The sequence below is a fragment of the Phaseolus vulgaris genome, chromosome 6 (genome assembly GCF_000499845.2).
Source record: "Phaseolus vulgaris cultivar G19833 chromosome 6, P. vulgaris v2.0, whole genome shotgun sequence".
Classification (NCBI taxonomy): domain Eukaryota; kingdom Viridiplantae; phylum Streptophyta; class Magnoliopsida; order Fabales; family Fabaceae; genus Phaseolus; species Phaseolus vulgaris.
Genome location: NC_023754.2, coordinates 26,994,951 through 27,055,898, shown reverse-complemented (window position 1 = coordinate 27,055,898; position 60,948 = coordinate 26,994,951). Strand labels below are relative to the sequence as shown.

Genomic DNA, 60,948 nt, shown 5'->3' with positions numbered 1-60,948 from the left:
TTCTTACAAATTTATTTTTTTGAACAAAATAATTAATTTTAAATAAAGTAGCCTCTTTTTTTTAATATGAAAAAAAGACCAAACAACTTTTTACTTAAAAGAATAATTGACAAACGAATTATTTATAAATTTTTTTTATCAAGATTTAGTTTTGTTAACTTATATATAGTTAGGACTTTATAAAATTATTTTATCTGTTGTCTGAATCTAATCTTCAAAACTATATTTGTTGTATCTAAAACCATTCATTTTAAGTTTAAATAATACACTTGTTTGCATGAGAAAAAGGAAGTTCTTCTCGTTTTGTTACAATTTTTATTATTATTTTAATAATAATAATAATAATAACTTTATTACTATCTTACAAAAATACGAGAGGTAAATACAAGATCGTTTATATTTTCACTATTTAATATTAATAAAACTATAATATTGTTCGCTTATTAAACTGTTATTTACAAAAATTGTTAAATTACATATATAATATTTTATAATTACATAGTAATATAAAATTGCTTTTCATTAAGTAACTATTTTTTTAACATACCCATTTGAAAAATTAAAATTTATTTATTCCCCCCATGAGTACCTTCCTTCTAATACAAAACCAAGTTCCATTCAAAACTACCTACCCCTGCTTCCACTCTGTTTTCACCATCGAAGATCTGGCTACCTTCACCATTTATGATTTTCTTCAGATTCTACTTTCCATATGATGAAGCACTGCGCGTCCCATGGCAGTCGACTCAATCATTGCGGCATTGGTTGATTTGATTTTATTTACGTGAAAGTTTGATTTTTTTTCATCTTTCCCTCAAAACCCACCAACCACTCCAACACGTTGCCACGTTGCTTTCTTTGGATTGGTGGGTTACCTTCACATTTTGGGTTTGTTTGTGGGTTATGGGGTTTTTGAGGGGCTTGTTGTAGACTACGTTGTATTATTGTTTTTGAAGATGAGGAGACTGAAAAATGAACCTTCCAATTCAAGGAGGTTTAGGTTGTCTCATTTTCTGGTTGGTGTTGGGGTGTTATACTTGGTTTTTATATCGTGTAACTTTTCAGAGTTTATGAAAGTCGTGTCATCGTTGAGTGGAGATGAGAGTCGCGATGGAGTTGGATTGGATAGGGTGGCAGCTATTGTGGACACTGATGATGCAGATTTGAGCAAGCCTTTTGTTAGTTCTGTTTATAAAGATGCATTACATTTGAGGTTAGTGGATGATAGGGACCAGGATGCTCCCTTGAGGCGAAAGGAGGAACCAACGAAGGAGGAAGATCATGACCTTGTATCCGTGAAGCATATTCCCCAGGGATATGGTAGGATTACCGGGGAAATCTTGCGGCGAAGCAACGTGACTGGTGATTTTTCTGTGCTTGAGAAAATGGCAGATGAGGCTTGGATATTGGGGTTGAAGGCTTGGAAAGAATTGGAGCAGGTTGATAACAAGGAGGCTGGAGAAAGAATTGAAGGAAAGACCGAGTCGTGTCCTTCTTGGATATCAATGAGCAGGGAAGACTTGTTGAAGGGGGATGGCTTGATGTTTATTCCTTGTGGTCTTGCTGCTGGTTCTTCAATCACTGTGGTAGGGACACCCCATCACGCTCATAAGGAGTATGCTCCTGTGCAATCAAGGTCGAGGTCCACGGGGAAAGGTGATGGATTAGTATTGGTTTCGGTTTCACAGTTCGTGGTTGAATTACAAGGGCTAAAGTCAGTGGAAGGGGAAGATCCTCCTAAGATTCTTCAGTTGAATCCTAGGTTAAGAGGGGATTGGAGCAAACGACCGGTTATTGAGCATAATACTTGTCATCGAATGCACTGGGGAACATCTCAAAGATGCGATGGTTTGCCATCTGAGGATGCAGAAGAAATGCTTGGTATGATTTTATCATGTCTCATGTTCACTTCGAGCATGTTAAATAGGGAAAAAAGTGTTGCAGGATAGAGTTGCATTGTCGTGATGTAGAATGGGAGGAAAACAGTAAAGTAAGTAGGCTTAGTAATCTTCAAATTGATGGAATAAGAAGATGATGACAAATGAGCATGAACATAAGGAGTGCCTTGTTGCTTAAATAATTAGCCGAAGAAAACAGCAGAAATAATGCTTATACTTCAAAAGGAATTAACAACACTTGTTCTCATCGTAATTATACGGTTATATATACTGGTGCAAGTTTGGATTAGTTCTTTTGTGTTCTGAAACGTCTTTAATCAAAATGTTGCAGTGAGAGGTTTTGGCTGAAAAGCTGTTTTTGGTTAACATTTATCAAATCCTAACACACTTAGAATCATAATAGATGCGAGATTGTTGTTGCATGAGCATCTTTTATACATAAGGTTACATTTGCAGATTTTGTTGACGTGGATATTCAAGGATGTTATGACTTTTGGCTATCAGGGTATATCCTTGATTCGGCAGCTATCTATGATCAGTTTGTAAAATCATTACGGTTAGGATTCCAACTGAGTTTGATTCCCATATTGAATATGAATGAGTAAAGATGAACATTATCTAAGAAAAAAGAAACACAAATTCATTGTCTTAAGGTTTTGAATTAAAATTTATGTCTTGATCTCTTATAAAATTTGCTTATAGCATGACATTCGGTCTAAAATAATTATCATAGAGTTCCATAATCATTTTTTAACTGCATAATTTTTTTTATCTTCTTGGTGGGTGTTAATTTAATATATAAGTAATTTTTTTGTCATGCTTGGCAGTTGATGGGTACAGGCGATGTGAAAAATGGATATTCAATGACATTTTAGACTCGAAAGAGTCCAAGACAACGTCATGGTTCAAGCGATTTATAGGGCGTAAGCAGAAGCCAGAAGTGACCTGGCCATATCCGTTTATGGAGGGTAGAATGTTTGTCCTTACATTACGGGCTGGTGTTGATGGATACCACATCAATGTTGGGGGTCGCCATATGACTTCATTTCCATATCGGACAGTAAGTTAGTTAATACACCACAGAAGTTTTCATCTTATGTTCCACTAAAGATCTTGATGGAGTGAAATTGTGTGATTAGCTTATTCATATCAATCATTATTCAAGGGAATGAGTTTCTTAATGTTACTTTTATTTTACATATTGTAATTGGTTGAAGGAGAGAACTATTCAGGGAAAATTGTCCTAATGGGTTGCACTTGATGATTGAACTTTTATTCACAGCCCGATTGCAATCAATCACTGGAATAATTAAGGAAGTAATTAGGAATTAATCAGAAACGATGTTACGGCCTAATTATTAGCAACTAACTTGTGGCCTTAGTAACCAACTAATTGAGATAATACAATATTCTAGCATAAATAGTAATACTAATATTTAATATTCTAACAGAATTAAAAAACATACCAATTTCATAGTGGTGCCAAGGGACCATGTACTACTACTTGGATCTGGAACCTACATGCTGACGCTCGATAGAATTTTGGTCTATGGCAAACCCACGGCCACATTATAATTTATACTGATGATGTCTTTCTTACCATTTGTCTGAAGGCCAATCTTGCATTAAACTTCTAGGATAATTGCACTTAATTTCTGAATTCTATAGTGCTCTGTGATTACAAATTATGTCCAGCTGATTTTTCTTTCCACTTTATCACCAGGGTTTTTCACTTGAAGATGCTACAGGATTGGTGGTTAAAGGGGACCTTGATGTTCATTCAGTTTTTGCCACTTCTCTCCCAACTTCAGATCCAAGTTTCTCACCTCAAAGAGTACTGGAAATGTCAGAGACCTGGAAGGCCAGTGCTCTACCTAAACATGCTGTTAGACTTTTCATTGGAGTTCTTTCTGCATCAAATCACTTTGCAGAACGTATGGCAGTTCGAAAAACATGGATGCAAGCTGCTGCAATCAAGTCTTCGGATGTGGTAGTACGATTCTTTGTTGCATTGGTAAGCCTGCTGCCTTTTCTTTTGGGCGTAGAAGTTATCTATTTTAATCTGGCATGAGCATGGAGAAATGCGTGATACCATGATGCAAATTGGTTTATATAGTTGTGTGGTATTATTTTATTTAGAGTTTTATTGTCATAATAAGGTTATTGATGATGTGGAATAATTTATTGTTACCTGGGTATTTTATTCTGTTTTGAAGTATCTTATGCCTGCTTAGAATAGAGTTAACTTACTTTACTAAGATATTTGGTTTTGTTGCGTTTATAAAATATAAATTTACCTTCAATGTAATATTTGAGACATTGTAATTATTATGGGATTGGATTTCCTTCAATCAGAGAGACGGGGAGTTCTGGTATTTGAGTTGGAGGAACACTTACAAGATGAGTATTTCTTTGGTTTGTTTATTAGGGGAATACCTTATCTAGAGATCACAATTTGATTGTGCCATTATACCAAGAATGTTGTTGAACACTTGAACTGCTGTAAGATTCATGAAGAGAAAAACAACCTTGGGGGGTCATTTTGTGGAAATTATGGGTAAAAGTATGGACTTAAACCCTGAAAGAGCAACGTAAAATTTTTGTTTGACCTTTAAGTGGGCCTATTGTAACTTCCAATTTGATGGCCAAAAAGCTTTGGCAAATTGAATGTGGAGTCTAGTTATTTTAATTGGAAGCTTTTTAATTTCAAGAGCTAGGATCTGATCCATTCACCTGGAAACTTAAAGCAAAAATAAACAGCAAAAAGTCAGTGAGATAGAAGGGATCTTCAGTTTTTTATAAAATTCTCACTTAACAAAGGTCAGTCATGATTTATTGGTTGTCTGGCTATAATTTTAGCTAATCTTTGTTTGAAATAAATTGAGATATGATAGCCATACCTGACTTGTAGGCTGCTGAAATTGATTTTAGAAAGTAAAAGAGAAGATGAAAAGTTGTCTAGGATCAGGTTTCCTAAGGCATCGCATACATTTAGCTTCATAGAACATATACTCAATTTATGATCCACATTGGCAATGGAGCCCACCGAGTTCAGTGTATCACTAGGAATCCAAAGCTAGTTATCACCTTAGGTATTTTGTGCTTCACGAAGCTCTTAAAGATTTCAAGTTCACGGAAAGTTCGATTTTTCCTATCTTCATCTTTTCGTATAACTGATATACATAGTTTATATTTGCATGAGATTTGTGTTTTGGTTGGATTATACTTTTTGTAACATTGGTTGGTTTATGGGAACTATTATTGCTTGTGCAAATTACTTATTTTATATGTGTAATCCACCTCTGTATTGGTTATTTATAATATAATTGTTATTATACTGCAAATTCCGAAGAGAAAATATAATAATGTAAATAAATGTAGTTATATCGGAGTTCTATGGAATATAGTGCAATTTGTAAACAAATGTTTTTCAATTTAACCGGTTATGTTATTGTTTGCAATTCAAAGGGCTCTCTGTATAATTTTATTTATTTATTTTCACTATTATTCTTCTTATTGATATGATATAGCTGATTTGTCTGTGTTTTGTACCTGTTATAATTTCTAAACATCAACATGAAGAATCCAAGGAAGGAAGTAAATACGGTACTGAGGAAAGAAGCTGCTTACTTCGGTGACATTGTCATTTTGCCCTTTATGGACTGCTACGACCTTATTGTGCTTAAAACCATGGCTGTCTGCGAGTTTGGGGTGAGTTCATTTCTAAATCTTTAGTTAGCTTGTGTGCTTGTCTTCTATTATTTGCAGATATTGGGGTAAGTGAAGCTAATATCTCTCAGCTCCCTAAAAATGTGCAACTCTTATGGCTCCCACTCATTTTGCCTCTGTCTCAGGTTTTTTATAAGCCAATTTTCTTTCATGCAGATTCAGAATGTGAGTGCTGCATATATCGTGAAAGTTGATGATGATACTTTCATTAGGGTGGATACTATCTTAAAAGAAATCGAAGCTGTACCCCGGAATAAGCCCCTTTATATGGGCAATCTCAATCTGCTACATCGCCCTATGAGAAACGGCAAATGGGCTGTTAAATATGAGGTATTATAGTTGTCACATTTAGTTAAACTTGTAGGTAACATGAAAGTGTGTACATTTCTGTTTGCTTATTGAAACGATAGTGTTCCAGCATTTAGTGAAGCTTATCAATAGGGATTAGGTATTTTGTTACAATCCTTATAGGCACGTGAAACTTGTTTTTGCTCAAAAAAGGGTCTTAAACAACCCGACGGGGTAAAAAAAAATGCTGTGCTTCTGCATTGATACCTACGTACCAGTACCACCAACTCTATGGGACAGACAATGAAACCATAGGTTGAGTAATTGATACCTCTGTACCAGCTCCATTTAAATCTTAAACTTGCAACTACCACAAGGATGTATCTATGACTACATTTTAACTGGAATTCAGGGCCCTGCACAATACTGTTAGACTGCTACTTTTGACCCATGTGTTTCTTTTTGTGTATTTGATATACTAATGTGAGAAATGTTGCTAGGAGTAATATAATAGAATGCATGAATGTTCCTGAGAAATTATTACTCAGTTCGAGCTTACTATGGTTCTGGCCGATCTCTATGCGACATGTATTCATTTTTTTCAATTTATGCAAAAAACAAAAAGTAATAACACACTAATGTGTCAACATGCTTCCTCTTATCTTGTTGAATATATTAATTGGCACAGGAGTGGCCTGAAGAAGTATATCCTCCTTATGCAAATGGCCCTGCATACATACTTTCCAGAGACATTGTTACTTTCATCATATCTCAACACAAGGAAAGGAGGCTGCGGGTTTGTTACCAGAAACTTTATCCCTTTTGATTTTTCATCCTGCAGTTCCACTGTGCTATCAGTACACAGTTTTGATTGATGAAACATTTTGATTCTGGTGGCAGCTCTTTAAGATGGAGGACGTAAGCATGGGAATGTGGGTTGGGAGATTCAACAATACGGTGGCAGCGGTTCAGTATTCCCACAACTGGAAGTTTTGTCAGTATGGATGCATGGAAGGCTACTTCACTGCACATTATCAATCACCAAGGCAAATGGTCTGTCTATGGCACAACTTGTCAAGAGGTCGTGCAAGATGCTGCAACTTCAGATAATTTGCTGCTGTATATTTTAAACTCTTGTACCTGCTTCATATATATTACTATTGGACAAAGTTAGTACACATTCAATTCGAAAGAAAATAGAATTTAGCATGTTCTTCATACTATTGTATTTTTTCTTTTTGCTGTAAATAATCACCGGGCTTTTCAAAGTGTATTTGGTTGACTGCAGTTTTCAATTCTGTTTTGGAGATATTGTAGATTTTTTATTTTTTTTTAAAATTTGTTTCCCGTTTTGGTTCAAGAAGCAACTTGAACTTTTACATATTTGACTCATTCACAAAGTAGATGCTCCCTTCGGATAATTTACTCTAAAAACACAAAATTACAAAAATAATAGTTTAGACCAAATGAACCCAATTATAAGAATATTAATTAAAACAATAGATTTATTTATTATTATAATCCAATAATCTATGATTAAAGTTATTAAGTGTGAATAAATATATGTTCATCATCCACCTCGACAAAAAAGTTAACTAAAAAACTAGTGATTTGTTCTGAAGGTGACGATGATTTCTTCATGCACCTCCATGTATTTCTTTTTTCACTCCATGTTTTAAAAAATATTTAAATTATTCTTTGATATTTTTATTATTTTTTTCAATTCCAAAATATGAAATCTGTTATGTATTCCAGGTTGTTCAGAATACAAATTTATAATTGTATGTTGGATTGTACGTTAATTTTGTACTCTAAATTGTACAGTCCAAATATTTTCATAATTTTAAAAGTAAGGGGATGGAGGAAGATATTTGTTCTTGCACTTCATTAACTTCATGGGTGGCCACTCAATTATTTTAAATACATTTTCCAAAATATATGCATTCTGAAAAATTCACTCGAATCATTCCACAACAAAGAGATCATTGCAAGGAGGAAAAAATATTAAAGAAAATACTTGCGAGCACTGTTGATGCACATTCATACTTCACTATATTCTTAAAAGCAGGGAATAATATTCAGCACCCTTGTCTAATCTGTAGACTTCAACAACAAAATTTGAGGCTGTTGGATAATTTTTTAATAACAATTTACCTTTAAAAAAGGAAATAAAAAGCACATAGCTGAATAATATTGGTGTATGATGATTGATAACAATGGGTCCACTAAAGAGATAAAATAGAATGGGGTATGCGACCTTTAATCTACTTCTTCTTTATCCTTTGTCCACCGCGTTTTTCTGTTTCAAAAACTCAACGTGTATGGTCCCTCAAATCTCACCCTACCACACTTTCTCATCCTCCTTTCTCTCATTAACTCACCAACCAAACATAATAATTCGATAAACTAAACCCACAAACATGCCACAAAAAATCTCAAAAATTTTAAAAAACAAATTCAGAATTACTTTCGAAATATCAACCAATGAAATCTTTAAATCAGCAAAACTCTGATTCATGCTTTGAGAAAATACCAGTCTAGCTTTTCTTTATGTGTGGGACCAAACAGGACAGCAAAAAAGACAGAGAATTTTTATTTTTGGTGAAAAAAAATCTGGTTTGAATGGTCTTAAAGTTAGGTATGTGTAGCATAACAGCATTTGCATAGCTTCCCTTCTTATCCACATTAATCCATCTGTCGGCAACACATCCATGTGCCACCTGTCCCTTGAGTCACTGACACGTGTCAGCTGGATACGCTGTTTCCTTAGTGTTAGGGTAAAAGGCTACCCCTCGTCGACAACGTGTCTGTGTGTGAGTGAGAGAGAGAGAGACAACAAACTCCCCGGTGGTACAAATCTGGAACTATAATGTTACCCGTTAACTGATTTTATCCATATTCCGTGCAATTACCATAATACCCTTGCTTTCATCCCTCTCTTTGTCTTTTCTGGCAACTACAAAAGAAATATCATGCACGTTATCACCCAAATCTCTTGTCCTTTTTTTTTTCAAATCAAACTCAAGTTTTATATGTATTATGTAATGTAATTATGATGCATACTATAATGGGTAATGATGACACAAGTATGTTATATATTACAATTATATTTATACTAATTTATTAAGCAATTTGCTCAATTTGGAATCACCTCATACACTCAATTTTTTTTTAATAAAAAATCTCCTACTTGCTTTTCATAAAACTACTTTGACATTTTTTGCAGTTTGTTTTATTTTTCAAACATGTTTGACTAATGCTAATGAGTTAGTTATTCTTTAAACAATATATTATGCACTAAGCACGTGAAAAATAAAATTCTCCCTTTGGGCACTGTGACTGAAAAAAGTTACGGTATTTATAAAGTAAAGTGTAGAAAAAGTCATTGTTTCATTTTGTATATATAAGCATGAAATATTGGACGATGTTTCCGATAAAAAAAACACTTTTTGATGGCCACACCACCTAGTAATCTGCGTTTTGCAACTATTAAGATGAAGTGTGTTGGAGTTATTCATGAAGCTTCAGTGGCCAGAAAGAAATGGGTTTGTAGCAAAATCCAACTGAAATACAAATTCATCGTGTGCATATTTGTATACAATGCATTTTATAGTTTTTTCTTTACTCTGAAATTGGAACATGAATTGGTTTGAAACATTGAAAACTATAAACCAGCTGAAGATTTTCATAAGACGAAGAAAGAATCAACATGATGCATGGACCGTTTTTATGATGTTTGTGAAATTATTAGTTTATTAAATATGTGAACTGTGAAATACGTAATAAGTATTTATTTTGATAATGGAAGTATAGTTTAGTGTTGCTTTATGGACACATAAAATAGAAAGAGAGAAAAACATAAAATATCTTTTGTTTTTGTTTTGACTTGCTTCTGAATCCCATGGACAACACGTGAATAGGTCCGATTTTTTCTCATCTTCTGTAAACTCTAATAAAATTTGAGTGGTTTAAGATTTGCTTCTTAGAATTCATCGTTGAGAAGGAGAAAACAAAATCTAACATGTCTTACAATTGATCCAAAGAACAGTAGATAGATAAGTTGAAAAAGGGTATGAGTTGTGATAAATCTGGAAGGGAAGAGGCATGATATCCCTGATTCAAATTATTGAGGGGTAATATTGGCATTCGGGTTCATCTCTCTGTCATACACAAACAGGGACATGAGAAAGTTTTGTCCTTTTCAACAGTTCTTCTGCACCACCGTTTTGCATTATTTCCTCCCTCACACACTCATCCCACTCTTAATTTCCACGCAAACGCATTCTTCAAACTCAACATAAATAAAACCTTCGTTACACTACATTTATTGAGCACAAGCAATCCAAAACGTAAGGTGCCCCACAACACAACTACCACCTTTGTTCAAAATATCTCCTTCTTTTCTATATTCACTTTCCTTTCATCTTCTTCCTTCACGTCATTGCCGTTTGCCATTATTGCTACATAAAATAACACCCTTTTATAACCGTTTGCAACGGTTGGCTCGAGTGAAGGGAGTGGTAACGGCTACGGGGCATTCATTGATGTGGATCAAGTGAGGAACTTTGTGTTGTGTTGTGGAGAGAATTGAGAGGCCCAGATGGATTTTACTTCGTTTTTGACGTCCCTGGGGACTTCCTTTGTGATATTTTTGGTTTTGCTGATCGTGTTTGCGTTTCTCTCGAGTAAGCCTGGGAACAATGTGGTGTACTACCCCAACAGGATCCTCAAGGGGTTGGATCCATTGGAAGGAGGGTCCAAGAGCCGCAACCCTTTCTCTTGGATCAAGGAGGCCGTGTCTTCTTCAGAACGTGATGTTGTTACCATGTCTGGGGTCGACACTGCCGTCTACTTTGTCTTTCTCACCACTGGTTTCTTCCTTTTCCCTTTTTTCTATCTATATATCTGCCTGCTGCATAACTTCCTCTTTGTTGAAGCTCCTAGGATAAAACTTGGATATGGTTTTATAGGTAGTTTTTGGTCTTGTTCTCCAATAAAAGTTGGAGTTTTATCTAAATGAAACTTCAATTTTGATTCAAGAATAATATCAACAGCTCATGAGGAATTACATCATATGTTATGCTCAATTAGAACATAGAAGAATCTTCGTAAGATTGTCTGGTACCTTGAGAAAATTTTCACTGATAATTACAATAATACTACCTTTGTTTTCTTTTTTTGATAATTTGGACAGGAAACAACAGCATTTCATTGTATTCACTATTTATCGGTTTTGCCTTTAAGAGCTGAAACAGGATTCTTTAGAAACATTAATCCTCAGGAATGAGTTCTCGATAAAATTTAGGGAACTGATTTAAGTAATACTTGAAATGTCAAGCTTTGGTCTTTTTCCGTGTTCGTATGAATGTGAAGGACAAATTCCTGGTTCTATTTGGCTTACTAGTATTATACAAAACTGGGAAAGAAATTTTGAATTACACTGAGAAAGTCGCATGTTATTTCAGTTTGCTTTTCTTGTGATTGTTGAGTTTTTTTCCTGATTTTAAGGCACATAAGGTTATCTTCTAGAAACTCTGTTCATCTTTTTTTCTGCTTTTGATTCAGCATAGTACATTTTAAATGGTCAGGACAGCCCGATTCTTGCTTGTGTGAGCAAAATGCTACACTATATGCATCGGTTATCTGTGACCTATGTGTGGCTTGTAGACAATTGCATTTTGCGTTTTCATCCTCAAAACACAAAGAGAAGAGAAGTCTTTTCCACTATAATATTTGTTTCCCCTATAAATATGTTTGTCTGGTGATAAGCTTTAATATTTTGCAATAGTTATCTATAACATGCTTATGGGATGACTAATGAATCCAGCATAAAGTTTTTAATTATTATTATTATTGTTCTGTGCTAGTGTTGAGTATCCTAGTTTTATCTGGAGTTATTCTGCTACCGGTTCTTCTGCCGCTTTCTGCTACTGACAATGCTATGAAGAGACAAGGTGCAAAGGCACAAACAACTAGCAAAGGAACTTTCAATCAACTTGACAAGTTATCAATGGCTAACATCACGGTAAGATCAGTATTTTTTTCCAATAATATTATAGTAAATCGTCCTTTTAATCAACTAATTAGCTGTGTGTGTCAGTGTAGGCAAAGAGTCCAAGGCTGTGGGGATTTTTAATTGCCTGTTATTGGGTTTCAATTGTTACATTTGTTCTCCTGTGGAGAGCTTACAAGCATGTCTCATGGCTGCGAGGCGAAGCTCTTAAGTCTCCTGATGTGAGGCCTGAACAGTTTGCTATAGTTGTGAGAGACATACCTAATGCTACTCAAGGTCAGACTAAGAAGGAACAGGTTGACGCTTATTTTAAAGCCATCTATCCAGAGGCATTTTACAGATCTATGATCGTAACAGACAACAAAGTGGTAAGGTGTTCTTGCGATTGCCTTTTTCATACCCTCTAGATTAATTATACTATTTCTGACTCCGTATCAAAATTTTGAAAGATGATGCATGTAACATCCATTTAATGTGGCCATATATCATGGAAATGAAAGAAAATGAGGAGAATTCTATAGAAGTAACCCGTTATATCCATTAATTCTAAATGTCTAGTGATTTTGTTGTTCCTGTAATGTAAATGCTAGTTTTTCCTCACTGAATATTGTACTATCTAATTTTTGCTAACAGGTGAACAAGACTTGGGAGACCTTAGAAGGGTATAAGAAGAAGCTTGCCCGTGCTGAAGCAGTATATGAAGGGTCTAAAACAACTGCCAAACCAGAAGGAACAAAGCCTACTAACAAGACTGGCTTCCTTGGGCTAGTTGGTAAAAAGGTGGATAGCATAGATTATTACAAAGATAAGATTAATGAATTTGTTACCAAATTGGAATCTGAGCAAAAGGTCACCCTTAGAGAGAAGCAGCAAGACGCTGCTCTGGTGTTTTTCTCAAGTAGGGTGGTTGCAGCGTCTGCAGCTCAGAGTTTGCATGCACAAATGGTTGATACTTGGTCAGTCTTTGATGCTCCTGAACCCAGTCAACTAATATTGCCTAATTTGAAAATCAAGTATTTTCAGAGAGAGCTGAGGCAGTATTTGGTGTATGTCATTGTAGCACTGACTATATTCTTCTACATGATCCCAATTACATTTGTATCTGCATTTAGTACTTTGGATAATTTGGTGAAATATCTTCCATTCATAAAGCCAATTGTTCGTATAGCGGCTTTGAGGACAGTGTTGGAAGCTTACCTCCCTCAACTTGCGCTGATTATTTTCTTGGCATTGTTGCCCAAGTTGCTTCTGTTCTTGTCTAAATTTGAAGGCATTCCAACCGAAAGTCACGCAGTTAGAGCTGCATCTGGAAAATATTTTTATTTCATCGTGCTCAACGTTTTCATTGGAGTTACTATAGGTGGAACCTTGTTCAAAGCATTCAATAAAATTCAGAAGAACCCCAGCTTAAGTGAAATTTCGTCCTTGCTAGCTGAGAGCCTCCCGGGCAATGCTACTTTTTTCTTGACCTATGTCGCCCTTAAGTAAGATGTCTTCCTAACTTTATTTTATTTAGTTTATTTATCTGTGGTGATACATCATTTTGTTTATTTATAAGTAAAAGGAAATGCAGAAAGTTTAAAATTTTAGAAAATGGTCTTCCTCATTATAGCTTGTTATCATCTTTTCCTACATTCTTTTGAAGTAGAAGTTACTGTGTTTTTAAAAGGCGTGATACTTTCTAACATGATTTGCGTGTAAAAGTGTGTAAAGTTGAAAATTTGGAATATTCCTACTAGATTAGACATAAGTAGAAAAGGGTTCGCCTTTCTTTTTTAATTTTAAATACTTGACTTGACATGACATAGATTAATTGATTTTTTCTCTGTGTTAGATTTTTTGTTGGCTATGGCCTTGAACTGTCCCGAATAGTTCCTCTTATTATATACCATTTGAAGAGAAAGTATCTTTGCAAGACCGAAGCTGAGTTGAAAGAGGCTTGGCGACCTGGAGATCTTGGTTATGGAACTAGAGTTCCTGGTGACATGCTGATTGTCACAATTGTCTTCTGTTACTCTGTTATTGCTCCTGTGATAATCCCATTTGGTGTTCTATATTTTGGCCTAGGATGGCTTGTACTGCGAAATCAGGTGAAGTTCTTGGAATTTTGTTTAATGAACCCAGTTTAATGTTTTTTTATGGCTAACCTTTCCTTAAGTCTCAATTTAGTACTTCATTGGTTTTTGTGATGATCCCTTTTACCAAGCTATTTTTAAATCAGACCTGTTAGTAAATATTTTTTTACGAGTTTGTGTATACTTATTAATCAACAGGCACTCAAAGTCTACGTACCATCATATGAAAGTTATGGAAGAATGTGGCCTCACATACACAACCGTGTACTAGCATCTCTGATACTATACCAAATTACCATGTTTGGGTACTTTGGGGCGCAGAAATTCTACTATACACCACTTGTGCTTCCTCTGCCCTTTTTGTCATTGATCTTTGGTTTTGTCTGCGCAAAGAAATTCTACCCTGCCTTCGAACATCCAGCACTTGAGGTTGCAGCTAATCCACTTAAGGAACCTCCCAACATGGAATTGATTTTCAGATCTTTCATTCCACCAAGCTTGAGCTCTGAGAAGATAGATGATGATCGGTTTGAAGATGCATTGTCTTCAGTTTCGAGAACAACACCTGTTTGATGTAATTATCTGAATTTCAACTGCTTTTTACGTGTTAGTTGTAGTCTTGTAGCGATACCTTTAGATATTTTATTCATTGTTCATAATACGTCTTAGGAACCAGGATGTTGAGTGTTAACTGTTGTGAATGTGATTGTGTAAGAAATCGTTGGATGGTGTGATAATATTTCCAATGTAGTGTTATGTGATGTTTGTTCGACTTGTAATCCTTGCGGATCAATCTTATGGTGTTCAGTATGCAATTCATAATTTTTTTTATTGGTACAGAGTGAGAATTGATATGACTTTTCACCGAGTCAAAGTGATAATGTTGAATATTTATATTGTATTTAAATAGAGCTTGTTGTAATAGGATGTATGGGATTTTTTTGAGGGGATACGTTTACGATATTTGACACCAATAAAACAAATTCATATGAAGGATTAGAGTACCACTTTCAACCTAAAATCCACTTTCAATTCAAAACCTTAGTGATGAGTTTGTACTATTTTTTTTTTCTACATTTACATTTAGAATTTCTAATACGTGAGAACTAGAAAAAGTTCTTGATATAACATAATATCCATCGAAAAAATATCAGTACCAGGATATGTAACGATTATGTACTGCGGGTTCGATTCATGTGAACCTGCTTCTGTAAAGGCAGTTATACTGCTATAATTAAGGAACCAGTTCAGTAGGAGTATAGTTTGTAATTAATAAAGAAGTGGAAAAGACAATTGACGAGGAGATACTGCTATGAATAAGGATGTGTGTTGTTAAGAGTTTTGACAAATTACATTCAATCTGAGGATTAACCAAAATTCACTCGATGCTGAACCTTTATGCTGCTTCTTTTTCTTACCCTACACTAACGTCTCTCAATTTATACAAGAAAATAATGTCAGATATCCTTCTCGTTCATACATATACCTTACCTGATTTTTTTTATGCAATTATATAAATTCAAGAAGATGAAACTAATATAGAAAACTAAAGAGATAATGTAATTTCAGTCAACCTTAAGGTGAGTGTAATTTGCCATTCATGTTAAAGAATGAAAAGATTTGTTGCACAGGATATAATGTGTATTAAGGGTTGGTTTTTGTTTAAGGTAAAAGGAAAACAATTCATCCACTACCAATTAGAATTAAAATAACACATATTCTTATCAATTTAATAATTGACTTGTTCAAAATAAAAATTAAAACTGCTTTACAATATCTAAGGCACGTTTCCAACATTAAGTTATAGGAAGCCACACTATATATATAACTTAATGCCAAAAGATAAACATTGCAAAGAGTAACACAATTGCATCAGCAAATATGATCACCATCGTTACACACGCGGAATAATTCTGCTTTATTCAGAACACAGAAGATTAATGTAATTTCCCCCCTTATGCGGCGAGCAAGACCAATAGGGATGCTCCAAACCATGGAGAATTAGGACTAAAAGATAAATATCCGTAACTAATACAAACAGATGCTAGCAACTGTAAAACTTTTAGCTAACATCTATTTCAGATTAATTCTTGGAGAAAACAAATGATGAACTAAGGGCGAGAAGCCAACAATAAAGAACAATCAGCTGAATATTGGGAAGCTTTGGTTCTTTGCACAATACCTTAAGATACTCATCCACTCCAGCAAACTATCCACGAGCAACTTCTGCATGTCACAAAGCCATGAGGTGGAAATTCATCTGTCAGTATTTACAATGCTGTGGTCTAGTCTATTCAGCATGCTCAGAGGCAACATTTTATCATAAAAGAAGCTTGCGCCACCTTATCATCAATATCAGTGTTTATAGAACTAACAACTAATCAGGTGCCCCCTCCATTCACATTGCAAGCTAAATTAGTCCAAAGGAAGTTGAGAGCAATTTTCCATGCAAATGCAACTATTTATCTGCATCAGCACTCATTCAAGAAAATCAGTTGTCTCATAAGAGCAGGAGATTGACTAAGCTACGCTCCAACAAAAGCAGAGTTATATGCATCTTATGCTACTTCAAGTAAATGCATTAGCACAAAACCTACTCCCGGCACGAAAAATGCAAGTCCTCCAACAAAGTCTTGTACATCTTCTCACCCATGGAAGCATCCCTCTTCTTGCATTCATCAAGCAGTTCAAAAGCATCATCGACCCTTCCCTCCCGACACAACCCTTCCAAAACAGTCTTGTAAGTGAGATGATCAGGGGACCTAGACTGCCCCAACATATCAAACACAACCTCAATGGCTTCCTCAAACCTGCGCTCCATCGCAAGACTACACACAATTATCACATAAGTACTGGTACTAGGCACAAGACCATTCCCTCTCATCTCCCTATAAAACCCCAACCCCTGACTCACCCTCCCTTTCTCACACAATCCCTTGGCAATGTAGCCATAACTATAAGCATTAGGCTCACAGCCATACAACCCCATTTCGCGAAAAACCCGAATCGCCTCATCCACCTCCAAGCACATGGAATAAGCCTTGATGATCATGTTCAATACAAAGGTATCAGGAATAACACCAGAAGCCTTCATTTGTTTAGTCAAAGACCTAACTGCGTGCAGATACACATAACAAACATGCAACTTATTGAACCTCCGAAGCAGCGAATTGAACAAAAGGGTATAGGTTTCGAGATCAGGTTTACAATCGTTGGAATTAAGCATCTTCTTGTAGACATCGAAGGCGCGATTGAAGAGGAATTTGCGACCGCAGCAGAATCGAATGATGGAGTTGTAGAGAGGGACAGAGACGTCGTGGCAGGCGCCGGCAATGACCTCCTCTATTAGGGTTTCGGCGTGGTTGTAGCGGCGGCCGGAGATTAGGTGTTTAATCATGAGGAAGTAGGTGTGGCTGGTGTGCTTGTAGTTGCGCTGCTGCGCGGTCCAGCGGAAGATATCGAGGGCCAGGTCCGGGTCAGATTGGGCCTGCAGTGCCTGGGCCACGTCGGAGGGGGTGAAGCCCGGTTTCAGGGCCTGGACCCACGTCTCGAATTGTTTCTCCGACGGGGTTCTCGATGGCTGGGTGGAGGATGGGCGCGCGTGGAGTAGGAGGCGCGTGAGAGGAAGAGAGGTTCGTGGGCGCGTGAATGGGTTGAGGGAATAAGCGGTGACGGAGCGGAGGGTGAAGAGGCGTTTGGGGATGATGATTGCCATTTCGTCAGAAAAAAGGAATGGGAAACGTTGGGAGTGACTGAAAAGAACGTTCTTTTGCTGCGATCTTCATAATTCAAATAAACCCTAACCATTTTAGGGTTTTTCTAATTTAAATGTAACAAATCAATTTGAGTTATTCTACAAATCAATTTTCCTAGTTTTCATATATTATGCTTAAGTTAAATATAGAGATAAAACTTTAAAAAATAATAATTTTAATTTAAGACAGAGCAGCCGAAACGTATTATAACCCAACTTTTGTAATAATAATATAGATTGTATTGAAGAAATGTTAAAAAAATTCAAAAATTTAAACTGACCTAACAAACTACTGAGTCTTACCTCCTTTGAAAGAAATAGTGTCTGGGAAGAGAAGGGAAGAAAGGGGGAAGTGAAGCATTGTTGTTGAAGAAGAGAAGAAAAGAAAAGAAAAAAGAAGAAAAAGTGGTTATTTGTGAATGATGTCTGGGAGCAGAGGAAGGTTGGAGTTGGTGGTGAAGAAGCGGTTGATGAGTTTCATGATCTGGCAATCCATTTCATCTTCTCTTGTCTTCCTCTGTTTTCTCTGTCTCCCATTCTCTTCACCTCACTACCCTCTCTTCTCCTTCCTCCTTTTCCTCTCCTCCCAACTCCTCTTCTCCCCCACCCTCTCCCTCCTCTCCTCCCCCCACCCCCGCCCCCGCCTCCCCCTCTCCCTCCTCTTCGCCACCGCCGCCTCCTTCTCCGCCGCCCTCTCCCTCCCCGCCGCCGCCCACCCCTCCTCCCCCTTACCCCGATTAGCCCTCCGGGGCTTCCTCCTAGGCTCCCTCTTCGCATCGCATTACCTTTTCCAGCGCCGATGGCTCCTCCACTTCCCCATCATCCAGGTCTCTCACTCTCTTCCATCTTATTAATAAATTCATAATCTTTATGCGCACTGATTTATTGCTTCTTGCGGCTGCAGCGTCCTCTCTTTTTCAGCTTCAAGATGGGTGTTCCTTCCGCTGCTCAACAAGCCTTCAAGCTTTCCGCTCTTGCTTTCGTTATCTCCGGTGTTTTGTTGGAGCTTCTCCCGCATCCGTTTAAGTACTCCGTCGCCACCACAGGATTCTTCGTCGAGCAGTTAACCACTTTTGCTGCCACTTTTGCTATCTTCTTCTCTTGGGAGTTGACTCATCATTTGCATTGGGTAGGTTTTTCTCAAACTAATGATCCCTACATGTTTGTTGATATGCCCAGAAGAAAGTGATCCCGGTGCTCATGCACTTTTCCGTTTTAGGTTTTATTTGTATGCTTGCCATGTTGTCGAACTTGTTCAACCTTGTTTCGTTGATCTGCATATGTGATCTTTTGGAATCTGGGGTCTCTATCGTGTACATTGGATTTTCGTTCTGTGTGTCCTGGTTACGTTGTTGTGTATAATGTGAGGGATGTGTTAAAACAACTTTGAGTAGCTTTCTCTTAACTATCCATAATGAAACCTGTATAATGTCACCTGTATGCCAGTTACAGACATATGCAACATGTTGGGATTTTGAATTGGATGAGGTGTTTTGCAAGCATTTATATTCCCCAGCCTTTTGTTACCGAATGCTGAAGTTTCTGTTTTGGTTTAATATGCCACATAGGTTTTGCATACTAAGAGGTCCATATTTGCACCTCCAAAAGGATCAGCGGCAGCAGAAACGAATCCAAGTGAGCATCTCCTTTCAGCTTTGGAGGAGACTACTCCTACATCGCTTCTAAGGTATCTTGCACATCTTGATCTGTGTATGGTTTGTGAGAACAATGTTGACACTTGGAGGCGTGCGGGGTTTTTTGAAGAAACCAGTGAAACGTACAAAAGAGTAGTTGATGTGTGCTTGAAGCCGTTGGAACATCTTGCAACTAAATTAGGTGAAGGCCCAGGAAGTTCTGTTGACAAAGCTACTCAATTATCAAATCAGCTGTTGTCCCCAACGGAGGCACGGTTCGATTTTAAGAACGTGGAAGAATTGTACAACTTCCAGGTACATATATAACTTCATCATTTGTATAGTTTATGTGAAGCTAAAATCCAACTTTTTTTCTCTCTGTATAACTGGAAGCTTTGGGCATTGGTGTTCACACTGAATATTGAACTTTACTAGAAGGTTTTTCATGGCTTAGCATTAGCATTTCTACAATGTCTTTCAGGCCTCACTGTTTTATGTTCATTTTTTTCTGTGGTATGAACTATGTTTGGAAAAACTTGTTTTTTAGGTTGTGGAGCCAAAATAAGCAATTTTGCAAGAAGTATGATGATAAATGTACCTCATTATAAAAAGAAACATGTAGATTCAAAGAAAAAACATGATTTTAAAGACTCTAAACTCTAGAAATTCTTCTTAAGTTGTAACATTGATTATCAAACACCCAGAAGTTTCATCTTCTTGTTTTAAACTCAAACTGCTGCCTTAAAAATGGGACTGGGTGTGCACATTAAACGAGCCCATTCCACTTGCAGTTTTAACATGATGATAATTATAATACCCTTATATTATATTGATTTTCAGTATTTTACATGTATTAAATGTGAAATTGCTCCCACAACCAATTATTATGTGGTTTATGCCTTCCCTCTTCATATGTAAAAGAGAAAATAAATTCAGGGGAGTTATTTTTAACACTTTATACATGTAATCCAATAATATATGTAACTCTATGTTGATGGACTTACAGAGGGGAAAGTCAACTCATGATTCCTCTGGGCTTCCTAAATATTTATGTCGGTCATTGACATGACATGAATTGCAACCCTGTAAATTTGATATTAATTAATAACCAATGGTTCAAATGGTCACTTGTTTAACTTTTCTGTGACAAGAAGCCTTCTAGTTGTGGGGCAACAAAGCAGCACACTCCCAGGCTTCTATTCAGAATTTTTGGATAACATATTAAAAAGTATTTGTTTGCTTAAATGCAGCTATATGCATGGTGTTCAAGGAGTGTTGCCTCACTGACTGCCTGCTCACGTAAGGAGGACAAGAATGGGGTCGCTCAGCTTTCCGGGAGTAATGCTGCCGTGGTTTCAACACTTCTATCCTGCCTTCTTGCTGTTGAAAATTTCATGGGAAAGAAAACAAACCTGCAATCCCCAAATCAGTTGTTGGGACCTGCTGGTATCAAATGGGCCACTGTGAATAGTGGAAGGGTAGATGTTGCTGCTGGTAAAAGAAGAAGTGGCCCAGTAAATTCAAAAGCGTATGCTATTGCTGACGTTCTCAAGACTTCCATCTACCAGATAGTCTCTGCATTCCATGATGAAATGTTGGCCGGTGCTAAAGCAAATCTTCTGGAGAAGGACTGGATCACAGCTGGGAAGCCACATTTTGGTACTCGGGAGATGCTAATACAAAAATTACGTATTTTTCTTGATTTTCGAGCTACCTAACTGCCGCATTGTAGCGTGTTTTGAATACTACTTTCCTTATTAAACATGTTTGTAAGACATTATACGCCCAGGATGTTGACAAGGGAGGAGATGTAGATGGAATGGAAGGAAAAGGTTCAATTTTGCTGTCAGAAATTTTAGATGAACGATATTAATCTCGAGATTTTGTTGAAGTTACTGACATTGCCTGGTAAGTGATCATTTGGATGAATTTTTTTAGTAATGAACACATTCTTTTTTTAAGATAGTTTTTGTTGATCATAAAAAGTTCATATTTTTCGCATGCGCGTGCACCTATCAGTAGTTGAATAAAAAGTTTTTACTGGAAAAACGTGTTGATAACTGGAAAGATGTTGGTTTTACTAGTTATATGGGAGCGATTATCCGTGTTGTAACGAGAAATGCCTCCTTTTAATTCTTTAACCAGTGTAATAGGTTAGAAACGGTTAAAAATGTTTCCATTTTTTAAAATTGTTTACTATTTTGGGCCAGTGAGATAGGTGAGTTCATAAAAGATTCTTCCCAAATATGTCCGGTTTGTTCTTGTATCTTTCGGATTATGTAATTTGAATTTTTTTTTTTCAAATGCATGTCCGGATTACATAATCTGAAAGTTACTATTAAATTTAGACTTCTGAATTATATAATTTGAAATATATTTTTAAAAAATTGTATTTTAGGATTAGTAATTCATAAATGCATTTGAAAAAAAAACAAACTTTTGGATTATATAATTCGAAGTCTAATTATGTAATTTAAAAGCTAATTTTGATTACCTAATCTATAAGCTAATTAGGAATTTGGAAAAGTTTATAAATCTGAAAAAAAAAATTGGATTACATCATTTATAAGCTAATTATGAATTTGGAAAGACTTTGTAGATCATATTGTTTCATTTTGAATCCGAATCTTCCAAACAAAAATTATGTTTTTCTCCCTCAAAGCTCTTATCCAGACCAGTTGAGACCTGAATTTTATGAGACCTGAATTTAAAAATGAATAAAGTGCTAATTTAGTTCTTGAAATTTAAAAATCAATAAAAAATAGTCTTTGATATCATTAGAAACGAAATTTAGTTCTTAAATTAATATAATCAATACTCAATTAGGTTCTTAAAGCTAGCATTAACGATCAATTTTATCACCACTGTTATGTAAATTTAATTCAACTTCAACCTTTGTCCTTGAGTTGTTGTTTTGATTTTTTTGACACTCAAAAAATTTTGTAAGGATGAAATTAACTAACAGTTATTAAGGTTGTTGAAAACTAAATTTCTTTCATTGTAGTGTCGATGATTTAGGGTGTGGTGATGTGCAGTCAATTTGGTGGCATAATTGATGTTTTTTAAGACATCAAACGTGAGATTTTAGCTGTACAATCTGTTTCTGTTCCATAATTTGGGCCTACGGCCTTCATGTGAACCAAAAATAAACGAAGGACTGTATAGAATAATTGTGCCAATTTCAAAAATTATATTATTAGATCAAATATATTTTTAATATTTTTTATATAAAAATAATAATTTAAAATTAATTTTAGTCTCTAAGTTTTTATGCACTGTGCAATAACTTATCAACGTGAAAATTATAATATACACAAAACAGTTTGCCACCTCAATTTTTTTTTAAAATAATTTCAATAATTTGTATACTATAACAATTTAAAATATCTAAAGTTTTAATAAAAAAATAAATTTTATGTAATAATATGTAAATAAAAAACATTTAATTTTATATTATTTTTTTATATTTAATTACACGTGAATTAAATCAAATACATTATAATCATCTTTTAAGTTCAAAATATTTTAAATGAGTTTTAATATTTTTCACGTTCGAAACCTTATCAAAAACTCTAAATCGTTATGAAATCTCTTTGACCATTAACGTAAAAGTTCTTTAAAAAAATACTCAAATTTTAGAAGTAGAATTGAGAGTTTACCAAAAGACTTATTTAGGAGAATATTTGTTTATTACTTATCAACTCTTTCCCTAAGCTTTCCAAGAGTTACTTTCTTGATGTTTTCAATGTTACTTCGACCTTATTTTACCAGTATGATATCTATTTAACCTTGTGTTTATTTCATTATGTTACCGTTTTACACTTTCAAATTAATGAACGTTTTTATTCTGAATTTATACCTCCTTTTAATCAGTCTTCCTCCTTTTATACCTCATTTTTCTTTATAACATATAAAAGTATTATTTTATATATATTATATTCAATTTATAAAAGATTTATCTAAAGCTGTTGGAAACCCATCCACATCGATATTAATAGATAGATCGTAATATTAAATTAAGGAAATCTCTTCTTGAATGCACATTAAATATTTATAAATTTTAAAATATTTCATGAATTGTGTTTATGAAAAAAAGATTTGAAGTGAATAATAGAGTGATGATTGAATGGATGAGTTATTGGTTTATTATGATTATTTGACATCAGCAGCAAGCCATCCTAATCAGTGACAACTATGATCCGTTTGGCAAGTAAGTGGGCTTTAGTCAAACTGGTATTCGAGTTCGCTAATCATAAATCAACTTTTGTAATTAAATCCTCCCTCTTAATATAACTTAACAGCAAGTTGTTAAACCTTATCCATCTATCTTAAAAAACCACAATAATTTACACCCAAAGTAATGTCATTTTTGGGCCTTTTCCCTGCCTACTCATCAAAACCAAACTAATCAAACACAAACCAACCACAACAACGAAACTGATCATAGGAACTCAAAAACCCTCATCCAACGCCTCTCGTCCACGTGTCCTTTTTTAACACTAAGCAAAAGCAACATGCTCATTCTTCATGTTCCTTCAACTGTCGGCAAGCTTAGCTGTCACTACACACTAGCTAACTCACCATACACGTGGCATGCCTCTCATTGGTCCAACTCTCTCCCCTCATACCCCGCGTCACCACCATAATTTTCTCTCCACATTCCCCATGCTCTCGTCTCTTCCAATTTCCATCACTAAAAAAAAGTTGTATACTTTCGAGAATATTAAATATTTCTATACCATCACAACAAAATATAATGAATAATATATTTTTTAATTAAAATTTAATTATGCATTTAACTTTTAAATTTTTCAACAGTAGAGAACTGTCTCATCCAATTTAAAAAGATAGGAAGATAAACGCCTTTAAACTGTGGAGGAGACCAAAGGTTAATTTAAATCTAAGTATATAAGTATTAATTTTTTTAATTAGCTATAAAATAATAATAACGCTCTCAGTTAATTAGATTAGTTTATAACATTAGTGAGAAATGACGCAATAATTTATGTTTTCCCCTCTGCGTCGGTACCATATAAAATCCCCACACCTGCAAGCGTTGCAACCTATTTGTGTGTCGGCAAAGGTTGCACAGTTTTTCAATAAGCTCGTCACGCCTTAGATATTTTCCCTAGAAAAAAAAACACACCCACCACTGTGTTTTATTTTCCCGGGAAAACTGAGTTCAAAATGATAAGGAAGAAACCGAGCGTCAGAGAGAATTCGTCGTCGTCTTCGACGACAGCGAGAGAAGAAAAGACAGAGTGGGAAATGAGACCAGGAGGAATGTTGGTGCAGAAACGGACTGTGCAAACGGATGCTTCAGCACGCAATTTGCGCCTTCGAATCGCGTACGGTGCTCTCCGTTACGAGATCTGCGTCAGTTCCATTGCCACTTTCGGTAAGACAAGTTCTGGATCTAAACTACCATTGTTGATTTTCTTCTGTTCTTGTTGCTTACTGGGGAAATTTAATGTTGTCGAAATTGAGTTAGGTAGCTGTTTCAGTCCAGCATTGTGAGTCCATCATTGCTGAAGCTACGTGCCCACGTAACATGGCATTGTCTGCTGGGTTTTTTTTGTTCAATTTTCTCTCAAGAATTTAATTAACATATTGAATGTAGAGTTTAGTTTGTGTATATATTATCAAGTTTTTATCTTGAGAATGAACAAGAAATGATGTTAACATAACTTTCAAACTGTTTGATTATCTTTGAAGAATAATGCAAAAATAATACATAAGATACGCGAAAGACATTAAATAACTAAATTTAAAGATTTAAATAGAATAACTGTACATTGCAATTCATCTTTTCAATTGTGTGGATTTATGTAATAGATTTTAAGAACAAATGAGTGTTTAGCCTTTATATTACAATAAATACATTTGTTTTCATTTTAAAAACTATATTTGGGTAGTTTAAGAATCTTTAAAATGAAGCACTTTAAGGAAAGCAAAACTAGAGATGATGATGATATTGGATGTTTGTGGAAGGAAGTTGTGGAGATTGGTCTGATTTGATGATAATTGAAATAGGTAAATGGAAAAGTTGGGATAAGGATAAAGTGTGAAAATGACATGACATGTGATGCAGGGGAAGTGAAGAAGGTGCTGTGTGGGGAAACGGGATTACAGGTGGATGAACAGAGAGTGGTGTACAGAGGCAAAGAGAGACAAAATGGTGAGTATTTGGAAGCGTGCGGAGTGAAAGACAGATCAAAAGTGGTGTTGATCCAAGACCCTTCCAGCATCGAACGACGCTTCATACAGATGCGTATCAACGCTAAGATCCAAAACGCACATCGCGCAATTAACGATGTTGCTCTCCAGCTTGATCAGCTCGCAGACCAGGTATGCATCTTTTCCACATTCTACCAATTCAATCACACATTCTTCATATAAATTCACAACTCTTCAATGCAGTAAACAGTAAAATACCAGTTTTTACAATGAATGGATGTCGGTAGTTATTCTTTTCCGTCCACTTTCGATGATAAGGAAAAAGGGAGTGATAAAAAAAATGAAAAAAAAATTTGGAAATCGAGAAAAAAAATGAAAAGTTAAAGAAGACACCCAACATAATTTATGTTACTAAGTATAGTATACAATAGAAGGATTGTGTTTAAAATTAAAAACTCATAATCGTCTATTTATTTTATTTTTTAAAATAAAATCTTCATTTTCATATTCATTTATCACCCTTTTTTTTCTTTTTTTTCTTTCTTAAGGTAGAATTGACGCTGGGTCAATGGGTGTACTGCATGACAGTTTTCCTTGGTAGCCGGTGGGTTATTGTCATACCTAGTGAGGGATACATTGTTTTTGTTCAGAAAAAATAAGAAAGTGATACCATGTCTTTGTCACACCAGCTGGAATGTTCTGTATTTTAGTATTCTGGGAAAATATGCACAAACATACAAACCCCATTTGTAATAATAACAATAATAGTAACCCAACCTTTTAGCTCACTGCTACATGGACCAAGTTTATATTACAATTTGTGTGAACATGACATCAGGTTGTGTCGTTACGGGGGGGCGTCTCAAATTTCATTTTTTTGATAAATGTATCTTAATGATAATTGGATGAGGGTCGAACCAAACATGTCTGGTTGAATTTTTTTATATGTATTTAGAGAATGAGCTGTTAAGGGATAAATTGTTGTGAATTCTTTTGTCACAAGGTCAAAGTTAATGATTTCGTGTAAAAAAATAGGTAGCATACCCTGCCTAAAGCCTGCTCATTACCAATTTCTAAGTTTGAATCCCTCTCTGAAACATATTGCTGGACATATGTAGTAAGCACCATGTGCATGTATACAATAATACATTTTCTTTCCGATACAGGTTTCTGCCATTGAAAAGTCTATTTCCAATGGAGTCAAAGTACCGGAAGTTCAAATTACAACACTAATTGAGATGCTTATGAGACAAGCAATCAAATTAGAAAGCATTACTGCAGAAGGCGATGCTTCTGCACCGAAAAATTTGCAGGTATATTTTCAATATAATTCCAATTTACTGTCAAGTATATACTTGTTTTGGCATTTCTCTGATTTCATTTGGATGGTACATGTGTTTGGAATATACAAAAGTTGAATTGGTAAGTCACAGGGAATAATGTAGTGTTACTTTTTCAGGGAAAGAGAGTGCAAAAGTGTGTAGAAACCCTGGATGAACTTAAGCTATCTAATGGAAGAACAAAGCCTGTTGTTGTGACAACCAAGTGGGAGACATTTGAACATCCTCCATCCTCCACCACGTGGGAATTGTTCGATTGAGTTTTCTCCTTCCCCCATTTTTTCTCTTTTCCCCTTCTTTACTCCATTTTCTTCTCCTTTTCCTTTGTCTATACGTACAAACTTCTTGTTTCGGAACTCTGCCAATAAGTCTTGCTGTCACACACTAATACCTACCTAAGTTTTTGTTCAAAATGCCAATTCAAATAGAAGTCGCAAATGTTAATATAACCATAATTATTATTTGATGGTGAATTTATCAGTGTTTATTTCAGGTTTTTCTTTGTGATCCCGTGCAATTTATCATTAACTAGTTTAATTATCAGTATAAATATATTAATCAGTTATAGTTTGAACACTATTTCATTCCATTTTGACAAAGTGTGCTGGGTGCATTAGTTTTTCAAGTTTGAATCATGTGTTAAGCTACAACTTAGTATCCTGTCATAAACTATACTCCTTCGGGGGTTGCTTATAGTCTAGTCTAGGTAGAACAAATTTGTGTTCCATTTTATAATTTGTTTGGTAATACTTTTAGTTGTCACTGTCAGAACAATAGCTTGTAACCCATGTTAAAATGTTGATCAAACCCCTTATCTATAGAAGTAACGTTTAAAAAGTGGTTCTAAAAATGGAGAGCGAAACAAAAAATGTGAGAAAAATTACGAAGGAATTGGAAATTTTGTGGAAAAAGTGAGAGGAGTGAGGAAATTTTGAGAAAACAGGGAGAATAAACTCTGATTCTTAACAACAACAAAATCAGTACGTACGCGGCGATAGAATGAGAACTACAAAGAGTATTATACGACAGCTTGTTACTTTTCCTTAAAACAAATCACTGTTTTTTAAAAATTAATTATTTTTTATATTCATGCAATTATTTAATTTTCCATAAAATTAAAAATAAAATGAACTCAGAAGCTATTTTAATCCACTTCCCCTACAAATAACTGTTTTATTTCCAAAACAAAATGATTGTTAATAGATATGTATTAACTTCTACTTCTTAGAATATTCAAAAGTATTTGATTACAATTAATATAAAAAATATTTATTTTTATATTTACCAACCTGTAATTTTATTTTATTTTATTAAAACTCATACTAAGTATTGCGTCTCGTCATATAAAAAAATAAATAAAAAAACAGAAATTTAAACCAAAAAATTAAATAAAAACAAGAATGCAAATAAAACAACATTCAGTAGACATCACTACTTAATTACATTTTTCTGATGTGAAATCAATTTTTTTTATCAACTTTGAATATAGCAGTTTTGATTAGTTTTAGTTAAAATATTATCTGGGTTAACATAAGTGGGAACGGAAAGTGAGTCAACCAGATTAATGACATAAAAAAATAACCATAATTAATGTGAATTAAAAATATTATGATCAAAACTAAATAAAACTAATGTTGACCAATATTAACAAAGAAAAATCATTCGTGACGTTACTTAGAAATATTTTATAAATTTTACTCTCAAATTGTCTTCAACAAAACTAATTGAAGATTGTTTTAACAATCTGTTTTAACTGTTTAGCCTGGAAATATTTTTTTTGTTAAAATTAAAATATAAGAAATTAAAATCACTTTATCAAATAAAATATTTTAAAAATAAAACAACTTAATATAAGGGATGCTATGTGAAACTCTTACTAAGCAAAAATAAGTTTTTCTAATGCACGCCCCTTAGGTCTCTTATCGCAATTAATCACAATTGTGCTGTTTTGGATTAGCCATCTTAACAATGACGCGTAATTAGTAAATTGTTAATTTAAATGACCAATCTATACTAAATTGAGAATTAAATTAAAATTTTAATTCTTAAAACATTAGAAGACAAAAATTGTGGTTGAAAACGAAGAACAAAATTGCGGATGATGAATAAAATGACGATTAAAAACGACAATCAGACTTATATTTTTTTAAACAAATGCAAAATAATTTTATTTTTTAAAAATAATTTAAAAAGTCTTAACATTTTTTATCTATCACAAAAATATTTAACGATAAGACGTACACTAAGAATAAAAAAAATAGTAACGTAAATAAAAATAAATAAGTTTTTAAAGATCAAAATAATAAAAATTTATATTAAAAGGATCATTAATATATTCAAGCCATAATTTATTTCAACCCTCATATATTAATTTAAGTAGAGCATTCAGCTTTTATTTTGATCAAAACCTTCAGCAGATCCTTTCCGTGGGAACCAATGTCTGAATATTCTGCTTAAATATGAAGGAGTTTGATAACTTTAAAAAAGTGATTAATAATCATCCTCAGAAGGTCCATTACAAATGTTATGCATATGTAATTTACTTCCACTCTTAAAAAACAACAAGTCAAGTTTTTAACTATGCCTTGTAGTAAAAATATTTATTCTCAAATAGTTTTTCACTACAATCCCGAATTAAGTAATACAAAGAGAAATCTTTATAAATGGAGTTATATTTTATTATTAACACCACAATTTAATATTTTTTTGGTATATAGTCGTCTACAAGAGGGTTTACATTTTTTATCTTGTAAAATATCGATTAGAAAAAATACAATTTTATATTAGTAAAAATATTTTAGTTCATTGTTTATGGATGTAGATTTTGAGGTGTTGAACCACCCTAAATATGATGGTGTTATGGTGTTTTTTTTTATTTTTTTTATGTTTTTATGTGATTGTAATTATGTTAGAATAAAATAAATTTTATTGGATAATTTCCAATGATTAGAATTAGAGTCAATTGTTGTAAGGTGAAGATGAGTATGATATAAAATAGGTTAAGAATCTTAAAAAGTTTGAAAATAAACTAAAAATCCTTAAAGTGTTAAAATATGGGAAGAATACTAAAATTTTGAGGATGTTTTCTCTTTAAGATTTTTCATTTCAAGAAAACATGTCTTGTTTTAGAACAAACAATAAAAAAATAAATGCCAAGAGAGCAAAAATATTCTAATGTGAAAAAAAATCACTTGAGAAAAAAATTGTTAAGAATTAAACATGAATTGAAATTTTACATCGAGTAAAGACGAGTATGACGAATAAAAATATAAAATCTCACAATTTGGATTGAAGTTCATGCTTTATTTGAAATTACCTACTATTCATTTGAAGATAATATATTCCTACTTTATTTAAAATTATTTATAATTTATTTGCATCAAATATTCCCAACCTTTGAAACGGAAGAGCTATTATGCCTTTCTCTTTGTAACTTTAAATTCTAAAGTTTTTGAAGAAAAAAAAATGTTATCTTACATAACTATCTTATTTACTTGTTTTCACATGTTAAGACATGAAGTTTTATAGTTAATTAAAATGACGATATTGCAGTTGATGCAGAGTAATGAGAGACTTTTATTTCTTTCACTAAAAATCACTTATTATTTTAATTAATAACAATATTATTTTATATTGACAAAAAAAGTCACATTTCTTCATAATTGCACAATAGAGTAATAACATAGAAGGACATACAACTCTGGTAGTGGGAGGTTAATGTCGTAATATTGTGATATTGAGAAGAAAGATGCGCTCAAAAGAATGAAAAATATTTGGTGAGAAAGGTTGTAGATTAGGGTTTTTTAAGTTAGAAATTGAAAACTGAAACAATAATTTGGTTTGATTCATAACTATATGAGAAAAGTGAATTTCTAGAATTCTTGCAGTGTTGAAGAAAAACTACATAGGAATCTCTAAACACAAACAAGAAAATATTGAAGAGACCACTGAAATAACTTTGAGATCGCATTAAGAAATCTCTTGTTGTGATGTAATGTTAGATTAGTTGAATAGAGTCTTTTTGTGTGATGTGAGTGAGACTAGCCAAATGAGCGTGTGCTCTAAGCTTTGTTCATTGGTGCAGAGTCACCCATCCATGTTCCATGCTACAAACTTCTTATCAACCACCCCACAGAACCCACTACCATACTACCTTCTCACTAAGTGCATTGTTCTCTTGCAATCCTCTGCTTCTTCCAAATACAAACTAAGGCAAATCCATGCATTTTCCATTAGGCATGGCGTCTCACTGCACAACCCTGACATGGCCAAGCATCTTATCTTCACCATTGTCTCCCTCTCTGCACCCATGTCCTATGCTTACAACGTATTCACCAGGATACATAACCCCAACGTGTTCACGTGGAACACCATGATCAGGGGCTATGCTGAAAGTCAAAACCCGAGTCCTGCCCTTCATTTCTATCGCCAAATGACAGTGTCTTGTGTTGAACCTGACACTCACACTTACCCTTTTCTTTTAAAGGCTATTTCCAAGTCGTTGAATGTTAGAGAGGGTGAAGCAATACATTCAGTCACGATAAGAAATGGGTTTCAGTCGTTGGTTTTTGTTCAGAACAGTTTGCTTCATATATATGCAGCTTGTGGTTACACCGAGAGTGCATACAAGGTGTTTGAGTTAATGAAGGAAAGAGATCTCGTGGCTTGGAATTCTGTGATTAATGGGTTTGCTCTTAATGGAAGGCCCAATGAAGCTTTGACTCTCTTTAGGGAGATGAGTGTGGAGGGCGTGGAGCCCGATGGGTTCACTGTGGTTAGCTTGTTATCTGCTTGTGCTGAGCTTGGGGCTCTTGAACTAGGACGTAGGGTCCATGTGTACTTGTTGAAGGTCGGGTTGAGGGAGAACTCCTATGTTACTAATTCATTGTTGGATCTGTATGCGAAGTGTGGGACCATTAGGGAGGCTCAACAAGTGTTCGGTGAGATGAGTGAAAGGAATGCAGTTTCTTGGACGTCACTGATTGTTGGCTTGGCTGTTAACGGGTTTGGTGAGGAAGCACTTGAGCTTTTCAAAGAGATGGAAGGACAAGGATTAGTGCCTAGTGAGATCACTTTTGTCGGTGTCTTGTATGCTTGCAGCCATTGTGGGATGTTGGATGAAGGGTTCAATTACTTTAAAAGAATGGAAGAGGAATATGGTATATTGCCTAGGATAGAACACTATGGTTGCATGGTGGATCTGTTGAGTAGGGCGGGTTTAGTGAAACAAGCATACAAGTACATTCAGAACATGCCAGTGCAGCCAAATGCAGTTATTTGGAGGACTTTATTAGGGGCATGTACCATACATGGACATTTGGATCTGGGAGAGATAGCAAGATCTCACATATTGAAGTTAGAGCCTAAACATAGTGGGGACTATGTGCTGCTTTCAAATCTTTATGCCTCTGAGCGTCGTTGGTCTGACGTACAGGTTGTAAGGAGGTCAATGCTAAAGGACGGTGTTAAGAAAACACCTGGTTATAGTTTAGTTGAGTTGGGTAATCGTGTTTATGAATTTACAATAGGTGATAGATCTCATCCACAAAGTCAGGATGTATATGCGCTATTAGAGAAGATTACGGAATTGTTGAAGCTAGAAGGTTATGTTCCTCTTACTGCAAATGTGCTTGCAGACATAGAGGAAGAGGAGAAGGAACAAGCTTTGTGTTATCACAGTGAAAAACTTGCTATTGCTTTTATGCTCTTAAATACAGCGCCCGCGGCCCCAATCCGGGTTGTGAAGAATTTAAGAGTTTGTGCAGATTGTCATGTGGCCATCAAACTCATATCGAAGATTTATGATAGGGAGATAGTTATCAGGGATCGCAGTAGGTTTCACCATTTTAGAGGTGGTTCATGTTCCTGTAAAGATTACTGGTAATATCACAATCATCAGGATTTGATAATGACATTTTGAGTGTAAAGTACTCTCATTGATTTCCAAGTTCAATTTGGTGCTTGGAAATAGAGGCCGTGGGACATAATTGAATATGTTGTAATCCTTCAGTAATATTTTCTGCTGCAAGGGTCATTCAATTCAGGCATCTTGACACATGGCTGACTCAGTGAACACGCAAAATATTTTATGGAAATTTGTTACAAATTCTGTATAGAATGTTATCTCAGAACTTCATCTTCTTTTTTCGCTTACCCTCCTCTGTACCACTCTCACACCTTAAAACTCCAACCCCAACTTTTTCTTCCACCCTTCCTCTGCCTCGTTTCTCATCTCAAGTCACTTTCCATAGTTTTTTTTATCTTCTCCGACTCTACTCTCTCGTCTCAAAACCCAGAACCTTCCATTTTTTTTTATAATCCTCCTTCATTCTATTTTTCCATCTCAAAACTGACATCCCAATTTTAGATTTTCAAATTTAATTCAATATATAATCTAATGTAGGAAAATAGAGATTTTTTTTTTATCCGTGTAGCTCACATTCTTTCTAATATACTATAACTGATATATGTTATAGAAAAAAATATCATTGAACCAAAAATATTTATTAATATTTATAATTTTAAATAAAGTTCGATCGTGCTTATTTTTTATTAGACAATAATACTTTGACATCCTTATTCCAAATTATATCTCATTAATTAACAAAAATACCCTTTCACATTTCATAATTTTTTATAATGGAGAAAATGTAATTTGGAGCAATGCAAAAAGTGGGTGTCAAATAATATATATATATATATATATATATTTTTTTTTATTCAATAAAAGTACTTTAGTTTTGTAGGTATTTTCATTAGATTTTTTAATATTTTAAAATTAGGTGTTATAAAATTCCAATAAATTTACTATGCTCTATGATTTGGACGAGAATTTAAAAAACTTTTACATTATTAAATACCATTTATAAAAATATTTTTTGAACGGTGCATGACAAATTCTATATTTTATTGTTATTTATAGTAGGCAATTTTAATCTGGTCTTCATATTCGGCAGAATTTCCACGCTAGTTTTTTGGTGCTATTATATAATATTTGACAATATGAAATTTAAAACACTATTAGGACTAATTTTTTAAATTTTATGAATTAAAATTTAAAAATAGCACGTTTAAATAATATCACGCGAACTTAATTAGAATGCCATTACTATATAAAAGTTATTCTACATTTTATTGTAATAATAAATTCCCAGATTAATAATTATTTAAAAAATTAAACATAAGTTAATTTGTAATAATTCACATATGATTTGTTTGTACACTTTCATAACGTATTCATTATTGAGGAATAAATATTTGGTGGGTAGAAGAAGAAGGTTTTAATTTCAGGGGTAAAAACGAATTTGGCGCGTGAAAGCGCGCGCTTTTAAATTCAAAACGAAGGTTAAAAGTAAAAACTTTGTTCCCTGTACGAGTTGTGTTGTTCTTGCTAGTGTCTGCGTTTGAGACATCGCAATGGGGGATTTAGAGAGAATGGGGAAAGAACTCAAATGTCCAATCTGGTATTTGCAATTATCAATATATCTTTCTTCTTCCTTGTGTTTTTCCTTTTCATTTTGCCTCTGTTTCTGTTTCTCTTGTTCTTCTTATTTCATTCGCTTTGCATTGTTCGTACAGTTGGAGTTTGTTCGATTCTGCGGTTTCGCTTACTTGCAATCATCTATTCTGCAAGTAAATGCCCTCACTCTCCACGTTTTTTTTTCAATTTCTCTGACCTTTTCTTTAATACTAACACTGATTGGACCTAATATTACTTTGCATTCAGCTCGTGTATTGTAAAGTCCATGAAATCGGCTTTTGCTTGTCCTGTCTGTAAAATCCCGTTCACTCGTCGAGGTACGTTTCTTGCCCTCGCTTTGTTGTTCAACCCTAATTGCGCATTTTGTTTTGTTTTTAGAAACAAATTGAATTGGACAGTCTTAATCGTCAAAATGAATTTCTCAGTATGTTTTAACAAGAAAGCTCTTAATATTGTAATTATATAATTCATTTAGTGGGAAACGCTGAGAGTCCGTTTTAGTTATTTTGGCTAAAGAACTGCTTGTATGGACAACTTTGTAGAGACCCTGCTTCTCATATATAATTTATTTTTTGTGCAGAGGTTCGCCCTGCTCCTCATATGGACAACTTGGTCAGTATATATAAAAACATGGAAGTTGCTTCAGGAATTAATATATTTGTTACCCAGAATGTATCTCAAGGTAAATTATCTGGTGAGTGGTTTCATTTTTGTTTTAAGTTTCAAATATCTTTTAGTCTATCGCATACTGTTTTAATTTGCCTGCATTTGCATGTGTAGTTGCTAACAATTGGGGAATATGCCTTTGTGAATCTGCTGTATTTTGTTTAACCTATGTTTAAAACTGTATTGAAGATGTGGAAAAACAATGTGAGGGTAATGCCGACTCTGGCAAGGTGGAAGCTGGTGGATCTCACAAAGGTCATGTGCAAGAGAAGAAAACCCGGAAGATAAAGAAGGTGAAGAAGACAGTCCAGACCAACATGGAAAGTTCAGGCTCTGGCTTCGCAAAACCTTCTTTTCCAGCAAAGAAACGGGTGCTGGTGCCACAAAATATTCTTTCAGAGACTCCAATGAAAAATTTGAAGCTTGGAGATTCTCTTAATGAATTTAACAAAGAGAAAGAGGGAGTGGAAAAGGTTTCTGTCATGGAAAGTGAAAGGCCTCTACAAATTGAAAAATCTGTTCCTGTTCTTTCACCTTTCTTTTGGTTGAGAGAGGAAAAGGATGGTGAAACTTTGAGTCAACCCGCCGACGAGGATCAAATTATTGATTGCTCAACACCAAATCCTCCTTCATTTAGTGATCTCAAGGACTCGGATGATGAACACACTTCTAATGTCGCCCCATTTGTAAGTACTGGATTAACAAACGAGTATATTATAAAGAATAATTAAATAGTTGATTGGTTTTTTTGATAGTTGTGCATTTTATATGTTACTAAAAGCTATTTAACATTTATCTCTTACATGTTTCATCTACATTCTATGTATTTTTCTTTGACGTAATTGAGTTCTGGAATACCGAGTGAAGCAGGCTTTGTTGAAGTCATTAAAATCCAAATATTGGTTTACTAACTGTTTTATATTTCTTGAGACATTCCATTTTTTATGGTTAAATATTAAAACACGGTGCATTGATCAAGCTGAATAATACTGATAATATCAATATTAAATTACATTAATGACAGTTTCTTGACACTGTTATGCAGGATGAGAGGCAACATCAAATCTCTGTTAATTTATTTGATAGTGAGATGTTTGAATGGACACAAAGGCCTTGCTCTCCTGAATTATTTTCAAGTCCCTCTAAAATGCAGGTATTGAGAGTATTTAAGCCGCAAGATATTCATACACAATTAAGGATTATACGCATTGCCTACTTATTGAAGTTTTAACAAGTTGCATCTTAGCTGCAGGTCATGGATACTTATGAGGATGATGAAAATGAAGATGAATTGGTGGCTGCCTCACAAGAGCTGGATGCAAATTTATCAAGTGCTAATGCTGACGACAACAAGTTTGAGAATCCCAAAGGAAATAAAACAGCTGATGTATTACTACCAAGTTTGTCTCCTGTAATTAGAAGTTCTGTTGATATAAATGGAAAAATGAAGTCTAGGAAAAGAGGAAGGAAGGTGGCTGCCTCACAAGAGCTGGATGCAAATCTATCGAGTGCTAATGCTGACGACAACAAGTTTGAGAATCCCAAAGGCAATAAAACAGCTGATGTATTACCACCAAGTGTGTCTCCTGTAATTAGAAGTTCTGTTGATATAAATGGAAAAATGAAGTCTAGGAAAAGAGGAAGGAAGGTGGCAACCTCACAAGAGCTGGATGCAAATCTATCGAGTGCTAATGCTGACGACAACAAGTTTGAGAATCCCAATGGAAATAAAACAGCTGATGTATTACCACCAAGTGTGTCTCCTGTAATTAGAAGTTCTGTTGATATAAATGGAAAAATGAAGTCTAGGAAAAGAGGAAGGAAGGCTAGGGTAAATATTAGACAAGAGCAGATTGTCGAAGCAAAAAATTCAATTGATGGAATGCATGTTGATGGAAATATATCACTAGAAGTCACTCAGGAACAAGCATTGGACTATAAACCCAAATCTTCTAATTTGGAGAAGGCTAGTAGAAGGGGCAAGAGGGTTTGTTTCAATACCAGTTCAATTCCAACATCTGTAAGTGCATGTACAGCCCCTGATACGTCGGGAGTTCTAAGTATTGGTCAAATGAAGATGGTTCCAAATTCATATACTTCGCTATGTAAACAAGAAAATGAGAAGCATTGTCCCCTGGAGTTTGCTGGGAAAAGCCAGAAGATAAGACCTGGAAAACAAAATATGGACCAACCCAATGAGTTTGCTAGTTTTGATTCATCCATTTTCAGTCTGCAGACAAATAGTAATGTGAATACCTCTAAAAGCAAGCAATCCCAAAACACGTTTTCTAGAAAATCTATGTCTGGTAGTAGAAAACTGAGAAATACTAAAAGGTCAAAATTTTCTTCTGAATGTACCTCTATCACTAAAAGTGCTGAAGAAACTCTGCCTAATGAAAGTATACATCAAGGTCCTCATGTCAGGGATTTGAATGATGCATCAAAAGAGAAACATTGTTCTTTGACTGATAAAACAGTTTTAAGGAAATGTGAGAGCCTTGTCAAAAGCTATCAATGTTTGTTCTGTCTCTCATCAGAAGAATCAGAGGTAATTTTTTTTTACTTTGCTTTTCTTGTCATTACTATAATTGGACTGGAACTTACAGTATGTAATTCCAAATACAGGTTTCTGGCCCTATGGTGCATTATCTGGATGGCAAACCTGTACCTGCAGATTATGAAGGAGGGTTTAAAGTCACACATTGTCACAGGAACTGCACAGAATGGTAAAGAATTGTTACAGGAGTAATAATATAGCTGTCTTGGTATTTTGGACTTGCTCTTGTCCTTAAGATGTCTTGCTTATTCTGATATTTATCAACCTTCAAAGAATTAAATATTTGCTAATATGGATTATTGTTAGGTTGATTTGGTAATTGGCTCTAGTTTGAATTCAAGATTAAGTAATTTGTTTTAACTATTCACAGGGCCCCCAATGTATATTTTGACGGTGATAATGCAATAAATCTTGAAGCTGAGATAAGTAGAAGTCGAAGAATTAGATGTAGTTTTTGTGGACTTAAAGGGGCCGCACTTGGTTGTTATGAGAAAAGTTGTCGCAGGAGCTTTCATGTTCCTTGTGCCAAGTGGACTTCTCTATGTCGTTGGGATACGGTATGTGATGAAAATTCAACCACTTTTGAAATTAAATACTTTTAAGGTTGAAGTCCTAATTAGATGCTGCTAATTTACTGCAGCAAAACTTCGTCATGTTATGTCCTCTGCATGCTTCCTCCATGTTGCCCTGTGAAGGTTCAGGTTCCCAAGAAAGGAGCAAGAAAGGCCCAGGTAGAGATGGCAAAAACCATGGTCCTAGTCTTGACACTACACGCCAAACTCGGGCTGATCATAGATCTTACAAGAAAATTGTTCTATGTTGTTCTGCTCTATCCGTACAGGAGAAGGTAAAATAATTCCATTTGGTTTCTAATTATCTTATTTTTCATTAAAGAAATTTATTTATTGCTTTTTCTTTTATGGTTGAAATTGTAGGAAATTGTTTCCAAATTCGAAAGTGTATCAAAAGTTACAGTTTTGAAAAATTGGGACTCGAGTGTCACCCATGTTATAGCATCAACGGAAGAAAATGGGGCATGCAGAAGAACCCTGAAAGTATTGATGGGTATCCTGGAGGGAAAGTGGATTCTCAAAGTTGAGTGTAAGTTCATTCCTTTTTATTTCCAACTACTATGTCCTTATCATAAGATAATAAATGTCTGATCTTCCGTTTTCTTGTCTTGTAACGGGGTTGTTTGGTTGGTTTTTGGCTTAACAGGGATCAAAGCATGCATGAAGGAAATGAATCCTGTTGGTGAGGAGCGTTATGAAATTAATGTTGACGTCCACGGAATCAGGGATGGTCCTCGTCTTGGACGACTAAGAGTATTGAACAAGGTTGGATTTTTATCGTTGTCTTGTCATTATAATTACTATACTACTATTACTACAAAAAGAGATTTTTCATCGTTGTCTTGCTTTTTACTCTCAACGTACTTTTGAGATTTTGCGGCTGTTACACAAACATGCGGTTATTAGTGTATTTCAGTTGAGTTATGCTAGAGTAATTGCAGTATATTTCAGTAAATTGTTGTTTGCAAGCAAACTGATGGTTGTGTTGACAATTTCTTATGCAGCAACCAAAGCTTTTTGATGGCTACAAGTTTTATTTTATGGGAGATTTTATACCTTCATACAAGGGATATCTGCAAGACCTTGTGGTTGCTGCTGGAGGGATAATTCTGCATAGAAAACCGGTGTCTGGTGACCAAAAGTCAATGTTACTAGATACACATCCATACCAGACCCTCATAATTTACAGTCTCGAGCTGCCTGATAAATGTAAGCCTTCAAACACGGATACAATTTGCAGACAAAGGTGTCATGATGCAGAGGTTCTGGCCAGTTCTACAGGCTCAAAGGTTGCAACTAATACATGGATTCTGAATTCGATTGCAGCCTGCAAACTGCAATGCCTTACTCAATGAAATATGAATATTGTGATAATTTATATGCATACTATCTCAAACTGATTTCCCCTTATTCATATATATCCATGGTTTCATCTCACTCAGAACTTTTTAATGGCAAAAATGCAATACGTCTGTCTATTACAACTTTTTTAGGAAAGTAGTAATAATTTTTTGTAAGTAAATTTTACGAATAACATGTTTGGTTCATTAATCTTATCATGGATTTAATCTTATAATTAAACAACCTTGTTATTTGCCTTGATTTGTTTAAAATTCCAGATTTTACTTGAATAGTATTGTGACGAGCCTGGTGATACTAGATTAAATTAATCCATCTTCATACCAGCATTTAAACTGGATAATGTAAGGTTATAATCAGCTGTGCTTGTCTGGCATAGATGGAACGTGGATCATCATGTTCACTGGGAAAATATTTTTTAATAACCAGACTATGTATTTGTACAATCTATCTTGAAATGTTTCATGTTTTGTGGAGATTATATGACCCTTAATCTCCGGTTTGAACTCCACGATGTTAGGTTATTAATTATTTTTTAAAATTCTAAATTTGATTAAACCTCAGTTATACAAATTATTAATCCAATCACAACATTCGAGTAATTAATGGAATCGTAACTAGTTTTTTATATGTGCTGTCATGACTTGAAACTATTCATGTAATGCCTCTTTAGAGGTTTATTCTCACCACGGTAATTTTCTGCTTCTCATTAGAAATTTTTTGTAGTGTGTGAAATCTTAATGGACTAGAGATTGATTCGGCTTTAGAATCGATTATACAATTTCAATCACATTAATCATGTTTATTATCACGATGAAACAAATATAGGCACACTAGAAATTTTCTTCACACGATTGCAATGATAAAATTTGAGTCGAAATCAAATATATCTTATAAAAAGTTAACTGAGCAAGGATGTATATAGTAAGCGTGGCCTTCTTGAGCCAGTTTGATATGGTTTCTGTAACATCTATTTTGTAAATTTCACAAGTCGTATAAATGGTGATATGTTTTCCTTAATTTTTGGTACAAGTCTGGGTAATTGTTTATTATTAAACTACACAGCGTTGTTGTTCTCATGTTCTTTTTATGATATGAAATGTATTTATATATAAACTCTACATGATATATATTAGACTAAACTGAACGAAAATTGAATTTAGGACATGCATACAGAAAGGACAGGAATCTGGTTTATACAACTCTGGGCTCAGTGTACATCTGAATGAACTAATGTTCAAAAACATGTGCAATGTCACCATTATCTTCTTTGACCCCTTCTTCTGACTCTCATCTTAAACATATTTTACATTCAAATGATTTGGTTAATGGCTCCCTAATCTCTTTCTTCTGATCTTCTAAAAGCATGCTTTCTTGATATGAAAATAGACAAGGTAGGCAAGAAGTGAACAAGAGCATGCTTAAAAGGATGACGTATATTGATAAAACATCCATTCTCTTCCCCTGCAAATCATGCTTCTCTTCTTTGCCTCCATCAATCAAGATACTGAGCTTTTGGCATATCACATCAAATTCTCTTCTGTGTATATTTTGAGGTCTTCATCTTGAGAGAATCAAGCACTTGCCCCAAAGCTGAAATTTCATCTTTTATCTCATTTGCCCCTACATTGCTTCTCATCCTTCCTTCCTTCAATCTACCTACCCTGCCAATGCCTAAATCAACTTCCTCATCCATTTGCTCCATGGTGTCACGAATTTGCTTGTTTTCCTCTTGAATGTCTCTGATTCTTCTCTTCAAAGACCGATAACCATCGATGGACTTTTGGAGTTGCTCCGAAAGAGCCTTGTTGCGCTCTCTTAGCACTATGTTGCATTCCATCTCCACCCCATTACTCTTCTTCTCCTTCTCTTCCGAGCTGCATTCATGCAGCTTCTCCATCAACATGTCATTCTGTACCTTTAGATCACCAATGAGGTCCTCCAGCTCTGTCAACTCTTGAGCCTTCCTTGCAAGTTCAGAAGCCATAATTTGCTTTTCTTTTCCCAAACTCGAACACATTGCTTGAAGGCTCTGCCTTGCCACCAAACTTGCATTAAGCTCTCTCTTCAGCCTCTCTTTCTCATCTGTAGGCGCATCAGGAGGATGTTTTTTGTCCTTGGGATTAGGAATGGTAGCCCTAAGGTCACTGTTACACCTCCTAAATTCAGCTCTTCTCTTGTTTGTAGTTTGAATCGTTTGAACCCTGTTCCTTACCTCATCCAAGATAAGCATCATTCCATTCACCCTTTGAGACTTTCGCTCATCGTTTTCTTTTGTGCTAGACCCATTGTGATCTTGAACTAGCTTCAGTAACAACTTGATATGCGTGGCAAGGCCTGTACCAGAAAACGAAATATCACATAAAGATCACAATTTTTATTCACATATATGCCTAACCTAATGTAGTGCAAAGATTAATCAATTGGAAATCTCATGTCCATTTTTATTTCAACATTCTAAGATGATCGAACATGCCATTTTGGATCCAAAATGGAAAAAAAAAGAAAGGGGCTAAAGGGTGTAATGTAACCCATGAAAGAAATTACCTTCCAATCCGCGTTCTTCTTCTTGCTGTCCATTAAAGTTACTTGTTGAAGAAGCAAGAAAATGTGGTGATGAATATGCTCGGATATGATCCATGTTATACCCTGAAACAGGCTAAAAAACAATATATGGTAAAAGATATGATAAACAAATAGCAGTATGTAACAGAAGAAAGGAGGAAGAACAGAAGAAATGGTGTTTTTGGTGAGAGATCGAAGAAAGAGAGATTACTTTTGTGGAGTTTTGTTTTCCTTCTCCCCTTATGATCTCTTGGTGTCTGAAAAAGTTGATGTTATTATTTGTTGATCTGTAATATAGTTGTATTATTATGATGGTGTTAGTTCAAATGGGAGATGGACTGGTTCATGGTGGATGCGCAATTATTGCTTAGAGTTTGACTTTTTCATTGCCCACAAACCAAATTCGAGTAAATTCTCTCATTCCTAAGATAGATTTTCAGTGAAATCTTTTGATTCCTACTTTCTCTGCATAATTTATACACTAATACTAATAAAACGTTATTTTTAACATACAATACTTATTTGGCTCCCATGTTATTTTATGCTTCACCGTTCAACCACTTCATAAAATGCTATTTTATGCACTACTTCTAAACCTAAATAAGAAATTATATATTTAAGTACATTTACATTTACTTCTAAGTATAAAATTTTTAATTTAGAAAATTTAATTTGAGATCTTATTTAAAAAAACAAATAGTTACTTTATTAAACCAAACAAACCCCATAAGCACATTATTAAAGTATCTTTGCAGGTATCTCTCCCTCGTTTGACTAAGAAGACAACAATCAAAAGATGTTGATCGAAAGATTGAAAATGTATTGACTGAGAGACTGAAAACTACAAACCAAATATCATATTAGAGAATGATAGATAATAACATTACAAATTTAGTGACACATGATCGAATTTGATAATTGTAAGAATATATATATATATATATATAATTTGAAATTTTAGGTTGATTTTGGTTAGTAATTAAGAAGTGTGATTAGATTTTATGAAAAAAATGTATAACTTTGACCGATGTTGATTTTAATAATATATATAACTTGCCAAAATGGTTAAACTAGAATAAACATAATCTTTTAAATTTTTCTAATTTGGTTAATGATGAATCTGCCCTTATAATGTCTCGCTCATTGTTAAGAATTTAATGTATAATTACTAGGCAAAAATTTTATAATAACATTTAAAAGATTCTTGTTAACCCATGATCAGTTTTTTGTTATATAAATTCATAATTATATCTTTAATTATTTTAGTGATTTAGGTTATAGTTCATAGGAGGTTGAAAAAAGGTGTATTGTTGGAAGTGAGTGTTAGCAAAAGCCACATATTGTTTGTCCTCAACTCACCAATAATATAAGGAATGTGGTTTGTTGAATATCACCAAAACTAAAGCAATAACAATACTTATTCATTGCATCGCATGTGAATTTAAGCGCAATAAACGCCACTGCAACCGCTATCTACTTATTTTATTATTCATTTTACATCACTCACCATTAACTTTTTATTTTTCTTTTAATTTTTTTTGCATATTTTAGATAACAATTATACAAATAAATATTTTTTTTTCATAAACTAACACGTAAACCATTTTCATATCATTTTTTTAAAATGTAAAATCAATGAATATGTTAATTTTAACTTATAAAAATATACATTTCTTAATTTTGAAAAAAATATATATCTTAGTTTGAAAGTTATAAAATGTTTGACCTGAGTTTCTGCTTGTCTGTCATTTTTATCTTCATTAAGGGAAATTATATTTGATAATCCCTTTAACGTGTAAAGTTGTCGAAGTAAATTAGATAATATATTTCCTGTACGTATCATTAAAAAATCAATTTCATTATCATAAGATGCCTCACTATCTCTGTCAAATTGTAGGAGCATTTTCAATGTGAATTTTTACAATAGTTTTTATTAATAAAAATATTATTTTGATACAAAATTTATAAATATATTTTTCTTTTAAAATTGTAAAGAGTTTCCTATGCAAACAGATCTCTTAAATATTATGAACTATATTTATAGAACTTATATTAAAATAATATTTTTATAGATAACAAAATATGATAAACGCTCATTATTTGTATATTATGTAAAAATAGAATATGTTACATTATATCAGTATAATTTTTACTAAATAATACATATAGATCATATATATAATACACATTATTTTAATTTTAATTTATTTTGTACCTTATTTATAGAGATTAAAATCAACATGTATCTCTTAGAAATATAATCTATATATCTTAAAAATCAGGTCGAAATAATTATAATAACAAGTGAGATAGAAACACCATATAATGTATACTTTAGTGTATTATAAATATATTTTAGTGTATAATTAGAAAGTTTTTAGTAAATTTTATATTACACTTTCCCAAAAGTTTAAGGATTTAAAAATATTAATTTTATCATTCCACTTTAATGTATATGCTGGAATTATAAGCAATTGGAGGCACTTTTTAACAAAGGAAAATTACCCCATATTTTTCTTGCGTATTCTTTATGTTTAACTTTAAAAGATGACTGATTGTGTAATTTAAATTTTTATTATTATTTTATATAAACTATTTTTTTTTTTAAATTGTATAATATAAAATTTAGTTTTTACTTTTAAATTACACAATTTCGAACTTTTTTATATATTTATGAAATTTTTTGTAAATTATATAAATTAAAAAATAATTTTTAATTTTTTTTAAATTATATAATTTAAAATATTTTATTTCTTTAAGTTCTATTTATAACAGAACACATAAACAAAAATAATGATAACAACAAAAACGAGACGAGAAGGAGGAGGTGGTTCAAGAGAGTCGGTTTAATCTTTTCGTAAAGTATACATGAAAATTATAGGGGTATAAAAAGAAATTGTCATTAACCAAATGTATTAGTTAGTAAAATTGATCTGCTTTCATTGGGCTTCATAACACTTACCAACAAGTTTGGGCCCACTCATTATAAAAATATTTTACTAAAAACAGTTATTTCACCCTGTAGCTAATATTATCTTTAGTAAAATATTTTTGTTTACTATTTAAATAATTTTTGTTTACTTCTTTAATATTTAGAAAATATATTATAAATTTATTGTTTATGAAGACATATAATTATTATTTTAATAATAATTTATAGATCGCAAAATAATATTTCAAAATTACATTACAAAATATTTTAAGATTGTCTAATCTAAAAAATTATTTTAGATTTTGAATTTGTAAATATACATAATTTAAAATATAATTCCGAATTTTTAAATCCAAGAGCAAGTTGAATCATGTGAGCGTTTTACAGGCGGGGTAAAAGAAGAAAGTAAGGGCATGGTGTAAGAAAGAGAAAAATAGTGTTTCTAAGTATTATTTAATTACAAATTTATTTTTTATTATATATATTTAGGTTTCTATGAGAAAAAGGTTTTCACAAGATCAGTAAACTCTCTCAGTCCTTCAATGGAGTTGTCGTCGTCGTCGAAGTCGGTAGTAGCTGATTGTGAAGAACGAAACTGGAAGGATCTTCCGCGAGACGTGTTGTGTACTGTTTTCCAGAAGCTAGGCGCAATCGAAATCCTCACGCGCGCCCAGTGCGTGTGCTCTGTATGGCGCACCATCTCGAAGGACCCTCTCCTGTGGTGCACAATCGACATGAACAATTCCGTCTACATGGACTTCCAGTTAGAGATCATGTGCCGCCGCGCAATTGACTACAGCTGCGGCCACTTGCTCCATATTAACATCGAGAATTTTGGCACCGATGATCTCCTCCGCCACATCACCGATTCGTGAGCTCCACTTACCTCTCCTATTCCATGCTTTCGTCGCGTTTTGCTCTTTTCTGTTCCCTAAATTTTCAAACCTTGCCCACTTGCTTGTCGCCTTGTGGATGCTAAGTACACCTAAATTGTGTTCCTAACAACCGCTTGTCTGCTAGCATTTAAGTTACTGTTAAAATTGGAGAAATTATTGTTATTGAGTAAAACTCCGTTGAGGTCATGTGTCGATTAACTTATGCATAATAAGATAAGGAAATAAGAAGGAACACTCAGATAAACTTCTCTGTAGCTCAATGCACAAGTACAAATTAAGTTTTTAGAGTTTCTTAATGCATAAAATAAGCTTATTTTATCTTTCTGGGGAGTTCCTTTACTTTTTCTTTTCCTATGAATAGATACAGAAGCTTATCCAAACAATGCTAATGCCATTAGCATGAGGTTTCACCCAGAGATTGAGAAGGTGTTAAAAGAATGTCCAAGAGTGTCGTTCTTCGCATATCTTTATGAAACCAATAGACAGAAGCTTTTGTTTCCCTTGTCCTTGTAGGTCTTTATTTATTTATTTATTCACTAGGATGAGGGCAAAGTTTTTATTTATTAATACCTTCATTTTTTTCCTATTATAATACAAAATCATATTTCTTGTTTTCTGTGATTATCTATAGTGATGACTTTGTTTTTTGATAGACTTGAGAAAACTATATGAGAAAAGGAACTTCGAAGATCTTAACTTGGATCTCTCTTTTGATACATATTCATATATGTAGAGATATATGTAGCTTGCAACACAAGTACAAGGACAGAGAAAAAGATACAAAATAATGTTCACCACGTGGACTCTAGGTTATAGACAAGTACAACACAACAATTTTTGCTCACAACGTAACATAAACTATTCTAATACTCCCCTCAAGTTAGAGTATACAGATTGTACATACCAAGCTTGGAACATATAAATTGAATCTGTGGTCCTCTCTAAATTGTCAAAATATCTGCAAGTTGATCATTAAAGGTGACAAATTCAGTATAAATTTTCTTGAGCAACAACTTTTCTCAAATAAAATGATAGTCAATTTCTATGTGTTTGGTTCTCTCATGAATACAAGGTTGGAAGCAAGTGAAGAGCTACTTGATTATCACAATACATTGTCATTTCCTGAATTTCACAAAATTTAGGTACTTGAAGAAATTGTTTTATCCACACAAATTCATAAGCGAGTGACGTCTCATTGCTCTTTTTGCAACTACAACACTTGATAAAACAACCACATTTTTTGCTTTCCAAGAAATAATATTCCCTCCAATGAAAACATAATATCCAATAGTGGAATGTCTGTCCATAGAAGATCCTACCTAGTCAACAACGCAATACCCAAAGATTTGGGTATTTCCTTTATCTTCATATTACAGACCTTGTGTTCGAGCCTTTCTAAGGTATTTGAGGATGTCAAAAATAACATTCCAATGATCAATACAAGGAGTTTACATAAACTGACTAATCAAACCAAGTGCAAAAGACAGGTTAGGTCTAGTAATAGTGAGATAAATAAATTTTCTGACAAGTCTTCTATATGTCTTTGGGTTTGAGCAGGGTTCACTTTGTTCTACCTTTATGTTTGTATATTGATCCATACATAGCACTATCCATGGGTCTAAAGTAAATCATGTTTGTTTCTTTCAAGATATCTAACCCAATATATTTTCTTTGAGAAATTACAATAACTTCTTTTGATTAAGTCACTTCAATGTCAAAAAATTATTTGAGACATTCAATATCTTTGGTCTGAAAGTAATTTACAAATACTTCTTTAGTTGAGCAATTTTAGTAGGATCATTCATTGTAATGAATGTCATCATCAACATGCAAAATTAAGTAAATACATTTTATAGGAGATGTATGACCACTGCATTTCTTCCCAAAGATTTGAACAATATGACTAAATATTTCAAACCAAGCACGTGGAGATTGCTTGAGACCAGAGAGAGATAATGGTGCCCCGTAATCAAGACCATATATCTTGTATCCTTTCAACCAATCTAGTTCTAAGGTGGTTAAGTTCACCATTTGACCCAACTTTAATGGTGTAAACCCATCGGTATCCAACTTATCTTTTGTATAGGTGGAAGAGAAACTAATTCTCATGTCTGATTAAGTTCAAGAGTCTGCATTTCAACAATCATAATTTGTCCCTATTCAAGTTTATCAAGTGTTTCATTTTACATTTTTTGGAATTTTAGTAGAAGACATAGAGAAAATAGATAATAAGAAGGAGACAACTAATGATAGCTTAAAAAGTTGTAAATATGATGAGAATTGTAGGTAGAATGGATACCTTTTCAAAGAGGATAGGCCAATTGAAATATTTATCATTAGGAACCATGGCATTGAGTGATGACGGTGAAGGACTTCAATGTTCTAAGAGTTCCCAATATATTGGGTTCTATGAATTGCCACAACAAAGCATAAAATTGGAAGTCCAACTTCTTCCATCTTTCAGTACTTTCTGATTATATTTCATTATTATCTTTTTCTAAGTGACCATGGAAACCTTAGCCAAGGAACCAAAGCTCAATAGATGCAGATCAGATAGGTAGTTAGTACCATTAAAATTTTATGAAGTAATTGTGGGAGACCCAGAAAAAGAGTGTGCAGCCCAGAAGACATTTCTGGGCAAAAACAACAAGTAGGTAAAAGGGGAAACTCACGGTTTCAAGAGGAAACAATAGTGGAAGGATGAAAAAGGAGGTTGAAGGAGAAGAGAAGCCAATGAAACTAGCAGAGGCGGTGCGATGCTGCTGCGGTGACCAGAAGGCAGTGCGTGGACAACATGCAGCTGGGTGAGTTGTGTAAAGAAGCTGCAGGTCGGCAAGTGAGGAAGAGCTAGCCTTTGTGGTCGGGTTTTGCATCCCAAAGAGGTACATCAGATCCCGTTCTTGCCAGAGGAAATGATGGTGGCTTGTAGCAGAAGGCATTTTTCTCACCAGACAACAAAATGCATAGTTGAATTGACCCATTCATATACCAAATTGAGAAAAAGAATATGAGAAAAGGAACTTGAGAGATCTTAACTTGGATCTCTCTTTAAATTTCGTATTCATGTATATAGAGATATGTAGCTTGCAACAGAAGTACAAGGACAACTATTCTGACACATATTGATTATACACTAAGTTAATGGTTACTTCCAATTGTCTTCGTTTTTAGGCATGGGATATCATATATATAGAATTGTTGTGTGAGTGTGATGTAGATATTGCTGAAATTGTGTTGTGTCATAATGCGTTGGATCCTTTAATAATGTGCATGATTGGCCATGTTCTTATATCGTATCTCTCTCTCGGTATCATAGGCCTTGTGCTTATTTAATGTCTACTAGGAGAAATGTGGATGTAGTATTTGAACTTGGGCATATCAATTTAAATTTTGGCATGAAAGTCTAGAGGATCTATTCCTATGTCCAAACATAGTTATTATTTGCCTGTTTGAGGTGTACTATGTCCGTTCCTTATATATTTAATAATGAAATTTCACAGCTTGTAATTCAATGAAGAAATTTGATAGTTTTAGATTGTTTACCAAAGCTACAGCAGATGTTTTGGTAGTAGTGTCTCTCTCTATATATCTCTGTACACACTTCACCCCTGCATTTTCTTGCCATTTCGCAGTACAAATCGTCTACAATGCCTACGTCTTGCATGTTGCTATCAGATTTCAGACAAAGGATTGTGTGATGTTGCAAAAAAGCTTTCTCAGTTGGAGGAACTTGATATGTCAACCAGCAACTTCACCAAGGATTCTCTGGAAGCTATTGGCCGGTGTTGCCCTCTCTTAAAATCACTGAAATTCAACATGCAATGTTACGGACGATCATACATGGAGTGTGATGAGGAGGCATTTGCTATTGCAAAGACAATGCCTGGGTTACGTCATCTCCAGCTTTTTGGAAACAATCTGACTAATGATGGCTTGCTTGCTATTCTTGATGGATGTCCTCACCTTGAATCTCTTGATTTACGACAGTGTTTCCATGTTAAGTTGGGCGGAAGTTTGAGTAAGAGATGTGCTGAACAGATCAAAGATTTACGGATTCCATATAATCTCACTGAAGAGTACCCCTTTGAAGCTGAAATTGATTATGGATCACTTGATGAAGATTACCCATATAGGCTCTCTGACTTAGATTTCTTGTCGTATGATCATTATGACCATTATGAATTTTCAGGTGGAAGTGACTCTTCTGAGTGTGATTACGATAATTAACTACATTGGCACAGTTGAGACATTTCAGCATGAGGAAAACTGATGCTATGAATATTTCAGTTACTCTACATTATCTCTAATATTTCAGTTACAATGCTTTCCAGTTAAGTATCCTTGACCTTCTAAAGATACTCAATGCAGTGTGATGCCGCCTTTTTAATGAAATTGATAGCTGGAGACTGGCTGATCGTCTTGTACATGGGTACATAGCTGGTCATCATCTTGGAACCTCATTGAAGTGCATTCACTTATTGCAACTTGTACTAATCTAATTTGTAGGAACTACTGACTCAATTTTAGCCTACTTTTTTTCTTACTCTTGACACAAGGTTTTGTTTCTTTCGGCAACCCAATCGGTTTTTTTGCACATTGGATATGTGATATGTGGTATTGTTCATTGGTACACGTTGAATATGCCCAATGGTGTCACGAAAAAAAAGGAAGATTTAGTGGTAGGGCGAAAATGTTGGTTGGCACATCTTCGTCTTTCCTGTACTTTTAAAACGGTTATCCTTTTTAACCTTATTAGTGGCTTCAACTTCACCATGATCAGTAACATCCTTAAAGAGTGCATTTGGTGCCATTTATAATTTATAATACTATCAAAAGGAGTTTCTGCAACTTTTTGTGTTTTTTAGTACTTGAAGACTATTTACATTAAAAAATATCAGAAATCAATCTAAGATTTCAAGCGCATTTGGTGCAGTAAATAAAACTAGAATTGTTTGAAGAGATTAAACTTTAGGTCAGTCTTATTTCAATAACTTGAATTTAGTACCAGCACCATATGTACCATTATTTCATTGCATTGAATATGAACCCTATGGTTGACTGGGGTTTAAGAAATTGAGTTGTACTTTGTAAATGATTTCTTCATTACCATGTATAGTGTGAGTGTATAAGTAGTAACTATGGATGGGTTTGTAAACATGGTGGCTGAATAATTCATAACGTCAAGTATATAAAATTATTGGTAAAGCACGTCTGAGGATAATCTATTTCAATATTCAAACGATGATTAATATCAAGAGTGTAAAAAATCTTCCTTGAGAAAAAATATGTAGGTTGACATAACTTATTTATTATGTCAAAATAAATGTTGGTATTGTGTAAGGGTCGTGCATTTCTGTTTTTGCAGAATAATTTTAAAAGAGTTGAGGTAAAAAAAATTGAATTTAAGGTGGAATCACTATTAAAATTTAATTCTAAATAATGTGATTTTCACCCAAAATTAAATTTCATTACTAGAAACATTTGAAACTTTCTTTCTTAAAATTAATTTTTAAAATCCTAACAAAATTCCCCACTAGACTTTTTATTTTACAAGCTGATAAACAAAGAATGAAAGGTGAGTCTAACAGATTATTAAAGAATGTTGATTGGGTCATGGATTGGGCTTTGCCACGTAGTTGCATTTCAAATTCAAAATTTACCCTACTGAAATTGTATTTTAGAATGAAAATTCTGGAATACTATACAAATTTTATTTTTTATTGTATATTTCAAAATATTTAAAATAAAAAAAAATAAGTTTTGAAATTCTTGCACAATCCGAAATATTCCGGACTCTCTCTCTTCGAGTAATGTTTTGAGTTTTTAAGTAAGAAATAATGTGAAATATTTTATATAAATTTGAATCATATATTATTGTTGTTTTTCTCAATATATTTCTCTCTGAAACATCTATTAAAGTTAATATTTTTTTTTTTTGGAGAATAGAGTAAAAAAAATTTAGGTTCTATATTTTGTAACTATTAAAAACTTCAGGGTTTGGTAGTGTGTAATTGTTTGAAAAGTTATATATTAAAATGACAATTTATTATTGGTTATTTATTTGCCATAAACAATTTTTTTTTTAATTTTTTTTACAAAGAAAAAAGAGAATAAGAGTTTGAAATTATATGCACTTGAATTTTTTTAATTTTTATAATAAAAAAATATTTATTGCACATATTTTAGATTTTTCATTATTTTTCAAAAGATATTTATTTTGTTGTTAGAACTTATCATGTACAATTTAATTTATATTGCATTTTTTAATTTAACTTAACTCATTTCATGACATTCTTTGATTATTTTATATTTAATAATTAAATTTTTTATTGATAAATATGGATAATTAGAAACGATATTTTAGAGTATTTCAATCTCATTTTATTATTTTGGATGTTCTTAATAGTTTATTTAAACGAGATAATATAATTAATTTTATTATATTTACGATAGTAATATTTTTACATAAACATTTGATATTTGTTATTGATGTCGAAATATTATGTTGTATATCATTATTATTATTATTATTATAATGTTGTTATGATTATAATAATAATAATAAAAGAGACAAGGTAGAGATGAAATGAAGGTAGGTGGAGTTGTATATGTGATGAAGAGAGGAGACATTGGTTTAAAGTTGCCACTCTCTTTCAGGGTTCACAGCCACGTGTCACCTTCTACACCTCTTCACAACTGCCATATAATAGAGTTTCATTAAATTAAGTAATTTGGAATGATGGCTATATTTATTAAATTAAGTAAAAGGTTATTTTAAAGTTAAAAAAAAGTGAAGTCATAGTGACATGTTGGAATAGTATTGGAATATCACTTGGTATAATTCTTCTATAACCTATTATTGGTAAGATGTCGTTTACTTATTATTTATTTTTCTTTTGCTCTTCGTACAAGTAATTTGTATTTATCCTATTTTAATCAATACATATCTACTAAGATTATAATTATAATTATAAAATTATATTCATCTTTATATATATATATGTATATATATCTTTATATAAATATATTTCTATTAATATTTTAAAAAACAAATTATTTACACATAACCCTTGATATTTCATTTACGTAACTGAAAAAACAAGATTTATATTGGATTAGTATACAAAGAAGGAACATGCTAATAATTATTAGTCTTTCAAGTATAGTTAGTGTATCTATATATGAGGAAAAATGTTAGAGACATAATCTCATGTCTTTATATTCCAACTTGTATTTAGAAAATATTGTTGAAATGGAACCAGGAAATAAATTTAATTAGTTCAACACATTCATTTATTTAAATTTAGCTAAATTCTTCTTGGCTTCAAGCACAAACTATCGAAAGATATTTTTGTACTATTTTCAATTATAAAAAAAGTTAATTCCATATTTGAGAAATTAAAAATAAATTAAATATATCCAACAAAAGAATATTGTTCTTTAGATCAGAGAATCCCAAATGCTAAGTAAATCGAAATTTATGGTGTGACTTGTTGTTACTTTTATCCCAAATTACTTGTTTTAACAATTATGCACCAAGGTAGATTGCAGAGGTTAAAATGAAAGGCAAGCATATGAAAGTGAAGTGGTAATTGAAGCCCGTGAACGTTCTAGAAAGAAAGAGTGACAAAAGAGGATAAAAGAGCATTTTGGGGAAAAGGGAAAGGAATTAAAGGTGTTTAGATGAGATGAGATGAGATATGATTAGAGTTTGATGAGAATGGTACATATCTGTAAAGCCTGAAACTATGAAAACGGCATTTGAAACCAAAAACACAGAATTTCAATGAGCTGGGAGGAATCGATTCTGGTCTGCACAACTTGTAAAAGTTCCAACTATGTCTTCTATCTCTATACACACAACACATCCTAATAAACTCTAATCGCATCAATTTCTTTACGCGAATCGCACATTATGGCTTTCACCATTTCCTGTAGGATGCGATATTATATTTATGCTTCTGCCATGTACCATTAGTCTATCACCACCACCATGTTTGCCATATAATTTACATATTAACAGTGGAGTGAGGAAGGTTTTGAAAATGAAGTTTAATTCAGCTACTTGCATTTAACAAATTATTTGATATAATTTTCGTTATAATTATTGGATATGAAGTGATGATCAATTGAGTTAGATTGATTAAACACCATTTTTGGTGAGTGAACTTAATGATTGTGTCCCTTTTATAATTTCTATTTAAATAGATAATTGTACTTATAATTGGTGTGCAACCGAAGATGAAAGCTTAATAGTTGTTCGTGTAGATATAAATTGTTGTTGACGACCGAACTACGTTAAATCCTGTGTTATGTTTATCTTTTAGTGTTATTAGTAAAAATACTGTTATAATAAAAAAAAGTTAATAGTGGTGTTTTTTTTATTTGTCAAGCATGTGAAAAATACTAGTACAGGTTGGCAGAAGTGAGGTTTGGGAAGGGTTGTGTTGATCCTGATATAGATTTGAGATGGAGAGACAGGCACGACAGTTCATAAGCCTAACTTTTGTGTATGTCTAAATTAAGAAGAATATGGAACATTTGACAAGAAAAAATTGGAACTAAAACTAGATTATTTGCAGTATTTGGCACAGTACACACACATTCACATATGAATATGCTACTTACTTTCAACTACTCTACGCAATAGGGGTAGCCCTTTCGCGTTTTCAAAAGCCTAATCAACCACCTCATTTTCTTCTTCTTTATTACATCTCTCTCTACAAATTCGTTTCCAAAACTTTTTTATATTCTCAACAAAAATAAATATTCTAACACATACCACTAAATTGTACAAGTAAATCAACACATAACCATCTGTGTCTTGGAAACTTTGCTCGCGAATTACAAGGAAAAAACATATTAACGACAAACTTTTATAAAATAACCGAATGATAACTATTTTTTAATATTAAAACATTGAATTGAGATATTAAGTTAAAATAAAAAATTAACAAAACTAACTATAGAATGGTTGTATAATGGTATCCCACTAAATTCAACTACTTTTGTGCTTTTCCAATGTCATTTCTAAGTGTAAAAAAGAGTTGCTGGTCAAATGGTTTGATTGCGTGGGAATCAGTTTGAATGGAAGTAATGAGTCAACAAAAAAATTCAAAGAGAAGTGCAGATTTTCAACGCGAGAGAGTAAAATATTTAATTTAATTTGTAACTGTGGTGTCAGTAGGGAAAATCAAATTATTATTTATTAGTAATATTTTTATATTATTATTTTGTTAACACGTCGCTTATTTGATTATTCATAAATAATACAATAGTGTATTGAAAAATAAGAGCAGAAAACTGAGTATAGAATTGAGTTTTGTTGAAGTTATGCAATGCCTTCCCCAGTTGGCCCCTTAGGAGTGTGTGCTCATCCCAAAGTGTGATTTGAGGAGAAGAAATTAAGCAAGGAATATTGTGTATTTAGCAATGGAAGTTATTTTTTGATGGTTGTCTCCTCTGGAAGCACACCATGAAAAGGAGAAGACAGAGGCATGTTATGATTAAGATAAGACGATAACCTCGATCCAATCGTAAGAAAAAAGAGAAAAAAATTGTAATCTGAATAGCATGGTATGGGAACCAAAAAGGGGCGACATTAGTGACATTTGTGGAGTTTGAAAATAATGAAGTTGTGATTGGTTTTCATTGGTGTCCCCGCACCATCTAAACATAATATTATAGAGATGCCAAAAAATATAGAAAAAGGTGAAAAGAAAGTGGAATGTAAGTATGAAACTATATTAGAATTAAAATAAGGGTACAAAAAGAAAGGACAGCTCAATATTTATACACATAACTCATCTGCCAATTACAAAATCTCGGTGCCACCGACTCAAAAGTAATCAAACGCCGTTAGCTCATGCCTGCTGTTATTTACGTTGCCGTTATCGTTAGCGGGGCAAAACGGCGTCGTTTTGTGTCTTCTGAGGGAGGGAACCTCCGGCGGCGTCACCATTCGTATGAGCGCGAGATTGAGCCCAGCGAAGAAAGGGTGCTTCTTGACGTCGGCGGCGCCGCGCTTTGACCCAAGCCTGCGGTTCGGGTCCTTGTTGAGCAACCTGGAGATGAGGTCCCGCGCGTGCGTTTCAAGCGTGGTGGAGGGAGTGGCGGTGGGAAAGGCGAGGGAGTTTTTTATGATGTTGCGCAGCGTAGCCTCGTTCGATGAGCCCGCGAAGGGTGTGCGACTGTACACCATCTCGTAGATGAATATCCCGAAGGACCACCAGTCGACGGCGTTGCCGTGGGAGTTCCCGGAGGCCACTTCCGGTGATACGTACTCGTGTGTCCCCACGAAGGAGCAGGAGCGAGCCCCAACCGGTTCGGCCACAAAGAGGCGGTTCGGTTGGAGGGTTTGAACCTTCCTGGAGCGGAAGACGCGGTTGGAGAGGCAGGAGAACGGAGTGGAGTACTGGCGGGTGTAGGGTAACGTGCGTGCGAATGCAGGATCGAGGGAACAGTCAGGGGATTCAACGGCGGGGATTGCATGGGAGCAGAGAGAGAGATCGAAATCAGAAAGCATGATGTGACCGTCTGATCTGACCAACACGTTTTCTGGCTTTAGATCCCTGTAGATTATTCCCAGCATGTGGAGATACTCCAACGCCACCAGTACTTCAGCCGCGTAAAACCTGTAACAAACAAGAATATTAGTGCATGTGCAACAATTAATAAACATTAACTATGTTTCTCCAAAATCACAAAACGCTTCTTCTTCTTCCTTCCATTCTAACTTTACCAAAACAAACTTCCATTCCCCTCATCATCTACTCATCTTCATCCACTTACTTTCCCTTTTTTTTTGTACTGTTCATACAGATAAAAATATCGAAACGTGTCAACAGAACATCCTTTAATTTTATAATAATATCAACATTTCTGTATATTATTCTGTATATTATAAATTCTAATTATAGATTTTGAAATAATAAAGATAAAATGAGAACCTTTCAATTATTTTTGAAATAACTACCATATAAGTTTTTTTTAAAAAAATTGGGCGGTGAGATTAAATAGTCAAAACCTAATGTATTGGATAATTAATTTGAATATTTTTTCTCCAGAAGTATAAATTTCCTATATTAAAAATAAAAATAATGCTGATATCAATGTTTTACGTTCAGAAATAATAAAAGTAAATAAATATGGAAAATAAAAAATATAATAAGAAAACCAGCTTAACTATATTTTTGTTCTAAAATTAAGCATCATTTAAAATAATTTTCTTTTTTTAGTTTATAAAATTCATAGAAAAAGCAACAAGCACAACTTTTTTTTGACTAAATGCGGGCATGAAAAAAACACTTTTAAAAGGTTGTAATTTTTTTTATTACTTGGTTAAAGACATATTTACCAGGTTGTGAAAAGGTTATAATACTAATTGAAATTTTATATTAAATTACCAGATAGCTACAGATGTATGTGTTGAGGTGGGACTGAATTACAGGAGTGTAAAGTTGTTGACTTTAATTAACAATAAACTATAAATCATGTTATGACAAATTGGAAACAAGTAAAAAATATTAGTTATTCTTTGATGGGAATAAGGTATTTGAAGAGGAAAAGAAAAAGGAAAAATGTAAATTATTGAAGGAAAAAAACGGCGAGAAGAGAAGAGAAGAGAAGAGATGATGATGATAATGAGAAAAGAAGGAGAAGAAAGGAAGAAAGTTTGGGTATGGGTAAGTTACCTGGCAGAGGAGAGAGAGAAGCGTTTGTTAGGGTGGTTGTGTCGAAGGGAGTGCAAGTCTCCACCGGAGCAATACTCCATCACAATGCAAGAGAAATGCGAGGCCTCGAACTCCGCGTAGAGCGTAGGGAGGAAGGGGTGGTCCACCATCTTCAGAATCTTTCTCTCCATCTCCGCTCTCTGCGCCTTCTTCTTCAACGCCACCGCCTCCTTGTCCACCACCTTCATCGCGTAGAAGCACTCCTCCTCGTCGTGGCGGAGGCGGCAGAGGTACACGGTTCCGATGTCGCCGGCGCCGATGCGGCGGAGGAGGTGGAAGTCGCGGAAGGTGAGGGCGGAGTGGCGGCGGAAGATGGTGGAGTAGGCGAAGTCGGAGGAGCGGTGCGGCTTGACGAACAGGCTCTCCGGCGAGGAGGAGGAAGGGGGGAGGTCGAAGGAGAGGCGGCTGAAGCTGGTGCTGCAAACGCTCTCGTTGCTCATGGAAGTTCGTTGCGTGGAATTGACAGTCTCTGAACTCATCCCAGAATCACGAGCACAGGTAGTCTCAACTAACATCGTGGAACGACACCGGCGAGAGGAACGCACCTAGGGTTCATAGAAATTACAGAGAGAAAAGCGTTGGGAGAAGAAGGAGGGGTGGTTGTGTGGTATTTATGGGAAGGTGCAGTGCAGTTCAGTTGCTTTGGTTTGGAACTGGAAGGATTGGTTGGTTAAGCGATGTGGGCCTAGTTTTGTAGTACCACTCTCGTTAATGTTAAGCATTTATCTTTCTTTTTTTCCACTACTTTTCTGATTCTCTTTTTTTTTTTTTTTTTCTCTCTCATTATTTCAGTGACAAACCTGGCCTACAGGGATCACCTATGTTTCTCTCTCACTAAGCGCAAAATATTGGGTCTTATTCAACCCTGCTTTATTCTTTTACCCCGCATAAATATTATTGGTCTAAACACACATGCATGTACCTGCTACCAAACCAATACATTTCTTATAGTCACCCAAGGACAAATTACACTTACATCTCTAGAAGGACCTGTAATTATTTCCAAATGTGAAATGTAATAACATTAAGAGTTATTCTTTCACTTCATGCATAAATTTGTTTTTGTAATAATAGTAATAGGGATGTGAATTATTGAATAATTAGTAGGAGATTTTAATAAGGTTGGAGTTATTCTTTCACTTTGGCATATAAATATAGTCAATAATTACTTATTTTGTAGATTTTTTAAGAAAACATTTGCATGGACAAATAGTAGTAACTAGGCCCCTACACTACACCTAAGTTATAAGCATTGAATATATATATACCGACATGATACAAGTTGATAATAAATTGAAACAAACTATAATTAAATAGTGAGTGAGTCAATCCATTTCTACTATTAAAAAAATGTACGGATGGCTGATTCTTTTAAGGCTGGTGACACCGTTGGACACGTAACTCTTTTGAGGAAGTATATTTAAGTATATTTTTATCTGTCTGATGAAAGAAAAACATGGCCTTTAGAGCATAGACTACAGAGAAGAATTAAAGAACTTTGAACTTTGTGGCCTAGAAATTGGTAGTTTGTATACTCTCCAGATGGTTTCGAGTTTGGTGCAGAAAACATGTCAAAGATTCGTTCTACTCGAGACATACTGTTGGAACTACAACTCTCAATAACTACTCAACAAATTCAACTTCATTACGACTGAAAACATTTCACTTCGTACATATTCACGTTTAAGTAAAGTAAACTCTAAAATTAATGAGATTAACCTAATTAATAAAAACAATCAGTATATAACTGGAGTTATAACTGGAACCCTTTTTGTGTTCCACTACTTACTATATTTGTTTTTATGTTGATATATTCCGTGAATGAGGAAATTTGTAGCTAAAGGAAAAAGAGGAATAGGAATAGATAGAGAGTGTGATAATATGATGAAGAAGAAGCAGAACGAAGTGTGTGGAGTGAAGATAGGTGTTGGGTGTCCACAGAGAGTCATATCAAAGGAAAAGAGAGAGGTGACAAAGTAATGCCTGTAGATGCAGAGACATAGTGAGTGATAATGTTGAATCAAATGTGTTAATCTATAGATACGAATGCTGGAGCAAAGTTTTGGCCACAAGTTCACTGTGAGAGAAAATTGTGGGGCATGTTTGGACGCAAGTACTAACCATTAATAACATTGTCAACAGTGGTAGGACCAATCAACAGTACGACATTGGCCCAAACGTAAGTGCTGAACTGACCTCTCAAATTCAGACTTTTAACCTTTTCAAGCTACTGCATCTGCATGGGAATCTTGTTGTGCCACAGTTTTCGCTGTTAACGTTCTTCCCCAACCAAAATTCTTAGCTTCCTCCACACGTTGGAAAATCAATTCTCCAACAATATATACATATACACGCACTTCTGTGATATATAATATTTTCTAGGACAATATTAGCTGTGCACCAGTTTTCTGCTGCCATATTTTTTCTGTGCTCTGCCAAGGAAGGTACTTGTGCCACCAAACTTTGCATGTGTTTAGTGTTACATTGTAGTACAATAATTTTATCTTAAAAGAAGCTCAAAAATTAGTTTTAGCCACAGTAAAAGCAACTTCTGATCAACTGCTTCAGTCATTATTTCAAAAAGTTGTATCCACGTTTTTAGTTCTGATTTTTTACATTTCAAATTTTGATTTTCAGAAGTTTTGAACGATGACTTCATCAAGTTTAGAAGCATGTTAGTAGTGATTTTCTGATTTTCTGTCTAGCAGGATTTCAGATGTGTTCGGATTGTTGAAAGTAAAGTAAAATAACATGTAAGTGGTGGCTAATAAAATATTGTCTAGCTATTATTATTTCTCTTATAAAAATAATAAATTTATTTTAGGATAAAAGAAGGAAATATTGAAATCCAACAACGTATAGTTTATAATAAAATTATGTATGAAATACAATTTTCTTGCATTATTTGTACAAGGACTATTAACTATTTATATATAAAAAAAATCTTTTGTGGTTCTTCTAATTATTTAGTCATGGTTTAGGGTGCATGAAGAGTTATTAAAATAAAATGTTTACACTAAAAGATGGAAAATATTATACTTTCTATTAAGATATTTAAAATTTTCTTTGTTGAGAAATTATTGATGTCGATGTCCTCAATCATTCTTATAAAGTTTGCGATGCTGTTGAGTTTGAGTAAAAAACAATTATGTATGAAAAATGTTACATGGGAAACCAGCAACACAAAATCTAGTAAATAGAAAAATAAAATAAAAGCTGTGGAACCATATAATTCTGTGGTCCAATTTCCCTTTTCTTCTGAGGATGATGATAAGGAAAGA

At 34.0% G+C, this 60,948-nt stretch overlaps 10 protein-coding genes across 13 annotated transcripts; 7 read left to right on the top strand and 3 right to left on the bottom strand.

The window, feature by feature from the left end:
• The first annotated feature begins 598 nt into the window (after nt 1–598).
• LOC137832407 (hydroxyproline O-galactosyltransferase GALT2-like) lies at nt 599–7,202 on the top strand. The gene is made up of 7 exons (XM_068640562.1): nt 599–1,881; nt 2,726–2,958; nt 3,622–3,912; nt 5,481–5,609; nt 5,784–5,957; nt 6,604–6,711; nt 6,816–7,202. The coding sequence occupies exons 1-7, from the start codon at nt 957–959 to the stop codon at nt 7,023–7,025; spliced, it is 2,070 nt and encodes a 689-aa protein (XP_068496663.1). The 5' UTR covers nt 599–956; the 3' UTR covers nt 7,026–7,202.
• Nucleotides 7,203–9,780: 2,578 nt separating this feature from the next.
• On the top strand, nt 9,781–14,840 carry LOC137832403 (CSC1-like protein ERD4). The gene is made up of 6 exons (XM_068640559.1): nt 9,781–10,786; nt 11,783–11,940; nt 12,021–12,296; nt 12,562–13,412; nt 13,763–14,018; nt 14,202–14,840. Exons 1-6 carry the CDS (start codon nt 10,516–10,518, stop codon nt 14,574–14,576), a joined length of 2,187 nt encoding a protein of 728 aa, XP_068496660.1. The 5' UTR covers nt 9,781–10,515; the 3' UTR covers nt 14,577–14,840.
• Nucleotides 14,841–15,897: 1,057 nt separating this feature from the next.
• Nucleotides 15,898–17,745, bottom strand: LOC137832406 (pentatricopeptide repeat-containing protein At3g25210, mitochondrial). The gene has a single exon (XM_068640561.1). It carries the CDS (start codon nt 17,716–17,718, stop codon nt 16,597–16,599), a length of 1,122 nt encoding a protein of 373 aa, XP_068496662.1. The 5' UTR covers nt 17,719–17,745; the 3' UTR covers nt 15,898–16,596.
• A 431-nt stretch (nt 17,746–18,176) lies between these two features.
• On the top strand, nt 18,177–21,244 carry LOC137832404 (uncharacterized). Its single transcript, XM_068640560.1, has 4 exons — nt 18,177–18,584; nt 18,662–18,886; nt 19,326–19,706; nt 20,642–21,244. Exons 1-4 carry the CDS (start codon nt 18,177–18,179, stop codon nt 21,107–21,109), a joined length of 1,482 nt encoding a protein of 493 aa, XP_068496661.1. The 3' UTR covers nt 21,110–21,244.
• Nucleotides 21,245–24,450: 3,206 nt separating this feature from the next.
• LOC137832402 (BAG family molecular chaperone regulator 2-like) lies at nt 24,451–27,400 on the top strand. The gene is made up of 4 exons (XM_068640558.1): nt 24,451–24,789; nt 25,483–25,739; nt 26,735–26,881; nt 27,028–27,400. Exons 1-4 carry the CDS (start codon nt 24,579–24,581, stop codon nt 27,166–27,168), a joined length of 756 nt encoding a protein of 251 aa, XP_068496659.1. The 5' UTR covers nt 24,451–24,578; the 3' UTR covers nt 27,169–27,400.
• Nucleotides 27,401–30,755: 3,355 nt separating this feature from the next.
• LOC137832401 (pentatricopeptide repeat-containing protein At4g21065) lies at nt 30,756–32,998 on the top strand. The gene has a single exon (XM_068640557.1). The coding sequence runs from the start codon at nt 30,957–30,959 to the stop codon at nt 32,790–32,792; it is 1,836 nt and encodes a 611-aa protein (XP_068496658.1). The 5' UTR covers nt 30,756–30,956; the 3' UTR covers nt 32,793–32,998.
• Nucleotides 32,999–34,270: 1,272 nt separating this feature from the next.
• Nucleotides 34,271–39,644, top strand: LOC137832400 (protein BREAST CANCER SUSCEPTIBILITY 1 homolog). 4 transcript variants are annotated; one of them, XM_068640554.1, is made up of 13 exons: nt 34,271–34,371; nt 34,487–34,540; nt 34,635–34,705; nt 34,969–35,082; nt 35,244–35,740; nt 36,100–36,207; nt 36,307–37,602; nt 37,680–37,780; nt 37,982–38,168; nt 38,252–38,458; nt 38,547–38,712; nt 38,830–38,948; nt 39,188–39,644. In XM_068640554.1, the coding sequence occupies exons 1-13, from the start codon at nt 34,325–34,327 to the stop codon at nt 39,536–39,538; spliced, it is 3,318 nt and encodes a 1,105-aa protein (XP_068496655.1). In that variant the 5' UTR covers nt 34,271–34,324; the 3' UTR covers nt 39,539–39,644. The 4 variants fall into 4 exon arrangements, with proteins under 4 accessions (XP_068496655.1, XP_068496657.1, XP_068496656.1 ...); XM_068640556.1 differs by having other exon boundaries at nt 34,278–34,371; nt 34,969–35,070; XM_068640555.1 differs by having other exon boundaries at nt 34,280–34,371; nt 34,969–35,070; nt 36,301–37,602.
• Nucleotides 39,645–40,674: 1,030 nt separating this feature from the next.
• LOC137832399 (uncharacterized) lies at nt 40,675–42,378 on the bottom strand. The gene is made up of 3 exons (XM_068640551.1): nt 42,319–42,378; nt 42,090–42,191; nt 40,675–41,879 (listed from the first exon to the last, which is right to left on the bottom strand). The coding sequence occupies exons 2-3, from the start codon at nt 42,181–42,183 to the stop codon at nt 41,071–41,073; spliced, it is 903 nt and encodes a 300-aa protein (XP_068496652.1). The 5' UTR covers nt 42,184–42,191; nt 42,319–42,378; the 3' UTR covers nt 40,675–41,070.
• A 3,145-nt stretch (nt 42,379–45,523) lies between these two features.
• On the top strand, nt 45,524–50,565 carry LOC137832398 (F-box protein SKIP19-like). The gene is made up of 2 exons (XM_068640550.1): nt 45,524–45,910; nt 49,568–50,565. Exons 1-2 carry the CDS (start codon nt 45,582–45,584, stop codon nt 50,160–50,162), a joined length of 924 nt encoding a protein of 307 aa, XP_068496651.1. The 5' UTR covers nt 45,524–45,581; the 3' UTR covers nt 50,163–50,565.
• A 5,093-nt stretch (nt 50,566–55,658) lies between these two features.
• On the bottom strand, nt 55,659–58,328 carry LOC137832397 (protein kinase PINOID). The gene is made up of 2 exons (XM_068640549.1): nt 57,629–58,328; nt 55,659–56,569 (listed from the first exon to the last, which is right to left on the bottom strand). Exons 1-2 carry the CDS (start codon nt 58,180–58,182, stop codon nt 55,774–55,776), a joined length of 1,350 nt encoding a protein of 449 aa, XP_068496650.1. The 5' UTR covers nt 58,183–58,328; the 3' UTR covers nt 55,659–55,773.
• Nucleotides 58,329–60,948: the final 2,620 nt, after the last annotated feature.

Bases quoted from the DNA above. Each gene is read 5' to 3' on its own strand.
- LOC137832407 (XM_068640562.1), top strand. From the start codon at position 957: ATGAGGAGACTGAAAAATGAACCTTCCAATTCAAGGAGGTTTAGGTTG. The intron at 1,882-2,725 runs GTATGATTTTAT...CATGCTTGGCAG, and splicing joins GGATGCAGAAGAAATGCTTG to TTGATGGGTACAGGCGATGT. The intron at 6,712-6,815 runs GTTTGTTACCAG...TTCTGGTGGCAG, and splicing joins ACAAGGAAAGGAGGCTGCGG to CTCTTTAAGATGGAGGACGT.
- LOC137832403 (XM_068640559.1), top strand. From the start codon at position 10,516: ATGGATTTTACTTCGTTTTTGACGTCCCTGGGGACTTCCTTTGTGATA. The intron at 11,941-12,020 runs GTAAGATCAGTA...GTGTCAGTGTAG, and splicing joins TATCAATGGCTAACATCACG to GCAAAGAGTCCAAGGCTGTG. The intron at 13,413-13,762 runs GTAAGATGTCTT...TCTCTGTGTTAG, and splicing joins TTGACCTATGTCGCCCTTAA to ATTTTTTGTTGGCTATGGCC.
- LOC137832406 (XM_068640561.1), bottom strand. From the start codon at position 17,718: ATGGCAATCATCATCCCCAAACGCCTCTTCACCCTCCGCTCCGTCACC.
- LOC137832404 (XM_068640560.1), top strand. From the start codon at position 18,177: ATGATGTCTGGGAGCAGAGGAAGGTTGGAGTTGGTGGTGAAGAAGCGG. The intron at 18,585-18,661 runs GTCTCTCACTCT...TTGCGGCTGCAG, and splicing joins TCCACTTCCCCATCATCCAG to CGTCCTCTCTTTTTCAGCTT. The intron at 18,887-19,325 runs GTAGGTTTTTCT...TATGCCACATAG, and splicing joins TGACTCATCATTTGCATTGG to GTTTTGCATACTAAGAGGTC.
- LOC137832402 (XM_068640558.1), top strand. From the start codon at position 24,579: ATGATAAGGAAGAAACCGAGCGTCAGAGAGAATTCGTCGTCGTCTTCG. The intron at 24,790-25,482 runs GTAAGACAAGTT...CATGTGATGCAG, and splicing joins CAGTTCCATTGCCACTTTCG to GGGAAGTGAAGAAGGTGCTG. The intron at 25,740-26,734 runs GTATGCATCTTT...TTTCCGATACAG, and splicing joins TTGATCAGCTCGCAGACCAG to GTTTCTGCCATTGAAAAGTC.
- LOC137832401 (XM_068640557.1), top strand. From the start codon at position 30,957: ATGAGCGTGTGCTCTAAGCTTTGTTCATTGGTGCAGAGTCACCCATCC.
- LOC137832400 (XM_068640553.1), top strand. From the start codon at position 34,325: ATGGGGGATTTAGAGAGAATGGGGAAAGAACTCAAATGTCCAATCTG. The intron at 34,372-34,486 runs GTATTTGCAATT...TTGTTCGTACAG, and splicing joins GAACTCAAATGTCCAATCTG to TTGGAGTTTGTTCGATTCTG. The intron at 38,713-38,829 runs GTAAGTTCATTC...TTGGCTTAACAG, and splicing joins GTGGATTCTCAAAGTTGAGT to GGATCAAAGCATGCATGAAG.
- LOC137832399 (XM_068640551.1), bottom strand. From the start codon at position 42,183: ATGGATCATATCCGAGCATATTCATCACCACATTTTCTTGCTTCTTCA. The intron at 41,880-42,089 runs GTAATTTCTTTC...TTTCTGGTACAG, and splicing joins AGAAGAACGCGGATTGGAAG to GCCTTGCCACGCATATCAAG.
- LOC137832398 (XM_068640550.1), top strand. From the start codon at position 45,582: ATGGAGTTGTCGTCGTCGTCGAAGTCGGTAGTAGCTGATTGTGAAGAA. The intron at 45,911-49,567 runs GTGAGCTCCACT...GCCATTTCGCAG, and splicing joins CTCCGCCACATCACCGATTC to TACAAATCGTCTACAATGCC.
- LOC137832397 (XM_068640549.1), bottom strand. From the start codon at position 58,182: ATGTTAGTTGAGACTACCTGTGCTCGTGATTCTGGGATGAGTTCAGAG. The intron at 56,570-57,628 runs GTAACTTACCCA...TGTTTGTTACAG, and splicing joins TTCTCTCTCTCCTCTGCCAG to GTTTTACGCGGCTGAAGTAC.